This window comes from Coregonus clupeaformis, chromosome 36 (assembly GCF_020615455.1).
Source record: "Coregonus clupeaformis isolate EN_2021a chromosome 36, ASM2061545v1, whole genome shotgun sequence".
Lineage (NCBI taxonomy): Eukaryota > Metazoa > Chordata > Actinopteri > Salmoniformes > Salmonidae > Coregonus > Coregonus clupeaformis.
This window is the reverse complement of record NC_059227.1, coordinates 3546514-3618386: the sequence shown is the minus strand read 5'-3', so window position 1 is coordinate 3618386 and position 71873 is coordinate 3546514. Positions and strand designations below refer to the sequence as shown.

At 45.8% G+C, this 71873-nt stretch overlaps 2 protein-coding genes and 1 pseudogene across 4 annotated transcripts in view; 1 reads left to right on the top strand and 2 right to left on the bottom strand.

The window, feature by feature from the left end:
- The window catches only part of LOC121552350 (stathmin-4-like), a 25119-nt gene extending 2771 nt beyond the window's left edge, over positions 1 to 22348 (top strand). For 2 of the 3 annotated variants that reach the window (XM_041865203.1, XM_041865204.1), the window contains exons 2-8: positions 8271 to 8347; positions 13640 to 13738; positions 13920 to 14125; positions 15406 to 15597; positions 17492 to 17743; positions 19343 to 19534; positions 20921 to 22348. In XM_041865203.1, the coding sequence (XP_041721137.1) occupies positions 8335 to 8347; positions 13640 to 13738; positions 13920 to 14125; positions 15406 to 15597; positions 17492 to 17743; positions 19343 to 19534; positions 20921 to 21010 (1044 nt within the window). In that variant the 5' untranslated portion in view covers positions 8271 to 8334 and the 3' untranslated portion in view covers positions 21011 to 22348. The remainder of the gene's footprint in view (positions 1 to 8270; positions 8348 to 13639; positions 13739 to 13919; positions 14126 to 15405; positions 15598 to 17491; positions 17744 to 19342; positions 19535 to 20920) is intronic. The other variant, XM_041865205.1, reaches the window with a different exon arrangement.
- Positions 22349 to 25018: 2670 nt separating this feature from the next.
- il17a/f3 (interleukin 17a/f3) lies at positions 25019 to 28267 on the bottom strand. The gene is made up of 5 exons (XM_045211168.1): positions 28233 to 28267; positions 26855 to 26867; positions 26137 to 26351; positions 25789 to 25929; positions 25019 to 25551 (listed from the first exon to the last, which is right to left on the bottom strand). Exons 1-5 carry the CDS (start codon positions 28265 to 28267, stop codon positions 25413 to 25415), a joined length of 543 nt encoding a protein of 180 aa, XP_045067103.1. The 3' UTR covers positions 25019 to 25412.
- A 17681-nt stretch (positions 28268 to 45948) lies between these two features.
- On the bottom strand, positions 45949 to 66044 carry LOC121552839 (annotated as a pseudogene).
- Between the last annotated feature and the right edge of the window lie 5829 nt (positions 66045 to 71873).

The window sequence follows — 71873 nt, the reverse complement described above, 5'->3', positions numbered from 1 at the left end:
ATAAGATTCCCTCAAGGTCGATCTGATGTCCAAAAAAATTGGAATCAAAATTTCGTAATATGTCACTTTTAAGTTGCATCTTTTTGAAAATATCTACATTGGTCAGTCCAAAATGGCTTTTTAATTTTGTAATGGAAATAAATGTATTTCCTGTTACCAAGTCATTTATGGTTTCTGTGCCTTTAGTTTTCCACGTGGACCAATTTATCAGTGAATTGTGAAAAGCTATCCAAGGATTGTTCTATAGGGTTGTGTTTTTAGGGAGTGATATTGGTTCTTGCAGAATAAGTTTCATTTTCTTCCATATTGTTTTAGTGTTATTAACTATGAAGTTGTTAATGTTCTTAGCTTTATCCTTTGAAAATAGACACGTTAAAAGATTCTGAGATTTGAAAGTATTCCGATTATTTTTTTTTTAGCAAAGGGGGCTTTGCGTTTTCAATATTGGTCAGGTATATCAGGAGATCGTCTGCAAATAAGTTTCGTTTATATTCATGTTTGCCAACACTGATACCTGTTACGTTTGGGTCCGGTCTATTTCTTTCTGCAAGCGGTTCAATTGCCAGTGTAAACAGGAGGGGAGAGAGGGGACATCCCTGTCTTGTACCCCTTTCTAAAGATATTTCATTAGATAACGTATTATTTGTGTATATTTTTTCTTTAAATCATATTTTTATTAAAGCTTCCAAAGGCCTTTTCGGCATCAACAGCCATTATTGATGAATCTTTCATTTTTTTGTGTGCATATTGTATTAAACTGAAACATGTTCTTGTGTTTGTTTGTAAGTGTCTATTTTTTATAAACTCTGTTTGATTGATATGTCTCAAGTCTGGTAAGACTTTTGCCATTCTATTGCTTATACAGTTGAAGTCAGAAGTTAACATACACTTAGGTTGGAGTCATTAAAACTCGTTTTTCAACCACTCCACAAATGTCTTGTTAACAAACTATAGTTTTGGCAAGTCGGTTAGGACATCTACTTTGTGCATGACACAAGTAATATTTCCAACAATTGTTTGTAGACAGATTATTTCACTTATAATTCACTGTATCACAATTCCAGTGGGTCAGAAGTTTACGTTTAAGTTTAAGTTGACTGTGCCTTTAAACAGCTTGGAAAATTCCAGAAAATGATGTCATGGCTTTAGAAGCTTCTGATAGGCTAATTGACATCATTTGAGTCAATTGGAGGTGTACCTGTGGATGTATTTCAAGGCCTACCTTCAAACTCAGTGACTCTTTGCTTGACATCATGGGAAAATCTAAAGAAATCAGCCAAGACCTCAGAAAAACAATGGTAGACCTCCACAAGTCTGGTTCATCCTTGGGAGCAATTTCTAAACGTCTGAAGGTACCACGTTCATCTGTACAAACAATAGTACGCAAGTATAAACACCATGGGACCACGCTGCCGTCAAACCACTCAGGAAGGAGACGCGTTCTGTCTCCTAGAGATGAACGTACTTTGGTGCAAAAAGTGCAAATCAATTCCAGCACAACAGCAAAGGACCTTGTGAAGATGCTGGAGGAAACAGGTACAAAAGTATCTATATCCACAGTAAAACGAGTCCTATATCGACATAACCTGAAAGGCCGCTCAGCAAGGAAGAAGCCACTGCTCCAAAACCGCCATAAAAAAGCCAGACTACGGTTTGCAACTGCATATGGGGACAAAGATCGTACTTTTTGGAGAAATGTCCTCTGGTCTGATTAAACAAAAATAGAACTGTTTGGCCATAATGACCATCGTTATGTTTGGAGGAAAAAGGAGGTACTTGCAAGCCGAAGAACACCATCCCAACCGTGAAGCACAGGGGTGGCAGCATCATGCTGTTGGGGTGCTTTGCTGCAGGTGGGACTGGTGCACTTCACAAAATAGATGGCATCATGAGGAAGGAAAATTATGTGGATATATTGAAGCAACATCTCAAGACATCAGTCAGGAAGTTAAAGCTTGGTCGCAAATGGGTCTTCCAAATGGACAATGACCCCAAGCATACTTCCAAAGTTGTGGCAAAATGTCTTAAGGACAACAAAGTCAAGGTATTGGAGTGGCCATCACAAAGCCCTGACCTCAATTCTATAGAACATTTGTGGGCAGAACTGAAAAAGCGTGTGCGAGCAAGGAGGCCTACAAACCTGACTCAGTTACACCAGCTCTGTCAGGAGCAATGGGCCAAAATTCACCCAACTTATTGTGGGAAGCTTGTGGAAGGCTCCCCGAAACGTTTGACCCAAGTTAAAGGCAATGCTACAAAATACTAATTGAGTGCATGTAAACTTCTGACCCACTGGGAATGTGATGAAATAAATAAAAGCTGAAATAAATCATTCTCTCTACTGTTATTCTGACATTTCACATTCTTAAAATAAAGTGGTGATCCTAACTGACCTAAGACAGGGAATTTGTACTGGGATTAAATGTCAGGAATTGTGAAAAACTGAGTTTAAATGTATTTGGCTAAGGTGTATGTAAACTTCCGACTTCAACTGTACATATATATATATACGTATCCTTTAAAAATATATATTTCCCTTTATTACTTTCCAACCCCACCACCCCCTCCCTAATTGGAGTAATGTAAACTAGTGAACAACAACGCTTAGGCCTCTACTTCTAGCTTATACATACTTTATACATTTTATCGACACAGTCAATTTTACAATAATTCTATTTTGTTTGTTTTTACTCCTGAACTTCCTCTACCCTCAACTTCTCCGATCATTTTCATGATGTCCATCCGTTTTACTTCTATATGCCATATCTCTCCAACTGTGACGTGTGTTGTCATTTTTGTAAATGCGCGAATGTTTTAACAGTATCTAATATTTATTTTGGGGTGCTAAAAAAAAAATATTTGTACTTTATTTATAGCTTTTCAGATATGAGAACAGAAAAACAGTACAACCCCAACCCCTCATTCCCCCATCCATCCACCCATCACTCCATCCATCCCTCCCTCCCATCCCTCCCTCCCATCCCTCCCATCCATCCCTCCCTCCCATCCATCCCTCCCTCCACCCCACCCACCCACCCACCCACCAAGGCATCATACAAGGATATCACAGAAAAGTTACATTAAACATAAACAGTAATGGAAACAAAAACAATGGAGAAAGTTGAATCTTATCGGCACAATATAATGGCCACTAGAACGGACATGACTGCTTACCACAATATACAAGTTACACAGTAAAAGACAGGCTCTCCACGTATTGTATGAATGGGGACCAGGTTAAGTCAAACTTTTGTCAGGACCCCATGCACAGTGTACCTAACCTTCTCCAGAGGCACCTCCTTAACCCACTGCATAAAGGAAGTCGGCTTTGCAGGACAAGGCGGTGAGCTAGCAGTGAGGCAAATGCTATCGCATTCACCTGATGCGTGGTAACATTCTGATCTAGGGGAAGTACACTAAAAATGGCAGTGAACGGGTTGGGGCTAATAAACAGAGCCTTAAATGAGCATGTGACCTTTATCCCCAAATAAGTAAAGACCTGATGCTCCACCTTAAATGGGAAATTGGCATACCCAATACCTTCTGCTAATTGATTAATGGGGAGGAGCCACTTTTTGTTAGGTTTAACTTATAACCAGAGAATGTCCCAAAACCTTGTAGCATGTCCAAGAGATAGGGTATGGACTCCACAGGGTTAGAGATGTCTAAAATAAAATCTTTGTAGAGTTCAGGAGTCGGAGAAGAGGCATATGTGTTGTCCACATCTAGAACGAGTTGAGATAGTTCCATATCTGTTGTCCACATCTAGAATGAGTTGAGGTTAGCCAGAACAACCTGTGTGCTAAACAATTTCCCCATCACTATAACATATCTGCCATTAGTATCTGAAATGACTTTGGAGGAGGCAAACAGGTGCCCCTCTGGCCTTAGCACCAACGTTGGAGTGAAATATTTGGTCGACCCATTCTCTTTTTAGTTTATCATGGTCGCTGGACTGGAGATAGGTCTCTTGGAGAAAAACAATGTCCGGACTTAAAGACTTAAGATGAGTATACAGTTGGCTACGCTTGACCACATGGTTAATTAAGTGATAATGCCAGAGAAGCCGGGGTTTGGAGGACATATTGGCACGGGGGGTGTTGTTAGGCCCGAGACGAAGTCGAACTTAAGACTTGTCCTTTTAAGTACCAGCTGATAAAGCAAGTGGAGCCTAGAGTATGTGAATTAGGCATAGTCATAGTAATTAGAGATTAATGTTAGTACAATCACATGGCCAGTGTGCTGAGAGGTCAGAATAATAAAATATAAAGAAAACAAAAAACAGCTAAAAACAACAAAATACCCCAGAAGAAAATCTTGGACCCCTATGCTGGCCTCCCCCCTGTTGGAAGGCTGCATCTTCCTCTCCTAGACTAGAGCAAGATACTACTATGTTAAACACAACTTCAGTAGAGCTCTATCCAGGGCCAACATAATCAAGTTTACACATAGGGGAAGGGATTCTGGAGGGAACCACCTCAGTTCTCTAATGTATCTTATGCAATATGCATATTTGAAGGATAATTTCAATAATTCAACGGGTTGTTTAATTCTGATTTATATACAGTGAATTTGGAAAGCATTCAGACACTGAATTTTTTCACATTTTGTTACGTTACAGCCTTATTCTAAAATGGATTAAATAGTTTTTTTTCCCCTCATCAATCTACACACAATACTCCATAATGACAAAGCAAAACAGGTTTTTAGAAATGTTTACAAAAAATAAAAAAAATAATAACATTTTCATTTACACAAGTATTCAGACCCTTTACTCTGTACTTTGTTGAAGCACCTTTGGCAGCGATTACAGTCTAGAGTCTTCTTGGGTATGACGGTACAAGCTTGGCACACCTGTATTTGGGGAGTTTCTCCCATTCTTCTCTGCAGATTCTCTCAAGCTCTTGTCAGGTTGGACGGCTATTTTCAGGTCTCTCCAGAGATGTTCGATCGGGTTCAAGTCCGGGCTCTGGCTGGGCCACTCAAGGACATTTGCAAAAAAATCTAAAAACCTGTTTTCGCTTTGTCATTATGGGGTATTGTGTGTAGATTGATGAGGATTTTGATTTATTTAATCCATTTTAGAATAAGGCTGTAACGTAACAAAATGTGGAAAAAAGGAAGGGGTCTGAATACTTCCTGAATGCGCTGTACATTTTCATAGAAGCTTTTAAAATTGTCATTAATCACATTGTTGTTTCTAATTACCGCATTTGTATCTTTGTCTTTTAAATGATAACTGGTTCAGCGTGTATTCGTTTTGTGAGAGCTGCAAGATATTTACCAGGTTTATTTGCCATTAAGTAGTATGCTTTATTTTAGTTGAACCTGTAGTTGATGGCTCTGCAAAAGTAAAATATCGTATTCCTGCTTAAATTCAGAAATTGTATTTTCTTCTTTACCGTGTAAAGCTGTTTTATGGGCTTTTTCTAAGATAGTGATTTATTTATTTTTATTTAATTTAAATTTCTAAATCAGATTTAACTTTTGCATAGTATGAGATTATCATTCTCCTAATGTACGCCTCACAGGGATCCCAAATTATATCAGGGGTCGGCTTTTCTCTGTCCTCTATGTCTACATTTGTAATTGGTTATCGGAAAAGTAGTTTTTTTTCCTGGGGGGTTGAGACATCACGTTGTTTAGATTTGAAAATCGAACAGTTGTATTGGAAGGGGTCTGCGCTCGGGGGCTGCGTTTGATTGTCCAAGTGTGTTTGAGTGAGAAAGACATAGAGGAGAACCAATCAGTAAAAAAGCAAGACCCCTTCATTATCAAAGCCTTGTGGCTACAACATCAAAATAGCCTTTCCAGACTTTGAAGTCAGGAGGACTTGGAGTTTGGCGTTAGCCAGAATAAGGGTTAGTCAGGAGGACTTGGAGTTGGGTGATAGCCAGAATAAGAGTTAGTCAGGAGGACTTGGAGTTAGGCGTTAGCCTGACTAAGGGTTAGTCAGGAGGACTTGGAGTTAGGCGTTAGCCTGACTAAGGGTTAGTCAGGAGGACTTGGAGTTAGGCGTTAGCTTGACTAAGGGTTAGTCAGGAGGACTTGGAGTTGGGCGATAGCCAGAATAAGGGTTAGTCAGGAGGACTTGGAGTTAGACTTTAACCTGACTAAAGGTTAGTCAGGAGGACTTGGAGTTAGACGTTAGCTTGACTAAGGGTTAGTCAGGAGGACTTGGAGTTAGGCGTTAGCCTGACTAAGGGTTAGTCAGGAGGACTTGGAGTTAGGCGTTAGCCTGACTAAGGGTTAGTCAGGAGGACTTGGAGTTAGGCGTTAGCCTGACTAAGGGTGAGTCAGGAGGACTTGGAGTTAGACGTTAGCTTGACTAAGGGTTAGTCAGGAGGACTTGGAGTTAGACTTTAACCTGACTAAAGGTTAGTCAGGAAGACTTGGAGTTAGACGTTAGCTTGACTAAGGGTTAGTCAGGAGGACTTGGAGTTAGGCGTTAGCCTGACTAAGGGTTAGTCAGGAGGACTTGGAGTTAGGCGTTAGCCTGACTAAGGGTTAGTCAGGAGGACTTGGAGTTAGGCGTTAGCCTGACTAAGGGTGAGTCAGGAGGACTTGGAGTTAGACGTTAGCTTGACTAAGGGTTAGTCAGGAGGACTTGGAGTTAGGCGTTAGCCTGACTAAGGGTTAGTCAGGAGGACTTGGAGTTAGGCGTTAGCCTGACTAAGGGTTAGTCAGGAGGACTTGGAGTTGGGCGATAGCCAGAATAAGGGTTAGTCAGGAGGACTTGGAGTTAGACTTTAACCTGACTAAAGGTTAGTCAGGAGGACTTGGAGTTAGACGTTAGCTTGACTAAGGGTTAGTCAGGAGGACTTGGAGTTAGGCGTTAGCCTGACTAAGGGTTAGTCAGGAGGACTTGGAGTTAGGCGTTAGCCTGACTAAGGGTTAGTCAGGAGGACTTGGAGTTAGGCGTTAGCCTGACTAAGGGTGAGTCAGGAGGACTTGGAGTTAGACTTTAACCTGACTAAAGGTTAGTCAGGAGGACTTGGAGTTAGACGTTAGCTTGACTAAGGGTTAGTCAGGAGGACTTGGAGTTAGGTGTTAGCCTGACTGAGGGTTAGTCAGGAGGACTTGGAGTTAGGCGTTAGCCGGACTAAGGGTTAGTCAGGAGGACTTGGAGTTAGGCGTTAGCCTGACTAAGGGTTAGTCAGGAGGACTTGGAGTTAGGCGTTAGCCTGACTAAGGGTGAGTCAGGAGGACTTGGAGTTAGACTTTAACCTGACTAAAGGTTAGTCAGGAGGACTTGGAGTTAGACGTTAGCTTGACTAAGGGTTAGTCAGGAGGACTTGGAGTTAGGTGTTAGCCTGACTGAGGGTTAGTCAGGAGGACTTGGAGTTAGGCGTTAGCCTGACTAAGGGTTAGTCAGGAGGACTTGGAGTTAGGCGTTAGCCTGACTAAGGGTTAGTCAGGAGGACTTGGAGTTAGGCGTTAGCCTGACTAAGGGTTAGTCAGGAGGACTTGGAGTTAGGCGTTAGCCTGACTAAGGGTTAGTCAGGAGGACTTGGAGTTAGGCGTTAGCCTGAAGAAGACAGGATGGTTTAACCCTGTTTGATCCACAAACTAATACGTGTAATATTAGGTGCCTGAAGAAGAAACTACCCACTGGGGACAGACGTCTATTCCAGGTTGGTTCAACACAATTTCATTGAAATGACGTGGAAACAACGTTGTGTCAACAAGTGTGTTCCCAGTGGGTAGTAGTATTAGGCCCCTGAAGAAGGAAGTCATGTAAGAACAGATTTTGGTAATATTTTGCATTAATTCAGTGTTGAGGAGCTCATCTGAGGAAGGGTGGAGACAGAGAGCAGGTGGTGGAGAGATCTGGAGGGAGAAGGGCTGCCCTCTCTCTCTCTCTCTCTCTCTCTCTTCTCTCCCTCTCTCTCGAATTCACTCTGCCGTTTCCTCCAAGTGTCATGACTGTGATTTATCATTATGCAGGGGGTTAAAACGCATGCATACACCCACACACAGGCACACACACACAAACACACACAGTCACACTGCGTGGCAGTAAGGATAACCTGTACGACTTATTTCATAAACATCATGATTATCAGAAACCCTCTCTTCAAAACTAGCACTTTTTATTACCTGAGACTTCCATTGATGGATTTTTCTATTTTAAGCTATTTTCTCATTAAGACTTCAAGCATCGTTCTCTTGAACATAGTGTAACCCTGGGCGATATGTTAACTCCAGATTATTTTAATAATAATATTTCTTATAAATTAAAACCTAATTGAAGCCCTCTTTATCTACAGGAACAGCATTGACCAGCATTGACCTGAGCTCATCTCTGGTGTGGCACACAGACACCGTGGAAACATGACCCTTGCAGGTAAGCACTTATTATGGAGACTTAATTTCTACACATTTAAATATATAGACATTCTCCATATGCAATACATAATACCTTCATAATAATCCAAATGTACCTCCAACTAAGGCCATTAGTGCAGACTGCATAACAGGATACATCGTTTAGACACAACAAAACGTATGTATGTATACTTATTTAATGTAAAATACATTACCCTATACCTTCATGTACTCCTTATGTACCTCCAATAGAGGTCAGTCATTGGAAACATAACTTCAACATAATGTATGACATTTTCCATAAGCAACACATAATGGCTTCATAATACTCCCAAATAGTAGGTAATGAACCCTGACACTGCATATACAGTAGCCACTGTGTTAAGCCATGTTTGGGAGGTGTTATATTCAACTGTAAACTAAAGGGTTGGGGATAATGCTTTGTATATTATTGGGAGGTTGGGTTGACATTAGTCTGGCCAGGCGCCGTATTCTGGTTTTGGCGTGGCTATGTTTACACTGTCAGAGACACACTGTACTGTGCAGTGGCCAAGGCTAGGCTACCTACAGCAGAGGTACTGTACAGTGGAATATGCTAGGCTAGGCTAGGCTACCTACAGCAGAGGTACTGTACAGTGGACTAGGCTAGGCTAGGCTAGGCTACCTACAGCAGAGGTACTGTACAGTGGACTAGGCTAGGCTAGGCTAGGCTACCTACAGCAGAGGTACTGTACAGTGGACTAGGCTAGGCTAGGCTAGGCTACCTACAGCAGAGGTACTGTACAGTGGACTAGGTTAGGCTAGGCTAAGCTAGGCTACCTACAGCAGAGGTACTGTAAAGTGGGATAGGTTAGGCAGGGCTAGGCTAGGCTACCTACAGTTGAGGTACTGTACAGTGGGCTAGGTTAGGCTAGGCTAGGCTACCTACAGCAGAGGTACTATACAGTGGACTAGGGTAGGCTAGGCTACCTACAGCAGAGGTACTGTACAGTGGACTAGGGTAGGCTAGGCTAGGCTACCTACAGCAGAGGTACTGTACAGTGGACTAGGTTAGGCTAGGCTAAGCTAGGCTACGTACAGCAGAGGTACTGTACAGTGGACTAGGTTAGGCTAGGCTAAGCTAGGCTACCTACAGTTGAGGTACTGTACAGTGGGCTAGGTTAGGCTAGGCTATCTACAGCAGAGGTACTGTAAAGTGGGCTAGGTTAGGCTAGGCTAGGCTACCTACAGCTGAGGTACTGTACAGTGGACTAGGCTAGGCTAGGCTAGGCTACCTACAGCAGAGGTACTGTACAGTGGACTAGGTTAGGCTAGGCTAGGCTAGGCTACCTACAGCAGAGGTACTGTACAGTGGACTAGGCTAGGCTAGGCTAGGCTACCTACAGTAGAGGTTGGCTAGAAGGAGAGCGCCTCAACAAGCCAATGCGGCTTTTGGTCCTGTCCTCTACTGACCTAACCTTTTATCTGCTGGGGGAAAAATCACGGATGTCCTGAATTCAGACCCCTTGACTTTTTCCACATTTTGTTCAGTACAGCCTTATTCTAAAATTTATTAAATAGTTATTTTCCTTCATCAATCTACACACAATACCACATAATGACAAAGCAAAAACATGTTTTTAGATTTTTTTGCAAATGTATAAAAAATGTACAACTGAAATGTCACATTTACATAACAATTCAGACCCTTTACTCAGTACTTTGTCAAAGTACCTTTGGAGCGATTACAGCCTAGAGTCTTCTTGGGTATGACGCTACCAGCTTGGCACATCTGTATTTGGGGAGTTTCTCCCATTCTTCTCTGCAGATCCTCTCAAGCTCTGTCAGGTTGGACAGCTAATTTCAGGTCTCTCCAAAGACGTTCGATCAGGTTCAAGTCCGGGCTCTGGCTGGGCCACTCAAGGACATTCAGAGACTTTTCCTGAAGCAATTCCTGCGTTGTCTTGGCTGTGTGCTTAGGGTTGTTGTCCTGTTGGAAGGTGAACCTTCGCCCCAGTTTGAGGTCATGAGTGCTCTGGAGCAGGTTTTCATCAAGGACCTCTCTGTACTTTGTTCCGTTCATCTTTCCCTTGATCCTGACTAGTCTCCCAGTCCCTGCTGCTGAAAAACATCCCCACAGCATCATGCTGACACCACCATGCTTCACTGTAGGGATGGTGCCAGGTTTCATCCAGACGTGACGCTTGGCATTCAGGCCAACGAGTTCAATCTTGGTTTCATCAGACCAGAGAATCTTGTTTCTCATGGTCTGAGAGTCTTTAGGTGCCTTTTGGCAAACTCCAAGCGGGCTGTCATGTGCCTTTTACTGAGGAGTGGCTTCCGTCTGGCCACACTACTATAAAGGCCTGATTGTTGGATTGCTGCAGAGATGGTTGTCCTTCTGGAAGGTTCTCCCATCTCCACAGAGGAACTCTGGAGCTCTGTCAGAGTTACCATTGGGTTCTTGGTCACCCGCCTGACCAAGGCCCTTCTCCCCCGATTGCGCAGTTTGGCCGGGCGGCCAGCTCTAGGAAGAGTCTTGGTGGTTCCAAACTTCTTCCATTTAAGAATGATGGAGGCCACTGTGTTCTTGGGGACACAATCCTGTCTCAGAACTCTACGGACAAGTCCTTCGACCTCACGCAAGTATAAACACCATGGGACCACACAGCCATCATACCGCTCAGGAAGGAGACGCGTTCTTTCTCCTAGAGATGAACGTACTTTGTTGCGAAAAGTGCAAATCAATCACAGAACAACAGCAAAGGACCTTGTGAAGATGCTAGAGGAAACAGGTACAAAAGTATCTATATCCACAGTAAAAACGAGTCCTATATCGACATTACCTGAAAGGCCGCTCAGCAAGGAAGAAACCAAAACCGGCAAGCCGAAGAACACCATCCCAACCGTGAAGCACGGAGGTGGCAGCATCATGCTGTGGGGGTGCTTTGCTGCAGGAGGGACTGGTGCAATTCACAAAATAGATGGCATCATGAGGAAGGAAAATTATGTGGATATATTGTAGCAACATCTCAAGACATCAGTCAGGAAGTTAAAGCTTGGTCAAAATGGGTTCCTAATGTACAATGACCCCAAGCATACTTCCATAGTTGTGACAAAATAGCTTAAGAACAACAAAGTCAAGGTACTGGAGTGTCCATCACAAAGCCCTGACCTCAATCCTATAGAAAATGTGTGGGCAGAACTGAAAAAGCATGTGCGAGCAAGGAGGCCTACAAACCTGACTCAGTTACACCAGCTCTGTCAGGAGGAATGGGCCAAAATTCACGCAACTTATTGTGGGAAGCTTGTGGAAGGCTAACCAAAACATTTGACCCAAGTTAAACAATTTAAAGGCAATGCTACCAAATACTAATTGAGTGTATGTAAACTTATGACCCACTGGAAATGTGATGAAAGAAATAAAAGCTGAAATAAAGTCAGGAATTGTGAAAAACTGAGTTTAAATGTATTTGGCTAAGGTGTATGTAAACTTCCGACTTCTACTGTGTATATATATATATATATATATATATATATATATATATACACTGCTCAAAAAAATTAAGGGAACACTAAAATAACACATCCTAGATCTGAATGAATGAAATTATCTTATTAAATACTTTTTTCTTTACATAGTTGAATGTGCTGACAACAAAATCACACAAAAATTATCAATGGAAATCAAATTTATCAACCCATGGAGGTCTGGATTTGGAGTCACACTCAAAATTAAAGTGGAAAACCACACTACAGGCTGATCCAACGTTGATGTAATGTCCTTAAAACAAGTCCAAAATGAGGCTCAGTAGTGTGTGTGGCCTCCACGTGCCTGTATGACCTCCCTACAACGCCTGGGCATGCTCCTGATGAGGTGGTGAATGGTCTCCTGAGGGATCTCCTCCCAGACCTGGACTAAAGCATCCGCCAACTCCTGGACAGTCTGTGGTGCAACGTGGCGTTGGTGGATGGAGCGAGACATGATGTCCCAGATGTGCTCAATTGGATTCAGGTCTGGGGAACGGGCGGGCCAGTCCATAGCATCAATGCCTTCCTCTTGCAGGAACTGCTGACACACTCCAGCCACATGAGGTCTAGCATTGTCTTGCATTAGGAGGAACCCAGGGCCAACCGCACCAGCATATGGTCTCACAAGGGGTCTGAGGATCTCATCTCGGTACCTAATGGCAGTCAGGCTACCTCTGGCGAGCACATGGAGGGCTGTGCGGCCCCCCAAAGAAATGCCACCCCCACCATGACTGACCCACCACCAAATCGGTCATGCTGGAGGATGTTGCAGGCAGCAGAACGTTCTCCACGGCATCTCCAGACTCTGTCACGTCTGTCACATGCTCAGTGTGAACCTGCTTTCATCTGTGAAGAGCACAGGGCGCCAGTGGCGAATTTGCCAATCTTGGTGTTCTCTGGCAAATGCCAAACATCCTGCACGTGGGCGTCGGGCCCTCATACCACCCTCATGGAGTCTGTTTCTGACCGTTTGAGCAGACACATGCACATTTGTGGCCTGCTGGAGGTCATTTTGCAGGGCTCTGGCAGTGCTCCTCCTGCTCCTCCTTGCACAAAGGCGGAGGTAGCGGTCCTGCTGCTGGGTTGTTGCCCTCCTACGCCCTCCTCCACGTCTCCTGATGTACTGGCCTGTCTCCTGGTAGCGCCTCCATGCTCTGGACACTACGCTGACAGACACAGCAAACGTTCTTGCCACAGCTCGCATTGATGTGCCATCCTGATGAGCTGCACTACCTGAGCCACTTGTGTGGGTTGTAGACTCCGTCTCCTGCTACCACTAGAGTGAAAGCACCGCCAGCATTCAAAAGTGACCAAAACATCAGCCAGGAAGCATAGGAACTGAGAAGTGGTCTGTGGTCACCACCTGCAGAACCACTCCTTTATTGGGGGTGTCTTGCTAATTGCCTATAATTTTCACCTGTTGTCTATTCCATTTGCACAACAGCATGTGAAATTTATTGTCAATCAGTATTGCTTCCTAAGTGGACTGTTTGATTTCACAGAAGTGTGATTGACTTGGAGTTACATTGTGTTGTTTAAGTGTTCCCTTTATTTTTTTGAGCAGTGTATATATATATATATATATATATATATATACGATATGTGTATATAACTATATATAAATAACTAAATGTGTATATAACTATATATATATATATATATAAAAATATGTGTATATAACTATATATATATATATATATAACTAAATGTGTATATAACTATATATATATAACTATATGAGTATATAACTATATATATATAACTATATGTGTATATAACTATATGTCTGTGTCCCCTGCAGCATACAGAGAGAAGGTCAAAGAGCTCCCCCTGGTGTCTCTTTTCTGCTCTTGCATCAACCCTCAGACCATCGACTGTAAGCCCACATACAAAGCAGAAGGTAAAACAACACAATTATAAACTTCATTTATAAATGATACTTTATACTTCCTGACGTTTCATACAGTAGAAACGAAAGAGAAAAGACAGCATTGAAGAAACAGAATATCTAGTAACATGTGGGCTAGCTAGATGTCTAAAGGATTGGGTTTTAAAGCTCTTACCTCCTGTCCCATCCCCAGATGCGGTGGACCTGGGCTGGTGTGTGATAAAGGACGTGGAGGTGATAGAGTTGAACAAGCGTGCGTCAGGCCAGGCCTTCGAGGTCATCCTGAAGCCCCCGTCATTTGATGGCGTCCCAGAGCTCAACGCTACCATGCCCCAACGCAGAGAACTCTCCATGGAGGAGATCCAGAAGAAACTAGAGGCTGCAGAGGAGAGGAGGAAGGTGAGGAGGACAGGGAGGGGAGAGGAAAGGAGATACTAGGAGACAGGGAGGAGGAGAGGAGACACTAGGAGACAGGGAGGAGGAGAGGAGACACTAGGAGACAGGGAGGAGGAGAGGAGATACTAGGAGACAGGGAGAGGAGAGGAGACACTAGGAGACAGGGAGGGGAGTGGAGACACTAGGAGACAGGGAGGAGGAGAGGAGACACTAGGAGACAGGGAGGAGGAGAGGAGACACTAGGAGACAGGGAGGGAATAGGAGACACTAGGAGACAGGGAGGGGAGTGGAGACACTAGGAGACAGGAAGAGGAGAGGAGACACTAGGAGACAGGGAGGAGGAGAGGAGACAGGGAGGAGGAGAGGAGACACTAGGAGACAGGGAGGAGGAGAGGAGACACTAGGAGACAGGGAGGAGGAGAGGAGACACTAGGAGACAGGGAGGAGGAGGGGAGACACTAGGAGACATGGAGGAGGAGAGGAGACACTAGGAGACAGGGAGGGGAGAAGAGACACTAGGTGACAGGGAGGGGAGAGGAGACACTAGGAGACAGGGAGAGGAGAGGAGACACTAGGAGACAGGAAGGAGGAGAGGAGACACTAGGAGACAGGGAGGAGGAGAGGAGACACTAGGAGACAGGGAGGAGGAGAGGAGACACTAGGAGACAGGGAGGAGGAGAGGAGACACTAGGAGACAGGGAGGAGGAGAGGAGACACTAGGAGACAGGGAGGAGAGGAGACACTAGGAGAAAGGGAGGAGGAGAGGAGACACTAGGAGAAAGGGCGGAGGAGAGGAGACACTAGGAGACAGGGAGGAGGAGAGGAGACACTAGGAGACAGGGAGGAGGAGAGGAGACACTAGGAGACAGGGAGGAGGAGAGAGACACACACACTAACCATAGGGATAGAGGACTCTCAACAGCCTGTTTTAGCATGGGCAGCGCCTTTGAGGACTTTCACCATTTTGAAGTGGGACTTCCTGTGGGTTAAGGAAGGTTCAGTTTGGACTTCCTGTGGGTTAAGGAAGGTTCAGTTTGGACTTCCTGTGGGTTAAGGAAGGTTCAGTTTGGACTTCCTGTGGGTTAAGGAAGGTTCAGTTTGGACTTCCTGTTGGTTAAGGAAGGTTCAGTTTGTTTGACTACTTCAAAATGGAGATGGCCTCAATGGAGCTGCTCCTTCTCTCAGGCGCCATGATGGGACAGATGTTGCATCCTCTAAGTATCACTATGGCACAAACACACACCATGTCTGTATCCTGATACTCTCCTCACACCGCCATCTAGTGCCAGGAGGCTGAGCTGCTGAAGCACCTGGCAGAGAAGAGAGAGCACGAGAGAGAGGTGATCCAGAAGGCCTTTGAGGAGAACAACAACTTCATCAAGAACGCCAAGGAGAAGCTGGAGCAGAAGATGGAGGCCAACAAGGAGAACAGAGAGGCTCTGCTGGCGGCCATGTTGGAACGACTGCAGGAGAAGGTGATGTTTAGCCACGATCTCTCTCTTAGCTCTTAGCTACTATCTGGCTCTCCTTATTTATTTCTCTTGAGTTGCTCTCTCTCTCTCTCTAGTCTCTCTGGTCTCTTTCTAGTCTCTCTCTCTCTAGACTCTTTCTAGTCTCTTTCTGGTCTCTCTCTCTCTCTCTAGTCTCTCTCTCTCTCTAGTCTCTCTCTCTCTCTCTCTCTAGTCTCTCTCTCTCTCTCTCTCTCTCTCTAGTCTCTCTCTCTCTCTCTAGTCTCTTTCAAGTCTCTCTCTCTGTCTCTAGTTTTTCTCTCTATCTCTCTCTCTCTCTAGTCTCTCTCTAGTTTCACTCTCTTTCTCTCTAGTCTCGCTCTTGTCTCTCTCTCTCTCTCTCTCTCTCTCTCTCTCTCTCTCTCAGTCTCTCTCTCTCTCTCTCTCTCTCTCTCTCTCTCTCTCTCTCTCTCTCTCTCTCTCTCTCTCTCTCTCTCTCTCTCTCTCTCTGTCTCTCTCTCTCTCTCTCTCTCTCTCTCTCTCTCTCTCTCTCTCTCTCTCTCTCTCTCTCTCTCTCTCTCTCTCTCTCTGGTCTCTCTAGTCTCTCTCACTCTCTCTCTAGTCTCCCTCCCTCTATTTTATATACAGTGCCGTGAAAAAGTATTTTTGCATATTTTTGATACTGAATGTTATCAGATCTTCAACCAAATCTAATATTAGATAAAGGGAACCTGAGTTTACAAATAACAAAAAAATTGATACTTATTTTATTTATTTAATTAACAAAGTTATGCAACACCCAATTCCCCTGTGTGAAAAGTAATTGCCCCCTTACACTCAATAACTGGTTGTGCCACCTTTAGCTGCAATGACTGCAGCCAAATGCTTCCTGTAGTTGTTGATCAGTCTCACACATCGCTGTGGTGGAATTTTGGCCTCCTCTTGCATGCAGAACTGCTTTAACTCAGTGACATTTGTGGGTTTTCAAGCATGAACTGCTAATATCAAGTCCTGCCACAACATCTCAATTGGGATTAGGTCTGGACTTTGACTAGGCCATTCCAAAACTTCAAATGTGTTACTTTTTAACCATTTTCATGTAGATGTGTAAATGAAAATGTAAATGAAAATGGTTAAAAAGCAAAACATAAGATGTTTTAGGATGGCCTAGTCAAAGTCCAGACCTAATCCCAATTGAGATGTTGTGGCAGGACTTGAAATGAGCAGTTCATGCTTGAAAACCCACAAATGTCGCTGAGTTAAAGCAGTTCTGCTTGCAAGAGTGGGCCAAAATTCCTCCACAGCGATGTGAGAGACTGATCAACAACTACAGGAAGCGTTTGGTTACAGTCGTTGCAGCTGAAGGTGGAACAGCCAGTTATTGAGTGTAAGGGGGGCAATTACTTTTTTGCACAGTATGTGTTGCATAACTTTGTTAATGAAGTAAATGAAATAAGCATGTAATTGTTGTGTTATTTGTTCACTCAGGTTCCCTTTATCTAATATTAGGTTTTAGTTGAAGATCTGATAACATTCAGTATTAAAATAATGTAAAAGTAGAGACATTTTGAAGGGGGTTAAATACTTTATATCTCCCTCTTCCTCCCTTTTCACTTTAGTTTATCTACTAAAACTCTCTCTTTAATCTCCCTCTTCCTCTTACCAGTCTCTCGAAATTATTCTTGAACGTAGCATTTTTATAATTTTGAAAAAAAAATTAAGCATCATATGTATTCCTCTGTACTAAGATCTCAAAATGCATGAATATTTTACAGACACTACACATATTTTAGTTTCTGTCTGATCATTCCCATGTTGATTATCTTTTGTTTTATGCTGTTTTTACGTCTGGGTTTTACAGAATGAATGCTAATAGATTCCTGAATGTAAATATTGTTGTTGTTGTTTTCCCGTGTGGCAGGACAAACATGCAGAAGAGGTGAGGAAAAAGGTACTAGCTTTGGCAGATGCGGTGGATCTGGACTGGTGTGTGATAAAGGACGTGGAGGTGATAGAGTTGAACAAGCGTGCGTCGGGCCAGGCCTTCGAGGTCATCCTGAAGCCCCCGTCGTTCGATGGCGTCCCAGAGCTCAACGCTACCATGCCCCAACGCAGAGAACTCTCCATGGAGGAGATCCAGAAGAAACTAGAGGCTGCAGAGGAGAGGAGGAAGGTGAGGAGGACAGGGAGGGGAGAGGAGACACTAGGAGAAAGGAAGGAGGAGAGGAGACACTAGGAGACAGGGAGGAGGAGAGGAGTAACTAGGAGACAGAGAGGAGGAGAGGAGACACTAGGAGACAGGGAGGGGAGAGGAGACACTAGGAGACAGGGAGGAGAGGAGACACTAGGAGAAAGGAAGGAGGAGAGGAGACACTAGGAGACAGGAAGGGGAGAGGAGACACTAGGAGACAGGGAGGAGGAGAGGAGACACTAGGAGACAGGGAGGAGGAGAGGAGACACTATGAGACAGGGAGGAGGAGAGGAGACACTAGGAGACAGGGAGCAGGAGAGGAGACACTAGGAGACAGGGAGGAGGAGAGGAGACACTAGGAGACAGGGAGCAGGAGAGGAGACACTAGGAGACAGGGAGGAGGAGAGGAGACACTAGGAGACAGGGAGGGGAGAGGAGACACTAGGAGACAGGGAGGGGAGAGGAGACACTAGGAGACAGGGAGAGGAGAGGATACACTAGGAGACAGGGAGAGGAGAGGAAAAACTAGGAGACAGGGAGGAGGAGAGGAGACACTAGGAGACAGGGAGGAAGAGAGGAGACACTAGGAGACAGGGAGGAGGAGAGGAGACACTAGGAGACAGGGAGTGGAGAGGGGACACTGGGAAACAGGGAGGAAGAGAGGAGACACTAGGAGACAGGGAGGAGGAGAGGAGACACTAGGAGACAGGGAGTGGAGAGGAGACACTAGGAAACAGGGAGGAGGAGAGGAGACACTAGGAGACAGGGAGGAGGAGCGGAGACACTAGGAGACAGGGAGGGGAGAAGAGACACTAGGAGACAGGGAGGAGAGGAGACACTAGGAGAAAGGAAGGAGGAGAGGAGACACTAGGAGACAGGAAGGGGAGAGGAGACACTAGGAGACAGGGAGGAGGAGAGGAGACACTAGGAGACAGGGAGGAGGAGAGGAGACACTAGGAGACAGGGAGGAGGAGAGGAGACACTAGGAGACAGGGAGGAGGAGAGGAGACACTAGGAGACAGGGAGGAGGAGAGGAGACACTAGGAGACAGGGAGCAGGAGAGGAGACACTAGGAGACAGGGAGGGGAGAGGAGACACTAGGAGACAGGGAGGAGAGGAGACACTAGGAGACAGGGAGGAGGAGAGGAGACACTAGGAGACAGGGAGGAGGAGAGGATACACTAGGAGACAGGGAGGAGGAGAGGAGACACTAGGAGACAGGGAGGGGAGAGGAGACACTAGGAGACAGGGAGGAGGAGAGGAGACACTAGGAGACAGGGGGGATAGGAGACACTAGGAGACAGGGCGGGGAGAGGAGACACTAGGAGACAGGGAGGAGGAGAGGAGACACTAGGAGACAGGGAGGAGGAGAGGAGACACTAGGAAACAGGGAGGGGAGGAGGAGAGGAGACACTAGGAGACAGGGAGGAGGAGAGGAGACACTAGGAGACAGGGAGGACACACACACACATAAGCATGCATAGACACTCATGCACGCACACAAACATGCTCACCACGCACAAACACACACCATAATCCATGTCTGATGTATCCTGATACTCTCCTCACACCGCCATCTAGTGCCAGGAGGCTGAGCTGCTGAAGCACCTGGCAGAGAAGAGAGAGCACGAGAGAGAGGTGATCCAGAAGGCCTTTGTGGAGAACAACAACTTCATCAAGAACGCCAAGGAGAAGCTGGAGCAGAAGATGGAGGCCAACAAGGAGAACAGAGAGGCTCTGCTGGCGGCCATGTTGGAACGACTGCAGGAGAAGGTGATACTTTCTTTCTCTCGAGTTTCTTTCTCTTTCCCTCTAGTCTCTCTGTCTCTCTCTCTAGTCTCTTCTCTAGAAGGTAACGTTTAGCTCTCCTTTCTTACTTCTCTCTAGTCTCTATCACTCTCTATTTCTATATATCTCTCTATCTTTCTCTCTTTTCCTGTAGTTTATACTGTATATTCTAACTCTCTCTTTAATCTACCCTTTCTCTTTAGTCTCCCTCTCTCTTTAGTCTCTCTCTGTCTTTAGTCTCCCTCTCTCTTTAATCTCCCTTTCTCTGTAGTCTCTCTCTCCCTCTCTTTAATCTCCCTTGCTCTTTAGTCTCCATCTCTCTTTAGTCTCCCTCTCTCTTTAGTCTCTCTCTGTCTTTAGTCTCCCTCTCTCTTTCATCTCCCTTTCTCTGTAGTCTCTCTCTCCCTCTCTTTAATCTCCCTTGCTCTTTAGTCTCCATCTCTCTTTAGTCTCCCTCTATCTTTACTCTCCCTCTCTCTTTAATCGCCATCTCTCTTTAGTCTCGCTCTCTCTTTAATCTCCTTCTCTCTTTAATCTCCCTCTCTCTTTAGTCTCCCTCTCTCTCTCTCTCTCTCTCTCTCTCTCTCTCTCTCTCTCTCTCTCTCTCTCTCTCTCTCTCTCTCTCTCTCTCTTTAGTCTCTCTCTCTCTCTCTCTCTCTCTCTCTCTCTCTCTCTCTCTCTCTCTCTCTCTCTCTCTCTCTCTCTCTCTCTCTCTCTCTCTCTCTCTCTCTCTCTCTCTCTCTCTCTTCCTCTCTCTGTCTGTCTGTCTGTCTCTCTCTCTCTCTCTCTCTCTCTCTCTCTCTCTCATTTTTATTAATGTAAGGTTTAGCTACTATCTCTCTCTCTCTTTATTCTCTCTCCAGTTTGTCTGTTTGTCTCTGTCTGTCTCTCTGATTGTCTCTGTCTCTCTGTCCGTCTCTCTGTCTCTCTCTCTCTCAGGAGAAGTTGATGTTTATCTCTTTCTCTATTTCCTTCTAGTCTCTCTGTTTCTCTCTCTAGGGTCTCTCTATCTTGTTCTCCCTGTAGTCTCTTTCACTCTCTATTTCTATCTTTCTCTCTCCCTTTAGTTCATCTACTCTAACTCTCTTTTTAGTCTCCAACTCTCTAAAAATGTGCATTAACACAAACTCTCATTTATCGTATATTCCTCCTTTCTAAGATCTCAAACCTCATATTATGCAGACACTGAACATATTTTTGTTTCTAGCTTGTCTAAGTTTTTTGTCTGGTCATTCCCGTGTTCAGTACCTCCCTTGAGAACCTTAGGAGTTTTTGTTTTATTCTGTTCATGTCTTGGTTTTACCGAAATTAATGCAAATATATTCCTAAATGTAAATATTGTTGTTGTTGTTGTTGTTTTCCGTGTGGCAGAATAAACACGGAGAAGACGTGAGGAAGAACAAAGAACTGAAGGAGGCAGCGAGGGAGAGAGAACCGAGCAGTGGTTTTGTGAGTCAATAAAAAAAAGAGAGATCAATACAATGAGAGAAAAGAAAACTAAAATAACCTTGAACCTTGAACCCAGGAGTTAATGTATGCAGCAACGATTTGGACCAAGCGCACAAAACTAAAACAGGGATTCAAGGTAAACATAAAACAAAAATGTAGTGGTGAAAATACAAGAGAGAAGGAGATGTGTCTGGCTGGCAATGTAAAGGTGCACCAGAGTGGGAGGAAGGGAGAGAGTGGATCTGGGTGTGAGGGGATGTTGTGATGATGATGATGATGTTAATTATGTGGGAACAGAGAGAATGAAGCTGGTGTTTGTGGTGAAACACAGTGGAGTGGTAGGTTATCAATATGTGGTGCCGGAGTCAGCGCCAAAACATACAGTATCACACCCTAAAAGCCCACTATCCCAGAGCGGACTGAACACACCCTAAGAGCCCACTATCCCAGAGCGGACTGAACATACCCTAAGAGCCCACTATCCCAGAGCGGACTGAACACACCCTAAGAGCCCACTATCCCAGAGCGGACTGAACACACCCTAAGAGCCCACTATCCCAGAGCGGACTGAAGACACCCTAAGAGCCCACTATCCCAGAGCGGACTGAAGACACCCTAAGAGCCCACTATCCCAGAGCGGACTGAACACACCCTAAGAGCCCACTATCCCAGAGCGGACTGAACACACCCTAAGAGCCCACTATCCCAGAGCGGACTGAACACACCCTAAGAGCCCACTATCCCAGAGCGGACTGAACACACCCTAAGAGCCCACTATCCCAGAGCTGACTCAACAACATCTACGCTCAAACACACACTCTGTATCTCACTTGCAGGCGCTTACACATCAAAATGATTTATACTGTGATACATTTTCCCTATACCTTTAACGGGATGCTGTAACCAGATCGTGCACGTCATTCTCCCATGTTTACCAGGGAACGCTATGAATGATAAAATAATTTGTGACTGTCAGATTCAAGATTGGATTGTGTCATTGGAAAAAAAGTTAAAGCTGTCTCAAGTACTCTCAAGTAACTATCAACTTCGGTCATTAGCTGATAGAAGATTGACTTCATACATTTAGCTAGACTTAGAGCATAGCATGCACTCTGTTTAATTTATATATGTTAACTTTTCTAAGCACAACTCAGGAGCAAATGTACCTACAGTGCCTTCAGAAAGGATTCATACCCCTTGACTTATTACACATTTAGTTATGTTCTGTCCTAAATTCAAAATTGATTAAGTATTTGTTTTTCTTCTCCCATCTCCCCATTATGACAAAGTAAAAACATGTTTTTATAATTTTTTTTGCAAATGTATTGAAAATTAAAATGCATAAATATCTCATTTACATAAGGATTCACACCCCTGAGTCAATAAATGTTGGCATCACCTTTGGCATCGATTACAGCTGTGAGTCTTTCTGGGTAAGTCTCTAAGAACTTTTCACACCTGAATTGTACAATATTTGCACAAATTCTTCAAGCTCTGTCAAGTTGGTTGTTGATCATTGCTAGACAGCTATTTTCAAGTCTTGCCATAGATTTTCAAGCCGATTTAAGTCCAAAATGTAACTAGGCCACTCAGGAACATTCACCGTCTTCTTGGTAAGCGACTCCAATGTAGATGTGTTTTAGGTTATTGTCCAGCTGAAAGGTGCATTAATCTCCCAGTGTCTGGTAGAAAGCAGACTGAACCAGGTTTTCCTCTAGGATTTTGCCTGTGCTTAGCTCCATTCCATTTATTTTTTATCCTGAAAAACTCCCCAGTCCTTAACGATTACAAGCATACCCATAACATGATGCAGCCACCACTATACATGGAAATATGGAGAGTGATACTCAGTAATGTGTTCTATTGGATTTGCCCCAAACATAACACTTTCTATTCAGGACAAAAAGTTAATTTCTTAGGCAATTTTTTTTGCAGTATTACTTTAGTACCTTGTTGCAAATATAAATAATTCCGTACAGGCTTCCTTCTTTTCACTCTGTTAATTAGGTTAGTATTGTGGAGTAACTACAATGTTGTTGATCCATCCTCAGTTTTCTCCTATCACAGCCATTAAACTCCGCAACTGTTTTAAAGTCACCATTGGCCTCATGGTGAAATCCCTGAACGGTTTCCTTCCTCTCCGGCAACTGAGTTAGGAAGGACACCTGTATCTTTGTAGTGACTGGGTGTATTGATACACCATCCAAAGTGTAATTAACACCATGCTCAAAGGGATATTCAATGTCTGCTTTGTTTTTTACCCATCTACCAATAGGAAATTGGTTACCAATGAACCAGAATTACCAATGAAAAATCATCTACCAACAGGTGCCATTCTTTGCGAGGCATTAAAAAACCTCCCTGGTCTTTGTGGTTGAATCTGTGTTTGAAATTCACTGCTCGACTGAAGGACCTTACAGATCATTGTATATGTGGGGGTACAGAGATGAGGTAGTCATTCAAAAATCACGTTAAACACTATTATTGCACACAGAGTGAGTCCATGCAACTTATTATGTGACTTAAGCATTTTTTTTATTTATTCCTGAACATATTTAGGCTTGACATAACAAAGGAGATTCAACTACTTGACATAAGACATTTTCAACCTTATTTTTTTTTTTTATTAATTTCTAAAATTTCTAAAAACATAATTCGACTTTGACATTATGGGGTATGGTGTGTAGGCCAATGACACAAAAATCTCAATTTAATCCATTTTAAATTCAGGCTGTAACACAACAAAATGTGGAAAAAGTCAAGGGGTGTGAATACTTTCTGAAGGCACTGTACATGTAGAGGGCAGAATACATCTTGGGGAAAGGAAAGGGAGGGTGTAACCTAACGTAACAGGCATAAAATAAACGGCTGAAACTAAATCTCCTACATCCTGGTCTTGACGAGAAGAAAAAAAAACTGTTGGGGGAGGTTCTCTTCTGCACTCTTCAACCAATCCAGTAAATGTGGAGGAGGAGTTAAGATGGAGTGTCGCCTTGTTATTAACGTCCAAATGCGGAAGTCGCTCTCTTTCCATTACCCCTGAAAACCGGAACATCCGCCTGTTGTTGGGGACTCAGCAGAGGCTAGGGAGGGTGTTGACCTGGTTATCTTTGATTGATTGATTGACTGATTGACTGACAGGATGGTAAACCGCTTGAGCTGTCAGACCAGACCATCCAATGGTGCGCTTCGCTTTGGCATGATGTCACTGTACTCTGTTAACTGTGATTGTCTGTTGTTTTTCGATGAGAGAAAGAGAGAAGAGAGAGAGATTGGAGTTGATGTCTGCTAGAGTCACTCTGGGGGCGTCCCAAATGGCACCCTATTCCCTACATAGTGCACTACTTTTTACCAGAGCCTTATGGGCCCTGGTCAAAAGTAGTGCACTACAAAGGGAATAGGGTGCAAGCTCTGACTTGAAATATTTGCCCTGTATTGTTGGGAATATGAAGGTTTTACTTGCTACATGTTTATGTGTGTTATATTCTTGACTCACAAGCTCCGGGTGACCTCTCTTCTCTGTCCTCTGTTGTTTACATGTTGGTTACTTAGCAGACACTCTTATCCAGAGTGACTTACATAATAATAAATACAAATAACACATTTATAACAAAATAATTACATTTATTCAGAAACACATTAGGTGGTATGTGTCCATTCTATTACAAACTAGGGTCAATATTTGGTCACAGGCTACAGATCATATGGAAATTCCTATACAAAAAAAAAGAATATTTGAATAAAACAAATGTTTACATTGACATTTGAGTCTTGTGCAACTTACGGTTAATTAAGTCACTGTCATTTAAATAAACAGGTAATTTAAGGGATACTTTGGGATTTTGGCAATGCTAGTAGATACCCATAGACTTCCAGTCATTACGCTAACGCTAGTTAGCATTGGCTCACAAAACTACCTCTAAACTTCCTTCATAATGGAAGCAGAGACATAAAAATGGTATCCACGATTTCATCTGACTCTGGGGAAGTAGATAATTGCCAAAAATCCCAAAGTATCCCTGTAAATAAACAGGTCATTTAACAATTAATTTAATTAAAATAAAATGCAGTAGGGAATGTATGAACAGAATGTGAACCCTGCTGTTGACCTCAGATGTTTCCAGGTAGACTAAAGGTCAGAGGTCAGTGATACATCACTTTGTCAATTTCCACGGGTCAACATCAAAGCCCGGACAAAGACATCAACGTCCTCATTCACTTCTAAGACATCTACTTTGCAGCCATGCTACACTCCACAGATGGAAGCCTTCCTCACTACTAGAGTTGGGGATCCCATTCCATTTCAATTCAGGAAATGTATTCACGAATCAGAAAGTTCTATTTTCCATGTAGAATGTTCCATTTGTGAATTTGAATTTGAATTCATTTCCTGAATTGCTGTTCTCTTGCTCGTCTACTTCTGAGGAAGAATGCTGGGTATCACACAGGTACAGCCCACTTTTATAATCTCACTCTCCAGTCTGAAGAAATATCCCTTCTTCCCCTTCCCCTTCCTCGTCCTCTTCTTGCTGCTACCCTGCTTTCCCTGGACCCTGCAGAATAGTCCCACAGGTCAGACAACTGTCTCAGAAATATGAATTATAACATTACATTAAAAAAAATTTTTTTTATATTTATCACCTATATTTCTCAAAGCAAAGTGAATGTCAACTCAATTCAATTCAACAGAATGTAATTATCCTCTGAGGGGGGCGATTTACGAAAGGTAAGTCAGTTATAAGTATATTTTAATCATAATAATAATAATCATAATAAGTCTAAAAGGTTACCTGCGGAGCACCAGGGTCTGATGGACGATCGGTTTGGACTCCCACCCCATGTCCTCACCTCCTTCTGGGGTCAGACAGCCAGACATCCGGCACTGAGCCTGAGAGATACGCTGAGGGACCCGGTTCTCATCGTACGTGTCTCTGGTTAGGGAGAGGGAGGGAGAGCGGGAGGAATAGGGGGAGAGAGACATGTTATTCGTGCATACAATTGAGACACAAAATGCCACGAAACACATTAAATAATTTTATATGGAAAACCATTCGTTCTACTTCCGTTAAACATATCATTTTGAGTAATGAACACTTCACATGCGTGTCCCAAAAGTGGCTGTACTGTAACCAACTCACATGTATGTCCACGGAGAGAGAGACCTGTTGGCTATAGGAAGGACAGGGAAGAAGCTCTTCATGTTAGGATCCAAAACCAACCCTACAGTTATTACGCTCCGTCCGATGACCTTGACTGGTCCGGAGCCTTGGGCTGGCTTCGGTTTGGTCTTCTTGGCTTTCTTCAGTCCATCCAGTGACGTGACCAGAACCAGCACCAGCAAACCTCTGAAGACCTGACCGACATGACAGAGCTTCAATACCTGTTCCCTATATCTATGAAAACACTTTTTTTTAAATGGAGGTAATTTTGCCTAATTATTGGAAAGACCAATTAAGGAGGAAAAATATCAGAATTGGGCTGTCTGTGTAAACCAGCCTTTGTGCCACGATGTCTTTATGTGCTGTACATTACTAAATGACCTCCCTTTTAAAAGTGAAAATTAAATGTCAAAATCAAAATGAATGCCAGAGAAATATCACCTATCCACCCCTACCTGATATCCCAACAGGCAAAACTGTACATAGTGAAATAGTCCTATTCTTAGTAAGAGTTAAAGAACAGCAGAGACTCACCATGACTAAAAGCATCTCTCTCTCTCTCTTGCTCTCGCTCTGCTGTCTGTCTGTCTGTCTGTCTGTCTATCTGTCTGTCTCTTCAGAGTGAAACGTTGCTGTGACAGAATGTTTCATGTTGCCTTTGTTCTAGAAGCATTTATGTAGTGTTCCAATGCTGTACCCATTTCCGCTGACTGTCATGGATCACGAGATAACACACTTAGATCAAACAGATTGATGATGTAGCTAGGTGTTTTATCCCAGAGACAGTATCAAGATGTTTCAGAGCATGTGTATGCAAATGCAAAACCATAGAATATCGATTAAGTATTAACTACCAGGGTCGGGGTCAATTCCATTTCAATTCCAGTTAAATCAGGAAGTACACTGAAATTCCAATTCCAATTATCTTCAATGCTTTTCAACGAGCAAAAATGTTAATTGGAATTTGGTGTACTTTCTGAATAGACTGGAATTGAGCCCAACCCTGTTAGATACATGCAGTAGGTTTTAGAGAAATCATGTCAACGGCAACAAACATCAACATAAAGGTCAGGTTGTGGCCTTTTATTCAGGAAGCCAACATATCACTCTGTTTAACTGAGAGTTCTGCAGAATCCTTCCTTTTACTATTTTGACTGTCCGTCACCAGAACAACCTGACAATGAAACATGTTGTGCCTACTAGAACTGCTACTCTGCATCCTCTCGTTGGCTGTACTTTGTTTTTGTTTTTTTTCCATTTCCTAAAGCTGTTTCATGTCACTTGACCTCATTTTGACTTACTGTAATCTCAACTGTAGAAACCCCCCCCTGAGTGGCTAGCCTCCAGTGATTCTCCTGTTGTTAAACCTAACCCTTGTTAGCTAACAGTTCACACATCACAGCTCTGAAACTGATGACCTAAGTGACAGACATACGGAACAGACCAACGCCTCCGTCTGGGTGCGAACAGGGAGTTTTCAAGCAGTGGTTTGCTGCGGTGATAATACAGTGACTCTGTAGTAAGGTGTATGGCTAACTATGTATGGCTTTCTTCTCCCTTAGCATTAGAAAGCAGAGCTCTATCGTACTATCCAGGTCTGTGCCCAAACAGTTTGAGCTTCTACTTCAAAAAAAAAATCCACCTTTCCAGAAATAAGTCTCTCACTGTCGCCGCTTGCTACAGACCCCCCACTCAGCCCTGAGCTGTGCCCTGGACACCATATGTGAACTGATTGCCCCCCCATCTATCCTCAGAGTTCGTATTGCTTGGTGACCTAAACTGGGATATGCTTAACACCCCCGGCCAACCTACAATCTAAACTAGATGCCCTCAATCTCACACAAATTATCAACGAACCTACCAGTTACAACCCAAAATCTGTAAACATGGGCACCCTCATAGATATCATCCTGACAAATGTACCCTCTAAATACACCTCCGCTGTCTTCAACAAGGATCTCAGCGATCACTGCCTTATTGCCTGCGTCCGTAATGGGTCCGCGGTCAAACGACCACCCCTCATCACTGTCAAACGCTCCCTAAAACACTTTAGCGAGCAGGCCTTTCTAATTTACCTGGCCCGAGTATCCTGGGTGGATATTGACCTCATTCCGTCAGTAGAGGATGCCTGGTTGTTCTTTAAAAGTGCTTTCCCCTCAATCTTAAAATGTCAGAACTAAGAACAGATATAGCCCCTGGTTCTCCTCAGACTTGACTGCCCTTGACCAGCACAAAAACATCCTGTGGCGTACTGCATTAGCATCGAACAGCTCCCGCGATATGCAACTTTTCAGGAAAGTCAGGAACCAATATACACAATCAGTTAGGAAAGCAAAGGCTAGCTTTTTCAAACAGAAATGTGCAACTCCAAAAAGTTTTGGGACACTGTAAAGTCCATGGAGAATAAGAGCACCTCCTCCCAACTGCCCACTGCACTGAGGCTAGGAAACACTGTCACCACCGATAAATCTACAATAAGAGAGAATTTCAACAAGCATTTTGTTACGGCTGGCCATGCTTTCCACCTGGCTACCACTACCCCGGCCACCAACTCTGCACCCTCCGCTGCAACTTGCCCATGCCCCCGCCCCGCCGCTTCTCCTTTACACAAACTCAGACAGCTGATGTTCTGAAAGAGCTGAAAAATCTGGACCCCTACAAATCAGCTGGGCTAGACAATCTGGACCCTTTCTTTCTAAAATTAGCCGGCGAAATTGTCGCAACCCCTATTACTAGCCTGTTTAACCTCTCTTTCGTAACGTCTGAGATCCCCAGAGATTGGAAAGCTGCCGCGGTCATCCCCCTCTTCAAAGGGGGTGACACTCTAGATCAAAACTGTTACAGACCTATATCCATCCTGCCCTGCCTTTCGAAAGTTTTTGAAAGCCAAGTTAACAAACAGATCACCGACCATTTCGAATCCCACCGTACCTTCTCCGCTATGCAATCTGGTTTCCGAGCTGGTCATGGGTGCACCTCAGCCACGCTCAAGGTCCTAAACGATATTATAACCCTGATCGATGAAAGACAGTACTGCGCAGCCATCTTCATCGACCTGGCCAAGGCTTTTGACTCTGTCAACCACCGCATTCTTATTGGCAGACTAAATAGCCTTGGTTTCTCAAATTACTGCCTCGCCTGGTTCACCAACTACTTCTCAGATAGAGTTCATTGTGTCAAATCGGAGGGCCTGTTGTCTGGACCTCTGGCAGTCTCTATGGGGGTGCCAAAGGGTTCAATTCTCGGGCCGACTCTATTCTCTGTGTATATCAATGATGTTGCTCTTGCTGCTGGTGACGCTCGGATCCACCTCTATGCAGACGACACCATTTTGTATACATCTGGCCCTTCATTGGACACTGTTAACAAACCTCCAAACGAGCTTCAACGCCAAACAACACTCCTTCCGTAGCCTCCAACTGCTCTTAAACACTAGTAAAACTAAATGCATGCTCTTCAACCAAACGCTGCTTGCACCCGCCCACCCGACTAGAATCACTACTCTCGGCAGGTCTGACCTAGAGTATGTGGACAACTACAAATACCTAGGTGTCTGGTTAGACTGTAAACTCTCCTTCCAGACTCACATTAAGCATCTCCAATCAAAAGTTAGATCTAGAATCGGCTTCCTATTTCGCAACAAAGCCTCCTTCACCCTCACTACATATTTGTCGCCAAACCCACTGGCTCCAGGTCATCTATAAATCACTGCTAGGCAAATCCCTGTCTTATCTTAGCTCACTGGTCACCATAGCAACACCCACCCGTAGTCTGCGCTCCAGCAGGTATATCTCACTGGTCATCCCCAAAGCCAACACCTCCTTTGGCCGCCATTCCTTCCAGTTCTCTGCTGCCAATGACTGGAAAGAACTGCAAAAATCTCTGAAGCTGGAGACTCTTATCTCCCTCACTAACTTTAGGCGTCAGTTGTCAGAGCAGCTTACCGATCACTGCACCTCTACACAGCCCATCTGTAATTAGCCCATCCAACTACCTCATCCCCATATTGTTATTTATTTTGCTAATTTGCACTGCAGTATCTCTATTTGCACATCTATCATTCCAGTGTTAATACGAAATTGAAACTATTTTGCACTATGGCCTATTTATTGCCTTACCTCCATAATTTACTACATTCGCACACACTGTATATATATTTTCTGTTGTATTTTTGACTATGTTTTGTTTACCCCATATGTAACTATGTGTTGTTGTTTTTATCGCACTGCTTTGCTTTATCTTGGCCAGGTCGCAGTTGTAAATGAGAACTTGTTCTCAACTGGCTTACCTGGTTAAATAAAGGTGAAATAAAAATAAAATAAAGATTCTTCCAGAGAAAAGGTTGAGATCTGAAAAGTAATCTGAAAAGTTTCTACTAATTGTGCTTCGTCGTGGAAGATGTGTGAGTAACATAAAAAATCGTATACATCTCTAGAGAGCATCCAGAAACCCATTATGTCATTTAATCACGTCAGGCCTTGTAAATAGAGAAAGGCCTATCCGGTCATTGGAAAGGATGACAACACCAGTAATGCTGAGAACAGAGACAACGGCAGACACGTAACAGAGGAAGCAGACCAAATACAATGCTATTTTTCAGAGAACAAGTTAACTACTGACTTTCAGCGTACATTTAGAGAAGGCCACTCAACTTGTACTGCACTGACTCAGATGACAGATGATTGGTCAAAAGAAATGGATAATAAAATGATAGTTGGAGCTCTATTGATAGATTTAAGTGCAGCCTTTGATGTTTTTGACCATAAATTGTTATTGAATAAACTCACTTGCTATGGCTTTACATCACCTGCCATCACATGGTTGGAGAGTTATTTATCCAATAGAACTCAAAGTGTTCTTCAATGGAAACTTCTCTAACATCAGATATGTACAGTGTGGTGTCCCTCAGGGCAGTAGCCTTGGACCGTTACTCTTCTCTATTTTTACAAAATGTTGCCACTGGTCTTTAAAAAAAAAAAGTATTATTATTTTTTAGAGGGTAGATCAGCTACAGTGGGGAAAAAAAGTATTTAGTCAGCCACCAATTGTGCAAGTTCTCCCACTTAAAAAGATGAGAGGCCTGTAATTTTCATCATAGGTACATGTCAACTATGACCGACACATTGAGAAAAAAAATCCAGAAAATCACATTGTAGGATTTTTAATGAATTTATTTGAAAATTATGGTGGAAAATAAGTATTTGGTCAATAACAAAAGTTTCTCAATACTTTTGTTATATACCCTTTGTTGGCAATGACACAGGTCAAACGTTTTCTGTAAGTCTTCACAAGGTTTTCACACACTGTTGCTGGTATTTTGGCCCATTCCTCCATGCAGATCTCCTCTAGAGCAGTGATGTTTTGGGGCTTTCACTGGGCAACACGGACTTTCAACTCCCTCCAAAGATTTTCTATGGGGTTGAGATCTGGAGACTGGCTAGGCCACTCCAGTACCTTGAAATGCTTCTTACGAAGCCACTCCTTCGTTGCCCGGGCGGTGTGTTTGGGATCATTGTCATGCTGAAAGACCCAGCCACGTTTCATCTTCAATGCCCTTGCTGATGGAAGGAGGTTTTCACTCAAAATCTCACGATACATGGCCCCATTCATTCTTTCCTTTACACGGATCAGTCGTCCTGGTCCCTTTGCAGAAAAACAGCCCCAAAGCATGATGTTTCCACCCCCATGCTTCACAGTAGGTATGGTGTTCTTTGGATGCAACTCAGCATTCTTTGTCCTCCAAACACGACCGAGTTGAGTTTTTACCAAAAAGTTCTATTTTGGTTTCATCTGACCATATGACATTCTCCCAATCCTCTTCTGGATCATCCAAATGCACTCTAGCAAACTTCAGATGGGCCTGGACATGTACTGGCTTAAGCAGGGGGACACGTCTGGCACTGCAGGATTTGAGTCCCTGGCGGCGTAGTGTGTTACTGATGGTAGGCTTTGTTACTTTGGTCCCAGCTCTCTGCAGGTCATTCACTAGGTCCCCCCGTGTGGTTCTGGGATTTTTGCTCACTGTTCTTGTGATCATTTTGACCCCACGGGGTGAGATCTTGCGTGGAGCCCTAGATCAAGGGAGATTATCAGTGGTCTTGTATGTCTTCCATTTCCTAATAATTGCTCCCACAGTTAATTTCTTAAAACCAAGCTGCTTACCTATTGCAGATTCAGTCTTCCCAGCCTGGTGCAGGTCTACAATGTTGTTTCTGGTGTCCTTTGACAGCTCTTTGGTCTTGGCCATAGTGGAGTTTGGAGTGTGACTGTTTGAGGTTGTGGACAGGTGTATTTTATACTGATAACAAGTTCAAACAGGTGCCATTAATACAGGTAACGAGTGGAGGACAGAGGAGCCTCTTAAAGAAGAAGTTACAGGTCTGTGAGAGCCAGAAATCTTGCTTGTTTGTTGGTGACCAAATACTTATTTTCCACCATAATTTGCAAATAAATTCATTAAAAAATCCTACAATGTGATTTTCTGGATTTTTTTTTTCTCCAATTTGTCTGTCATAGTTGACGTGTACCTATGATGAAAATTACAGGCCTCTCTCATCTTTTTCAGTGGGAGAACTTGCACAATTGGTGGCTGACTAAATACTTTTTCCCCCCACTGTACTTGATGTGGAATAGAGTTCCATGTAGTCATGGCTCTATGTAGTTCTGTGCGCCTCCCATAGTCTGTTCTGGACTTGGGAACTGTGAAGAGACCTCTGGTGGCATGTCTTGTGGGGTATGCATGGGTGTCTCAGCTGTGTGCTAGTCGTTTAAACAGACAGCTCGGTGCATTCAACACGTCAATACCTCTCATAAATACAAGTAGTGATGAAGTCAATCTCTCCTCCACTTTGAGCCATGAGATTGACATGCATATTATTAATGTTAGCTCTATGTGTACATCCAAGGGCCAGCCATGCTGCCCTGTTCTGAGCCAATTACAATTTTCCTGAGTCCCATTTTGTGGCACCTGACCACACGAACAGTAGTCCAGGTGCGACAAAACTAGGGCCTGTAGGACCTGCCTTGTTGATAGTGCTGTTAAGAAGGCAGAACAGCGCTTAATTATGGACAGACTTCTCCCCATCTTAGCTACTGTTGTATCAATATGTTTTGACCATGACTGTTTACAGTCCAGGGTTACTCCAAGCAGTTTAGTCACCTCAACTTGCTCAATTTCCACATTATTTATTACAAGATTTAGTTAGGGTTAGGTTTAGGGTTTAGTGAATGATTTGTTCCAAATACAATGCTTTTAGTTTTAGAAATATTTAGGACTAACTTATTCCTTGCCATCCACTCTGAAACTAACTGTAGCTCTTTGTTAAGTGTTGCAGTCATTTCAGTCGCTGTAGTAGCTGACGTGTATAGTGTTGAGTCATCCGCATACATAGACATGTCGTTAGTAAAGATTGAAAAAAGTAAGGGGCCTAGACAGCTGCGCTGTGGAATTCCTGATTCTACCTGGATTATGTTGGAGAGGCTTCCATTAAAGAACATCCTCTGTGTTCTGTTAGACAGGTAACTCTGTATCCACAATATAGCAGGGGGTGTAAAGCCATAACACATACATACGTTTTTCCAGCAGCAGACTATATGATCGATCATGTCAAAAGCCGCACTGAAGACTAACAAAACAGCCCCCACAATATTTTTATCATCAATTTCTCTCAGCCAATCATCAGTGATTTGTGTAAGTGCTGTGCTTGTTGAATGTCTTTCCCTATATGCGTGCTGAAAGCCTGTTGTCAATTTGTTTACTGTAAAATATTATTGTATCTGGTCAAACACATTTTTTTCCAAAAGTTTATTAAGGGTTGGTAACAGGCTGATTGGTCGGCTATTTGAGCCAGTAAAGTGGGCTTTACTATTCTTAGGTAGCGGGATTACTTTTGCTTCCCTCCAGGCCTGGGGGCACACACTTTCTAGTAGGCTTAAATTGAAATATGGCAAATAGGAGTGGCAATATCGTCCGCTATTATAATTGTCAGACCCCAGTGGCTTGACATTGTTGATAGACCATTTTTTCACCTCTTCCACACTCACTTTACGGAATTCAAAATTACAACGCTTTTCTTTCATAATTTGGTTAGATATACTTGGATGTGTAGTGTCAGCGTTTGTTGCTGGCATGTCATGCTTAAATTTGCTAATCTTGCCAATGAAAAAAATCATTAAAGTAGTTGGCAATATCATTCGGTTTTGTGATGAATGAGCCATCTGATTCAATGAATGATGGAGCTGAGTTTGCCTTTTTTCCCCAGAATTTCAGTGAAGGTGCTCCAAAGCTTTTTACTATCATTCTTTGTCATTTATCTTTGTTTCATAGTATAGTTTCTTCTTCTTTTTATTTAGTTTAGTCACATGATTTCTCAATTTGCAGTGCGTTTGCCAATCTGTCGTGCAGCCAGACTTATTTGCCATTCCTTTTGCCTCATCCCTCTCAACCATACCATTTTTCAATTCCTCATCAATCCACGGGGATTTAACAGTTTTTACAGTCATTTTCTTAACGGGTGCATGCTTATTAGTAACTGGAATAAGCAATTTCATAAATGTGTCAAGTGCAGCGTCTATTTGCTCCTCATTACACACCACGGACCAACACATTTTCTTTACATCAACAACATAGGAATCACTACAAAACTTGTATGACCTCTTATACACAATATTAGGCCCAGCCATTGGAACTTTGGTTTTCCTAGATATGGCTACTATATTGTGATCACTACATCCGATGGATCTGGATACTGACTTCAAGCTAATTTCTGCAGCATTAGTAAAGATGTGATCAATACATGTTGATGATTTCATTCCTGTGCTGTTTGTAATTACCCTAGGGGGTTAACTGATAACCTGAACCAGGTTGCAGGCACCGGTTACAGTTTGAAGCTTTTTCTTAAGTGGGCAGCTTGATGAAAGCCAGTCAGTATTTAAAATCACCCTATGACTGAGGAAGCAGACAGAGATGGCTCAAACGGGTGCCCTATGGGAGGTAGACACTGTCCACCCACTCCTCTCTATCCAGGTCACAGAAATGCTGATCCGTTTCTCAGAACAACTCAGCATTACTCAGTCAAGAGACTGAAAACGGAACAGAAAGTATGGAGACGCCATCAGAGCCATATATTTAGAGTTAGGCCCCACTTTTAGAATGTTGAATATTGTTCTAAATTCTAGACATTCCATTTCATAGCTAATGATTATATTCCCCATGCAGTGTTAATGGGGGGCTAACATGGCTGCCATAGAATGTTGACGTGTCATGTTAATGGGGGGGCTAACATGGCTGCCATAGAATGTTGACATGTCATGTTAATGGGGGGCTAACATGGCTGCCATAGAATGTTGTAGTGTCATGTTAATGGGGGGCTAACATGGCTGCCATAGAATGCTGTAGTGTCATGTTAATGGCGGGCTAACATGGCTGCCGTAGAATGCTGTAGTGTCATGTTAATGGGGGGCTAACATGGCTGCCGTAGGATATTGTAGTGTCATGTTAATGGGGGGCTAACATGGCTGCCATAGAATGCTGTAGTGTCATGTTAATGGGGGGCTAACATGGCTGCCATAGAATGTTGTAGTGTCATGTTAATGGGGGGCTAACATGGCTGCCATAGAATGCTGTAGTGTCATGTTAATGGAGGGCTAACATGGCTGCCATAGAATGCTGTAGTGTCATGTTAATGGGGGCTAACATGGCTGCCATAGAATGTTGTAGTGTCATGTTAATGGGGGGCTAACATGGCTGCCATAGAATGCTGTAGTGTCATGTTAATGGGGGGCTAACATGGCTGCCATAGAATGTTGTAGTGTCATGTTAATGGGGGGCTAACATGGCTGCCATATAATGTTGTATTGTTATGTAAATGGAGGGCTAACATGGCTGCCATAGAATGTTGTAGTGTCATGTTAATGGGGGGCTAACATGGCTGCCATAGAATGTTGACGTGTCATGTTAATGGGGGGCTAACATGGCTGCCATAGAATGTTGTAGTGTCATGTTAATGGGGGCTAACATGGCTGCCATAGAATGTTGTAGTGTCATGTTAATGGGGGTGCTAACATGGCTGCCATAGAATGTTGACGTGTCATGTTAATGGGGGCTAACATGGCTGCCATAGAATGTTGATGTGTCATGTTAATGGGGGCTAACATGGCTGCCATAGAATGTTGTAGTGTCATGTTAATGGGGGCTAACATGGCTGCCATAGAATGCTGTAGTGTCATGTTAATGGGGGGCTAACATGGCTGCCATAGAATGTTGTAGTGTCATGTTAATGGGGGGCTAACATGGCTGCCATAGAATGCTGTAGTGTCATGTTAATGGGGGGCTAACATGGCTGCCATAGAATGTTGTAGTGTCATGTTAATGTGGGGCTAACATGGCTGCCATATAATGTTGTATTGTTATGTAAATGGGGGGCTAACATGGCTGCCATAGAATGTTGTAGTGTCATGTTAATGGAGGGCTAACATGGCTGCCATAGAATGTTGACGTGTCATGTTAATGGGGGGCTAACATGGCTGCCATAGAATGTTGACGTGTCATGTTAATGGGGGGCTAACATGGCTGCCATAGAATGTTGTAGTGTCATGTTAATGTGGGGCTAACATGGCTGCCATATAATGTTGTATTGTTATGTAAATGGAGGGCTAACATGGCTGCCATAGAATGTTGTAGTGTCATGTTAATGGGGGGCTAACATGGCTGCCATAGAATGTTGACGTGTCATGTTAATGGGGGGCTAACATGGCTGCCATAGAATGTTGTAGTGTCATGTTAATGGGGGGCTAACATGGCTGCCATAGAATGTTGTAGTGTCATGTTAATGGGGTGCTAACATGGCTGCCATAGAATGTTGACGTGTCATGTTAATGGGGGGCTAACATGGCTGCCATAGAATGTTGATGTGTCATGTTAATGGGGGGCTAACATGGCTGCCATAGAATGTTGTAGTGTCATGTTAATGGGGGGCTAACATGGCTGCCATAGAATGCTGTAGTGTCATGTTAATGGGGGGGCTAACATGGCTGCCATAGAATGTTGTAGTGTCATGTTAATGGGGGGCTAACATGGCTGCCATAGAATGCTGTAGTGTCATGTTAATGGGGGGCTAACATGGCTGCCATAGAATGTTGTAGTGTCATGTTAATGGGGGGCTAACATGGCTGCCATATAATGTTGTATTGTTATGTAAATGGGGGGCTAACATGGCTGCCATAGAATGTTGTAGTGTCATGTTAATGGAGGGCTAACATGGCTGCCATAGAATGTTGACGTGTCATGTTAATGGGGGGCTAACATGGCTGCCATAGAATGTTGTCGTGTCATGTTAATGGGGGCTAACATGGCTGCCATAGAATGTTGTAGTGTCATGTTAATGGGGGGCTAACATGGCTGCCATAGAATGTTGTAGTGTCATGTTAATGGGGGGCTAACATGGCTGCCATAGAATGTTGTAGTGTCATGTTAATGGGGGGCTAACATGGCTGCCATAGAATGTTGACGTGTCATGTTAATGGGGGGCTAACATGGCTGCCATAGAATGTTGACGTGTCATGTTAATGGGGGGCTAACATGGCTGCCATAGAATGTTGTAGTGTCATGTTAATGGGGGCTAACATGGCTGCCATAGAATGTTGTAGTGTCATGTTAATGGGGGGCTAACATGGCTGCCATAGAATGTTGACGTGTCATGTTAATGGGGGGCTAACATGGCTGCCATAGAATGTTGATGTGTCATGTTAATGGGGGGCTAACATGGCTGCCATAGAATGTTGTAGTGTCATGTTAATGGGGGGCTAACATGGCTGCCTGTCACAGTTCCCTCAGCCAGAACCCAAAAGCAGACCAGGACAAGGAGAGTTGAACGAAGGTGAGGGTTTATTAGATACGACAAAAGGTGCAGTATAATCCAGGGACAGAGCGGGCGGCGTGGTTGAGTAGTTGGGGGTGCAGTACTGGGTCCAGTGATGGCTCGGCAGCCGCCGACCATCAGGCAGAGGTGGGGTGAAGGTTCCGGACGTGTGACTGCAGGTGGAACAAAAACGGAGGTAAGAACACAAAAACTCAACAAAGTACAAAATAACAAAACTCACGCTAGAACACTCTAAACTGATACACAGAACACCTACTGTTCATGGCTAACGATCCGGCAGGAACTGGATGTTGGGCCAGAGCCTAAGAAAGGTGCTGATTAGGCCCAGGTGTGCAGATTGCTAATGGGAAGCAGGTGCGAAACCAGAGCGCTCCCGGAGCGTTCCCGAACCCTCGGGAAACTGGAGATTACGACCAGGACCCGACTCAGACAGCCGGGATCGTTACAGTACCCCCTCCGACCGAACGCCACCGGGCGGACTCCCCCGAGCGCCAGGATGGAGGCGGTAAAGTCCCTGATGAGATCCGCATCTAGGACCTGTCGCCGCGGAATCCAACTCCTCTCTTCAGGACCATACCCCTCCCAGTCCACGAGATACTGGAAACCCCGGCCCCGCCGTCTGGAATCCATAATGCGACGCACCGTGTAGGCAGGACCACCTCCGATCATCCGAGGAGGAGGAGGAGGAGGCGGAGGAGGCAACAGAGGACTGAGGAAGACAGGCTTGAGGCAGGAGACATGAAAGGTGGGATGGACTCTGAGCGTCCTCGGTAGTTTGAGTCGCACTGCCACTGGATTGATCACCTTCTCCACCACAAACGGACCAATAAACTTCGGTAACAACTTCCTAGACTCAGTCCGTAACGGAAGATCCCGTGTGGCCAACCAAACCCTATCTCCGATGGTATAGGTGGGAGCGGGGATCCGGCGACGATTCGCCTGGAGCTGATACCGGTCCGAACCTCTAAGGAGTGCCTTTCTGGCCCGATGCCAGGTCCGGGGTGGCAACGCCCGAATATGGGCCTGAACAGAAGGCACTGAGAGCTCCTTCTCCTGAGAAGGGAACAGGGGAGGTTGGTAGCCATACAGGCACTGGAAGGGAGACATCCCAGTGGCAGATGTAGGGAGAGTATTGTGGGCATACTCAACCCAAGGCAACTGAGAGGCCCAGGAGGTGGGGTTGGAAGAGACCAGACAGCGTAGCGTGGATTCCATCTTCTGGTTGGCTCTCTCCGCCTGACCATTGGATTGGGGGTGAAAACCAGATGTGAGACTGACTGTAGCTCCAATGGCCAAACAGAAGGACTTCCAGACAGCAGAGGTAAACTGAGGGCCACGGTCGGAAACGATATCACTGGGCAAACCGTGGACCCTGAAAACCTCCCTAACCAGGATCTCGGACGCCTCCGAGGCAGAGGGAAGCTTGGCAATAGGCACAAAGTGGGCGAACTTGCTGAATCTGTCCACGATAGTCAGAACGACCGTGTTCCCCTCAGAAGCGGGCAACCCCGTGACGAAGTCCAGGGCCAGATGCGACCATGGACGCCGGGGAATAGGAAGGGGGTGAAGTAGTCCAGAGCTGGGCCCGATTGGTACTCTTATTCTGCGCACACACTGGACAGGCAGCAACAAAACCCCGAGTATCCTCGGCCATGGCAGGCCACCAAAAACGTCTGCGAAGAAACGCCTATAGTCCGAGCCACGCCGGGTGACAAGCCATCTTGCTGGCGTGGGACCATTTGAGGACAGCAGGACGAACCCGACTCAGGCACAAACAACCGACCGGGTGGACCGTTACGGGGACCGGGCTGAGTCCGAAGGGCGCCAGCACCTCCTCCTCAATCTTCCACATCACTGCTCCCACGACGCAGTTCCGGGGGAGAATAGTCTCGGTCTTGGACCCACTCTCCTCCGTCTTGGAGAACATCCGGGACAAGGCGTCCCGCCTTGCCGTTCTTAGATCCAGGTCGGAACGTCAGGGCAAACTTGAATCGTCCGAAAAACAACGCCCACCTGGCCTGACGGGAGTTGAGACGTTTAGCCGATTGCACGTAAGCAAGATTCTTGTGGTCAGTCCAGACAATAAACGGTTGCTCCGCCCCTCCAACCAGTGGCGCCACTCCTCCAAGGCAAGTCTCACCGCGAGAAGCTCCCGGTTACCCACATCGTAATTCCTCTCTGCAGGCGAAAGGCGACGCAGAGTAGTAGGCGCAGGGATGGAGTTTACTGTCCGTGGAGCATCGCTGCGACAGGATGGCGCCAACTCCCCACATCAGACGCGTCCACTTCAACGACGAACTGACGGGCCGTGTCCGGTTGAGAGAGAATCGGTGCGTTGGTGAATCGCCTCTTCAAATCCAGAAACGCCGATCCGCCTCCGGATTCCACTTGAAGGTCCTGATACTGGAAGTCAAGGCAGTTAATGGAGCGGCCACACGGCTGTAATCCCGGATGAATCTGCGGTAGAAATTCGCAAACCCCAAAAATCTCTGGAGTTGCAATCTCGTACCGGGCTGGACCCATTCCAGAACCGCTCTAACCTTCTCCTGATCCATCCTAATCTCACCCCTGGAGATGATGTACCGAGAAAGGATGTAGTGTGGGCGTGAAACTCGCACTTCTCGGCCTTCACGAACAGACGATTCTCCAACAATCGCTGCAGAACCTGCCGGACATGCTGGACGTGGTCGGAAGGTTCCTTCGAGAAGATCAGGATGTCATCCAGGTAAACAAACACGAAGAGACCGATCATATCTCTCAGGACGTCGTTCACCATACTCTGGAATACCGCTGGAGCATTGGTCAGTCCAAACGGCATCACCTGATACTCGAAGTGACCCATCGGTGTATTGAAACCCGTCAACCACTCGTCCCCCTCTCTGATCCGGACCAGGTGATCGCATTGCGTTAGGTCTAGCTTGGTGAACACCGTAGCACCCTGTAAGGAGTCGAAGGCAGAACTCATCAAGGGCAGGGGATACTTGTTCTTGACCGTGATGTCATTCAACCCCCCGATAATCAATACACGGTCGAAGAGAGCCATCCTTCTTTCCCACAAAGAAGAATCCTGCCCCCAGGGGTGATGACGAGGGCCGAACGAGACCAGCAGCTAGGGACTCCTTGATGTAGGTCTCCAACGCCTCACGTTCAGGTCGGGAGATACTGTATAACCTTCCCTTGGGGTAGACAGCTCCAGGAACCAGGTTGATGGCACAATCATATGGTCGGTGGGGAGGAAGTGACAGAGCCTTCTGCTTACTGAAAACTTCCCCAAATCGGTGATATGTCTCGGGAACCAGGGACAAATCTGGGGGTTTAGCCTCAATCACCTGACTGGGAACCGAATGGGGGCAGGCAGTCTTGAGACAGTTAGCATAACAATCAAGGCTCCAACTCGTTACCTTGCCCGTCACCCAATCGAACGTGGGATTGTGTTCCTTCAGCCAGGGGTATCCAAGGACCAGAGGAACATGGGAAGACGGCAGAATGAAAAATGAAATCATCTCCGAATGATTCCCGACAACCGCATCTTAACCGGTTCAGTCCTCATCGTGATCGTGCCAGACTACTGCCGTTCAGGAGTGGTCGCTTAATGGCTTCCGGCAATTGCTCCTTGGAAAGCCCCAGCTGTTCCCACCAACTTCGGCATCAAGAAAGCTTCCATCGGCACCTGAATCGATAAAAGCGTTAAGCGCTAAGCTCTGATTCCTGTTCACAAGGGTAGCCGGGAAGCGGGGTCTGACAGAGGTACTGAGAGGTTGAAACTGGCTCGCTAAAAGTCCTCCCAACTTTAGCGAGCCGGGCAGTTTGACGACCGCCGGGAACAAGTGGAGATGTAATGTCTCGAGCGACCACAGTAGAGGCAGCAGTTGGTCTTACGTCTATGTTGACGCTCCTCCTTGGTTAACCCGTGCCGCCCCCACTTGCATGGGTTCAGAATCGGGAGAGAGGTCCTCTCCACTAATCCTTAGTGGTGGAGAATGATCGACGTGTTCTGGTCCACCACCCGACCCGACTGGGAACTGAGAAGCTGATCGATTGGACGGACCCCATTGCTTCTCCCTCCTTCGGCTCTCGGACTCGATTATCCACCCGAATAGACAAGGCTACCAAGCTGTCCAGGTCACTAGGCTCCGGATAGGAGATCAACTCATCCTTGAGCTGCTCCGACAGGCCCTGGTAAAAGGCCGCTTGCAAAGACTCCTCGTTCCACCCACTCTCCACAGCCAACGTCTTGAACTCGATCACGAAGTCGGCCACGCTGCGCAGTTCCTTGGTGAAGAGAAAACAGACGCCTAGCTGCGTCCCCTCCCTCGGACGGAATGGTCGAAGAGCTTCCTCATCTCGGCCGTGAACCCTGGTATGAAGCCATGCAGGGATCCTGTCGTTCCCAAACGGCTGAAGCCCACTCCAGCGCCGACCACGCAGCAACTCAATCAAAAAGGCTATCCTAGCCTTGTCAGTGGCATAAGAGTAGGGCTGTAGATCGAACACTAATCCACACTGCATAAGGAAGGAACGGCATCTTCCCAGCTCCCCTCATATTTATCCGGCGTTCGGAACCTTGGGCTCACGGAGGGACACAACTTCAGAAGCGGCAGGCGAGATGGGTGAAACCGGTAGTGAGTCCTCCACCGGACACTGGCGTTGGTTCTGGACCTCCGTCAGGCCGGTAGAAAGGTTCCGAACTGACAACGCGATCTCCTGTAGTACCATGCTATGATGGCCCAACATCTTCTCCTGCTGGGTAATGGCCTGGCGAACAGAGTCCAGGTCCGCTGGGTTCATATTTAGCCGGATCGTTCTGTCACAGTTCCCTCAGCCAGAACCCAAAAAGCAGACCAGGACAAGGAGAGTTGAACGAAGGTGAGGGTTTATTAGATACGACAAAAGGTGCAGTATAATCCAGGGACAGAGCGGGCGGCGTGGTTGAGTAGTTGGGGGTGCAGTACTGGGTCCAGTGATGGCTCGGCAGCCGCCACCATCAGGCAGAGGTGGGGTGAAGGTTCCGGACGTGTGACTGCAGGTGGAACAAAAACGGAGGTAAGAACACAAAAACTCAACAAAGTACAAAATAACAAACTCACGCTAGAACACTCTAAACTGATACACAGAACACCTACTGTTCATGGCTAACGATCCGGCAGGAACTGGATGTTGGGCCAGAGCCTAAGAAAGGTGCTGATTAGGCCCAGGTGTGCAGATTGCTAATGGGAAGCAGGTGCGGAAACCAGAGCGCTCCCCGGAGCGTTCCCGAACCCTCGGGAAACTGGAGATTACGACCAGGACCCGACTCAGACAGCCGGGATCGTTACACTGCCATAGAATGCTGTAGTGTCATGTTAATGGGGGGCTAACATGGCTGCAATAGAATGTTGTAGTGTCATGTTAATGGGGGGCTAACATGGCTGCCATATAATGTTGTATTGTTATGTAAATGACGGGCTAACATGGCTGCCATAGAATGTTGTAGTGTCATGTTAATGGGGGGCTAACATGGCTGCCATAGAATGTTGTAGTGTCATGTTAATGGGGGGCTAACATGGCTGCCATAGAATGCTGTAGTGTCATGTTAATGGGGGGCTAACATGGCTGCCATAGAATGTTGTAGTGTCATGTTAATGGGGGGCTAACATGGCTGCCATAGAATGTTGTATTGTTATGTAAATGGGGGGCTAACATGGCTGCCATATAATGTTGTAGTGTCATGTTAATGGGGGGCTAACATGGCTGCCATAGAATGTTGTAGTGTCATGTTAATGGGGGTTTAACATGGCTGCCATAGAATGTTGTATTGTTATGTAAATGGGGGGCTAACATGGCTACCATAGAATGTTGTAGTGTCATGTTAATGGGGGGCTAACATGGTTGCCATAGAATGTTGTAGTGTCATGTTAATGGGGGCTAACATGGCTGCCATAGAATGTTGTAGTGTCATGTTAATGGGGGGCTAACATGGCTGCCATAGAATGTTGTAGTGTCATGTTAATGGGGGCTAACATGGCTGCCATAGAATGTTGTAGTGTCATGTTAATGGGGGCTAACATGGCTGCCGTAGAATGTTGTAGTGTCATGTTAATGGGGGCTAACATGGCTGCCATAGAATGTTGTAGTGTCATGTTAATGGGGGCTAACATGGCTGCCATAGAATGTTGTAGTGTCATGTTAATGGGGGGCTAACATGGCTGCCATAGAATGCTGTAGTGTCATGTTAATGGGGGGGCTAACATGGCTGCCATAGAATGTTGTAGTGTCATGTTAATGGAGGGCTAACATGGCTGCCGTAGAATGTTGTAGTGTCATGTTAATGGGGGGCTAACATGGCTGCCATAGAATATTGTAGTGTCATGTTAATGGGGGGCTAACATGGCTGCCGTAGAATGTTGTAGTGTCATGTTAATGGGGGGCTAACATGGCTGCCATATAATGTTGTAGTGTCATGTTAATGGGGGGCTAACATGGCTGCCATAGAATGCTGTATTGTCATGTAAATGCATCATAATGCAGAAACCTAAATGCCCCAACTCTCTAAACACATGGCTATGGGCCTAACTAACCCCGGCCCCTAGTCAGTGGAAAGAGTCACTGCAAGGCTTGGCTGTGATTTATGGCTTGAGATGAGTATTGCGTTAGATGGAAACTGCTGAAAGGACACTGATAACTAACAACACAGAGGAAACTAACACTTTTCTATCTCAAAATCAAGGACTCTTCTCATCATATCATAGCTACATACAGTAGTGTTCGTATTGTTTTTGTCGATATAGGGGAGCTCTTTACATCAAAGTGGACATTTGACACTAGCCTGAAATCCAGACCTGTTTTGTGCCGTCACTCCACTCCTTGTATGCTGCGTCATATTCCAAAGTACAAGGTGTGAAAAGTTAGCACAGACAGACTGTTATCCAGGGTAACCTGACACACTAATGTGAAAGGTGTACTCTCAGGGGTACTCACGGTACTCTCAGGGGTACTCACGGATGCGAGAGAAGAGAGGCAAGGTGTGGTACCTGTAGATGGGTACATTTACATTTACGTCATTTAGCAGATGCTCTTATCCAGAGCGACTTACAGTTAGTGAGTGCATACATTATTTTTCATACTGGCCCCCCCCCCCGAGGGAATCGAACCCACAACCCTGGCGTTGCAAACGCCATGCTCTACCAACTGAGCTACATCCCTGCCGGCCATTCCCTCCCCTACCCTGGACGACGCTGGGCCAATTGTGCGCCGCCCCATGGGTCTCCCGGTCGCGGCCGGCTACGACAGAGCCTGGTAGACAGAGGTGGAGGAAAGCGAGGAGAGGCAGGGTGTGGGCTGGGTTAGGAATTGGGTCGATGGAAGGGCTGGGGGTTAGACAGAGAGCAGAGGTTGTGGGCTGGGGCATGCAGCTCAGGAGAGATGACTCAGGCGTGGGTGTAGAGAGCCGAGATACTAGCCGGGATGGAGGTTAGGCTCTGGAGGCTACGGGGGTTCCTTATCGGCCCAATCAAAACCACAGCTTATGATTTCCCCATTGTACAACATAGTGAAACCCCATTTCACAGGCAGCTTCACCTCACCGCATTATTCATCTGTTTTAAAAAGGTTCAAAAAGGTTTCGCTTTGCATAAAATGCAGTTCTATTTTCACATCGACCGCAAGGGACACACTATCGCCTGATGTGTTCTCGCTGTGTGTGTGTGTGTAAATGAAAGCCTAGCTCAAGCTGTTAATGTTCAAGCAATCACAATGTTCAACATCAAAGTAATTACATTTTCCATCTCCATGCACTATTACAGTTGATAAACCTTTACAAAATATTTTATTATTATTTTTTTAACAAAACAATATATACAAGAAAGGTATTTTTCTTAAAAGTAATATTTTTAAACATTAAAAAATGTAAACTGAAAGCATAAAATGATGCAGGTGCTCTTTGCTCTAGGGAGAATGGCCCTTCTAGCCCACAACTCATGCCTGTAACCAGACCTTGTACATACCATAATATGTAGCTAAAACTTAAGTAATGCAAAGAAACTAAAACTTAAGTGAAACTGATCCAAGAATTAACCTACGACATTAAAACATAAAACCCATCATCTTTCACCTCCTTTTTTTGTCCATAAGCGGTTATTGCCAAAAGGCAAACTGGAAGAAGCGAGTGAACCCAGAAGAACCAGTCAAAAATCCACTTTGATAATTTTTCTGAATTCCTTCTCATCCTTCTTGGTCTCAAATGGGAAACATCTCTCCATTCAGACTCTTGCTTCTCCTTCTGTCCTCTTCCTCCACCTCTTCTTACTTCGGTCTAAGATGAGGAAGATGTATTTTCCTTGGTCTTTAGATGAGGAAGATGATGTTGTCAGCCACCATGATCTGGTTGTCGTCCTGCATGCGAGCGAGGGCGGCCCGGACCTCTGTCAGGGTGAAGGGGGCGTCCCGGACCTTGTTGACACTCTCCACCAGAGAGTTCATACCAACGGACTGAGCATGTGCAGAACAGAACACCTCCAGGAGGGAGGACTTAAACTCCTTCAGCCTGGAGAACACCGGAAGAGAGAGAAAAATTAATTAATTAATCGGTCAATCAAATCTATGTATGGTACATAAAAACAGACCTTAAAAGGCTGCATTTACTCAGCCAAAACTGCACATTTTAGAGTGGCCTTTTATTGTCCCCAGTACAAGGTGCACCTGTGTATTGATCATGCTGTTTAAATCACCTCCTTGATATGCCACACATGTCAGGTGGTTGGATTATCTTGGCAAAGGAGAAATGCTCACTAACAGGAATGTAAACATATTTGTGCACAACATTTGAGAGAAATAAGCTTTTTGTGCAAATGGAACACTTCTGGGATCTTTTATTTCAGCTCATGAAACATGGGACCAACGCTTTACATATTTGCGTTTATATTTTTTGTTCAGAATACATTAATTCATGTTGGACTATGGTTCCATTTTAGCTACAGATCTGAGAGCACCGGTACCTAGTCCGCCATTTTGCTGTCACCTGTACAGTACGACTGCCACCCACCTGTCTGCAGACACCTCTGTCTGTCCGTCAGTCTGGCCGTCCTGGCTCGGTGGGACAGGGGCATCCACAGGCTCCTCTGCCTCGGCCGGTTTGGGCTTGCCAGCCTGGACTTTGGGAGGGAGGGGCAAACAGAGAGTTCATCGTCAGACCAGGGCCATCGTGTATTTAAAGAGTTCGGCCAACTTTTAGAATTTCAAACGTTGTTTTAATTCTGGACATTCAGTTACATAGCATTGTTTAAATATCCCACATGCAGTGTTAATGGGGACGCTAACATGGCTGCCGTAGAACGTAAATGAATCATAACGTAGAAGCCTTACACTCTACATACATGGCTCTGGGTCAGACCAATCGCATCCTGCAGCTAAGAATGGGAGCGGTCAGTGTAGTGTTACACAATGCTCCTTTTAATTAGCCTTTGAAGACAAAAACTAGGTCCAGGATAGATCCTTATGTAGTGTAAAGAGACGGATCTAGATTCAAATCTGTCTTTAAGAGGGCGGCAGGTAGCTTAGTGGGTAAGAGCGTTGTGCCAGTAACCGAAAGGTCGCTGGTTCTAATCCCCCGAGCTGACGAAGTGAAAAATCTGTCGATGTGCCCTTGAGCAAGGCACTTAACCCTAATTGCTCCTGTAAGTCGCTCTGGATAAGAGCGTCTGCTAAAATGTAAATGTCTCCCACACTACGTCTGGAGGTCTCCCATACCCCCTTCTGAATGGTACAGTGTAAAGAGAACAGCTCTCCCACACCATATGTCCTTGCAAGAATTACCAGTAGACAGCATTTTTTTTTTTTTTTTAATATCCACACATTTGTGAATCATTGCATTAATCAAGTGTGCAACACTACGTGCAATATAGTTTAGATGAGAAGCTACTGTATAGTTTGAATTGCTATCTTTATTTTGTCTGTCGTAAAAACTATGGTATTTATGGTATGTTTGTCTATATACTATGGTATTTATGGTATGTTTGTCTATATACTATGGTATTTACGGTACGCTAATATCTGCCTGCACATGTGAAGCAGGAATGTGGCTTTGGTTACACCACATCCAAGGCTAGTGTAAACAGAAAAGTGGCAAATCTGATGTTGAAGAGACATGTAAATCCACCATTAGTCTGGGTCCAGGCTAACTTTTTATCACTTCATCTGCTGTGGCATCTTGGTCCACCACCACATGTCATTTCGCTGTGTGTGACTTTCGTGTTGTGTTTATGTTTCACAGTGATGCGCGGGTTGACTCATAACCCACAGTCCCCGGGGGCGGACGGGTTTAGGGTAATTAAATATTGAATAAAGAGAAAATAACACCTTTAAAAAAAAAAAAAAAATCCATAAATGTATAATTCTTGCCCAATTTATCTCTATAGGCTACACTGAGGTGGTTTTTCATTAATTATTTGTAGGTCATCTGGCGTTAGTGCGTAGCGCCTAACTGTACTCTGTGCCAAATAGCCTAAACACCAAATGCTTTTGGGAACAGGCAGAAAAAGTTAATGTCGATCCACTGAGGCAAAAAAAAGACAATGTTTAATTCAATAAGAGAAAAGCTGCGAAATGGAGAGCTGAGAGTAGAGAGAAGGGAGGGCCAGAAGGATAATGTTTTGGGAAAGATTTGGTGCCGTGGTAAAAGAGGATGATAGCAGTGACGTGTGTTATGCGTGATGATTGTGAGGCGCTATATATGAATTCGACAGTCACAAGACGGGGACATCAAATAGGGAAGTTCAGGGGAACTGTAGCCTACTGTTCAGATGGGTTAAATGGAAACTGAAATCTGGACACTGACTGTAGGTCTATAATCTCGCACATAGCCTTAATGTTAACTCCTGCAGAATTAAGCATTTCTTGCAGTAAAATTATACACCAAATGTAGGCTTTTTTTTTTTTTTTATCATTCTCTTGAGAGAACGCTCAGTTAGATAAGCCGTCTTTATCAGCATAATAAAAGCAGTTTTTTCAACCCCATAAAATCTGCATTTAAGCCGAACTGAAATCTTATCGCAAACATGTTTGGGTCGTTTTCACAGCTTTGAATTTCCTTACAACCAGTCAAAATGATGTCATTTGGAAATTTTCTAAAGAAAATATAGATTTTTTTTTGCATTTTCTCCCCGGTCCCTAAACGTCTTTGATCCGCGAAAGAAGACGACAGAACACTTTACAGATGTAAACTAGATTGAAGCATTCAACGGTTTATTTAGTCTCCTGGGGAAACATATAACGAAGAAGATAAATTACATGTATCTAATTATAGACAAGTTTACTAACAAGTAGCCTTCCAAAAGATCGGAAATTACAGTATAAGCAGAAACACATCTATAATCAGGCAACAACAACATTTACAGACACTCTTATCCAGAGCAACTAGGGTTAAGTGCCTTGCTTAAGGGCACGTCGACAGATTTTTCACCTAGTCGGCTCGGGGATTAGAACCAGCGACCTTTCGGTTACTGGCACAACGCCCTTACCCACTAAGCTACCTGCTGCCCTATAACAACATAAATCATTACGCCGTCATTAACTGTAGCCTACAGTGGATTTTCTATATTAGCGGGTCAGGTTCAGGCCTCGGATTTTCACTTCATCACATATAAAACCGGTCGGTTGTGGATGGGTTATTAGCTATTGGGTGCGGGTGAACAAACAGCTGACCCACGCTCCACTAATTTGTGACGCTTGCGAACCCCATATCCCCCTGGGACAGTGAAGACAGTAGCTTGCGAACCCCATATCCCCCTGGGACAGTGAAGACAGTAGCTTGCGAACCCCATATCCCCCTGGGACAGTGAAGACAGTAGCTTAGACCCCATATCCCCCTGGGACAGTGAAGACAGTAGCTTGCGAACCCCATATCCCCCCTGGGACAGTGAAGACAGTAGCTTGCGAACCCCATATCCCCCTGGGACAGTGAAGACAGTAGCTTGCGAACCCCCATATCCCCCTGGGACAGTGAAGACAGTAGCTTGCGAACCCCATATCCCCCTGGGACAGTGAAGACAGTAGCTTGCGAACCCCATATCCCCCTGGGACAGTGAAGACAGTAGCTTGCGAACCCCATATCCCCCTGGGACAGTGAAGACAGTAGCTTGCGAACCCCATATCCCCCTGGGACTGTGAAGACAGTAGCTTGCGAACCCCATATCCCCCTGGGACAGTGAAGACAGTAGCTTGCGAACCCCATATCCCCCTGGGACAGTGAAGACAGTAGCTTGCGAACCCCATATCCCCCTGGGACAGTGAAGACAGTAGCAGAAGTAATGATCTACGGGTTGAGATTAGGGTGTTAAAACTTTTGTTCTTACTCTCAGGGATGTCCTTCTCTCCAGCGAAGTCATACAGGTCGTAAGCCTCGCCGCTCTGGGAACCACTGCGACTCCTACAAACACAGAATTGCAGAGAGCACAGGTTAGACAACATGTAAACAAAGCTACTATACTGTTTTAACCAATATTCATACAGGTTTGCGTCAAAGATTAAATATCTGTTAGAAGAGAGAACTATTTCACTAGCTAGTTAATGGCCTCTATAACAGTGGTTTTCAGACCTCTCTTCGGGGGACCCCCAGAAGTTTCACCACGTTGTCTGTAGCCCTGAACCATCTAGCCAAGGGCTTGATGATTAGCTGACCAGTTGAATCAGGTGCTAGCTGTGGAATAGATATACTTGGAATAAATGGAAGGGCTGGGGTTCCCCGAGGAGAGCGTGGAGAACCACTGCTTTATATCAGTGCAGGCGAGGTGTGATTATGGGGGTGTGAGAAGGCTGGTGTCTAATGCCGTACCTCTTCTTCTCTGAGCGAGGGGTACACTGTGTCGTCTCCTCTTCCTCCTCAGAGCCAGAGTCCTGCTCCTTCCTCCCCCTCTTCTTCTCTGAGCGAGGGGTACACTGTGTCGTCTCCTCTTCCTCCTCAGAGCCAGAGTCCTGCTCCTTCCTCCCCCTCTTCTTCTCTGAGCGAGGGGTACACTGTGTCGTCTCCTCATCCTCCTCAGAGCCAGAGTCCTGCTCCTTCCTCCCCCTCTTCTTCTCCTTCTCCAGAACCTACAGAACCATGGGACGGAATATACAGAATGGGACGGAATATACAGAACAATGGGACGGAACCTACAGGACCATGGGACGGAACCTACAGAACCATGGGACGGAATCTACAGAACCATGGGACGGAACAGAGATTGAAATTAAACTAACAGCAGATACCAGACAGACTTTACCAAACTCCACCAGTTTAAATTAAGCTGTGCCAAATGCAACAATCTGTAAACCAAGCATGTTGAGTCTGCTGACCTTTTTGAAGTATGCGAACTGGACCAGCTCCACAGCGACCTCCGAGTCCTCCAGCTCCACAACCTTACTCATGCGCGCTTTAGCGTGGGCCGTAGACAGACGGATCAGGGTCTCCAGAGTGCGAGCAGTTACTGGGGTAAGTCTGGATGGGGAGAGGGGGGCAGGTTGTTAGATGGGGGGGGTCAGGGTGTGTGTGTGTAGGGGTCAGGGTGGATGTACGACTAAGAAAATATATTTACACAGTCAGTCAGACAGACCAATTCTGATCTTTTGCCACTAATTGGTCTTTTGAATAATTGCGCAAAAGATCAGAATTGGGCTGCCTGTGTAAATGCTGCCTAATGGTGTGTGTCTAAACGACTCACCCTGGCGATGTCAGAGCCCAGCTGTTCCTGGCTTCTCAGCCTGGAGTATTCTTCCGCAATGTGATTGGCTGCTTCCTGGGTCAACGTAGGGGTCAACACCTTGGCGATGTGGATGTACTTCCTCATAAACTCCTTACTCACTATCTTCTCTCTAAACAACAAAAGCATCCGTTAGCATGGAGACGGGTACAGAGAAGCCAACAAAGAAGAAGTCCCCAACATGCTGTGATGAAAGACACACACACAGAGAGACAGAGCGAGAGCGAGAGACAGAGACAGAGAGAGACAGAGAGAGAGAGACAGAGAGAGAGAGAGAGAGAGAGACAGAGAGAGACAGAGAGAGAGACAGAGACAGAGAGAGAGAGAGAGAGGTAGAGAGAGAGAAAGAGAAAGACAGAGACAGAGAGAGACAGAGAGAGAGACAGAGACAGAGACAGAGACAGAGAGAGAGAGACAGAGAGAGAGACAGAGAGAGAGAGACAGAGAGAGACAGAGAGAGAGACAGAGACAGAGAGAGGTAGAGAGAGAGAAAGACAGAGACAGAGAGAGACAGAGAGAGAGACAGAGACAGAGAGAGAGACAGAGACAGAGAGAGAGAAACAGAGAGAGAGAGACAGAGAGAGAGACAGAGAGAGAGACAGAGACAGAGAGAGAGAGAGCTAGAGAGAGAGAAAGACAGAGACAGAGAGAGACAGAGAGAGAGACAGAGACAGAGAGAGAGACAGATAAAGAGACAGAGAGAGAGAGAGGTAGAGAGAGAGAAAGACAGAGACAGAGAGAGAGAGAGAGAGAGAGAGAGAGACAGAGAGAGAGAGAGAGAGAGAGAGAGTCTCCCTACCTGCATCTCTTAGTGCCGTGCAGCAGGTTGTCGTGTTTCTCGTAGACCTGCAGTTCCCCCTGCTCCTCCTGAACTGAGTCAGGGTCCTCCGTGGCCAGGATGTCTACTGATCCACCACAGGCCATGGCTAAAACACACACAGTGTAAGTACCGTAGGATACAGTGAGCTCAGAAAGTATTGGGACAGTGACACATTTTGTTGTTTTGGCTCTGTACTCCAGCACTTTGGATTTGAAACAATGACCATTACAATAACAGAGGGTTAGCATGTCTTGTGGGTATGATATTTATGCGTCTAACTTTCTCACTCATCATTATTCGCGATTCATTCAGGACTATCCATAAATCGTGGTAGCATCCACATTAAATGTAGAAGTGTTTAGAAACATATTGGACACAAGATAATCTTAGAGACAACCAAAACAAACAGCAAATGCATCCAACGAGTTTGTAGAGTCACATGTTTGATGCGTGCTAGGAATATGGGACCAAATACTAAACTTTTGACTACTTTAATACATAAGTGAATTTGTCCCAAAACTTTCGGTCTCTTAAAATGGGGGGGGACTATATACAAAAAGTGCTATAATTTCTAAACGGTTCACCCGATATGGTTGAAAATACCTTCAAATTAAAGCTGTCAGTCTGCACTTTAATCTCATAGTCATTGTATCATTTTCGAGCTCACTGTAGCGCGGGGGGTTCCTAAACTCTTGGCTTCGTGACCCACCATAAGGGTTGAGCAGTCAGCCACCATAAGGGTTGAGCAGTGACCCACCATAAGGGTTGAGCAGTGACCCACCATAAGGGTTGAGCAGTCAGTCACCATTAGGGTTGAGCAGTCAGCCACCATAAGAGTTGAGCAGTGACCCACCATAAGGGTTGAGCAGTGACCCACCATAAGGGTTGAGCAGTCAGCCACCATAAGGGTTGAGCAGTCAGCCACCATAAGGGTTGAGCAGTGACCCACCATAAGGGTTGAGCAGTCAGCCACCATAAGGGTTGAGCAGTCAGCCACCATAAGGGTTGAGCAGTGAGCCACCATTAGGGTTGAGCAGTGAGCCACCATTAGGGTTGAGCAGTGACCCACCAAAAGGGTTGAGCAGTGAGCCACCATTAGGGTTGAGCAGTCAGCCACCATAAGGGTTGAGCAGTGAGCCACCATTAGGGTTGAGCAGTCAGCCACCATAAGGGTTGAGCAGTGACCCACCATAAGGGTTGAGCAGTGACCCACCATAAGGGTTGAGCAGTGACCCACCATAAGGGTTGAGCAGTCAGCCACCATAAGGGTTGAGCAGTCAGCCACCATAAGGGTTGAGCAGTGACCCACCATAAGGGTTGAGCAGTGACCCACCATAAGGGTTGAGCAGTCAGCCACCATAAGGGTTGAGCAGTGAGCCACCATTAGGGTTGAGCAGTCAGCCACCATAAGGGTTGAGCAGTCAGCCACCATAAGGGTTGAGCAGTGAGCCACCATTAGGGTTGAGCAGTGACCCACCATAAGGGTTGAGCAGTGAGCCACCATTAGGGTTGAGCAGTGACCCACCATAAGGGTTGAGCAGTCAGCCACCATAAGAGTTGAGCAGTCAGCCACCATAAGGGTTGAGCAGTGAGCCACCATTAGGGTTGAGCAGTGACCCACCATAAGGGTTGAGCAGTCAGCCACCATAAGGGTTGAGCAGTCAGCCACCATAAGGGTTGAGCAGTGAGCCACCATTAGGGTTGAGCAGTGAGCCACCAGTAGGGTTGAGCAGTCAGCCACCATAAGGGTTGAGCAGTCAGCCACCATAAGGGTTCAGCAGTCAGCCACCATAAGGGTTGAGCAGTGACCCACCATTAGAGTTGAGCAGTGAGCCACCATTAGGGTTGAGCAGTCAGCCACCATAAGGGTTGAGCAGTCAGCCACCATAAGGGTTGAGCAGTCAGCCACCATAACGGTTGAGCAGTGACCCACCATAAGGGTTGAGCAGTGACCCACCATAAGGGTTGAGCAGTCAGCCACCATAAGGATTGAGCAGTGACCCACCATAAGGGTTGAGCAGTCAGCCACCATAAGGGTTGAGCAGTGAGCCACCATTAGGGTTGAGCAGTCAGCCACCATAAGGGTTGAGCAGTCAGCCACCATAAGGGTTTAGCAGTGAGCCACCATAAGGGTTGTGCAGTCAGCCACCATAAGGGTTGAGCAGTGAGCCACCATAAGGGTTGAGCAGTCAGCCACCATAAGGGTTGAGCAGTCAGCCACCATAAGGGTTGAGCAGTGACCCACCATAAGGTTTTGAGCAGTGACCCACCATAAGGGTTCAGCAGTCAGCCACCATAAGGGTTGAGCAGTCAGCCACCATTAGGGTTGAGCAGTGACCCACCATAAGGGTTGAGAAGTCAGCCACCATAAGGGTTCAGCAGTCAGCCACCATAAGGGTTCAGCAGTCAGCCACCATAAGGGTTGAGCAGTGACCCACCATAAGGGTTGAGCAGTGAGCCACCATAAGGGTTGAGCAGTCAGCCACCATAAGGGGTTGAGCAGTCAGCCACCATAAGGGTTGAGCAGTGACCCACCATAAGGGTTGTGCAGTCAGCCACCATAAGGGTTGAGCAGTGAGCCACCATTAGGGTTGAGCAGTCAGCCACCATAAGGGTTGAGCAGTGAGCCACCATAAGGGTTGAGCAGTCAGCCACCATAAGGGTTGAGCAGTCAGCCACCATAAGGGTTGAGCAGTCAGCCACCATAAGGGTTGAGCAGTCAGCCACCATTAGGGTTGAGCAGTCAGCCACCATAAGGGTTGAGCAGTCAGCCACCATAAGGGTTGAGCAGTCAGCCACCATAAGGGTTGAGCAGTCAGCCACCATAAGAATTGAGCAGTCAGCCACCATAAGAGTTGAGCAGTCAGCCACCATTAGGGTTGAGCAGTGAGCCACCATTAGGGTTGAGCAGTGAGCCACCATTAGGGTTGAGCAGTCAGCCACCATAAGGGTTGAGCAGTCAGCCACCATAAGGGTTCAGCAGTCAGCCACCATAAGGGTTGAGCAGTGACCCACCATTAGGGTTGAGCAGTGAGCCACCATAAGGGTTGAGCAGTCAGCCACCATAAGGGTTGAGCAGTCAGCCACCATAAGGGTTGAGCAGTCAGCCACCATAAGGGTTGAGCAGTCAGCCACCATAAGAGTTGAGCAGTCAGCCACCATTAGGGTTGAGCAGTGAGCCACCATTAGGGTTGAGCAGTGAGCCACCATTAGGGTTGAGCAGTCAGCCACCATAAGGGTTGAGCAGTCAGCCACCATAAGGGTTCAGCAGTCAGCCACCATAAGGGTTGAGCAGTGACCCACCATTAGGGTTGAGCAGTGAGCCACGATAAGGGTTGAGCAGTCAGCCACCATAAGAGTTGAGCAGTGACCCACCATAAGGGTTGAGCAGTGAGCCACCATAAGGGTTGAGCAGTCAGCCACCATAAGGGGTTGAGCAGTCAGCCACCATAAGGGTTTAGCAGTGAGCCACCATAAGGGTTGTGCAGTCAGCCACCATAAGAGTTGAGCAGTCAGCCACCATAAGGGTTGAGCAGTGAGCCACCATTAGGGTTGAGCAGTGACCCACCATAAGGGTTGAGCAGTCAGCCACCATAAGGGTTGAGCAGTCAGCCACCATAAGGGTTGAGCAGTGAGCCACCATTAGGGTTGAGCAGTGAGCCACCAGTAGGGTTGAGCAGTCAGCCACCATAAGGGTTGAGCAGTCAGCCACCATAAGGGTTCAGCAGTCAGCCACCATAAGGGTTGAGCAGTGACCCACCATTAGAGTTGAGCAGTGAGCCACCATTAGGGTTGAGCAGTCAGCCACCATAAGGGTTGAGCAGTCAGCCACCATAAGGGTTGAGCAGTCAGCCACCATAAGGGTTGAGCAGTGACCCACCATAAGGGTTGAGCAGTGACCCACCATAAGGGTTGAGCAGTCAGCCACCATAAGGATTGAGCAGTGACCCACCATAAGGGTTGAGCAGTCAGCCACCATAAGGGTTGAGCAGTGAGCCACCATTAGGGTTGAGCAGTCAGCCACCATAAGGGTTGAGCAGTCAGCCACCATAAGGGTTTAGCAGTGAGCCACCATAAGGGTTGTGCAGTCAGCCACCATAAGGGTTGAGCAGTGAGCCACCATTAGGGTTGAGCAGTCAGCCACCATAAGGGTTGAGCAGTCAGCCACCATAAGGGTTGAGCAGTGACCCACCATAAGGTTTTAGCAGTGACCCACCATAAGGGTTCAGCAGTCAGCCACCATAAGGGTTGAGCAGTCAGCCACCATTAGGGTTGAGCAGTGACCCACCATAAGGGTTGAGAAGTCAGCCACCATAAGGGTTCAGCAGTCAGCCACCATAAGGGTTCAGCAGTCAGCCACCATAAGGGTTGAGCAGTGACCCACCATAAGGGTTGAGCAGTGAGCCACCATAAGGGTTGAGCAGTCAGCCACCATAAGGGTTGAGCAGTCAGCCACCATAAGGGTTGAGCAGTGACCCACCATAAGGGTTGTGCAGTCAGCCACCATAAGGGTTGAGCAGTGAGCCACCATTAGGGTTGAGCAGTCAGCCACCATAAGGGTTGAGCAGTGAGCCACCATAAGGGTTGAGCAGTCAGCCACCATAAGGGTTGAGCAGTCAGCCACCATAAGGGTTGAGCAGTCAGCCACCATAAGGGTTGAGCAGTCAGCCACCATTAGGGTTGAGCAGTCAGCCACCATAAGGGTTGAGCAGTCAGCCACCATAAGGGTTGAGCAGTCAGCCACCATAAGGGTTGAGCAGTCAGCCACCATAAGAATTGAGCAGTCAGCCACCATAAGAGTTGAGCAGTCAGCCACCATTAGGGTTGAGCAGTGAGCCACCATTAGGGTTGAGCAGTGAGCCACCATTAGGGTTGAGCAGTCAGCCACCATAAGGGTTGAGCAGTCAGCCACCATAAGGGTTCAGCAGTCAGCCACCATAAGGGTTGAGCAGTGACCCACCATTAGGGTTGAGCAGTGAGCCACCATAAGGGTTGAGCAGTCAGCCACCATAAGGGTTGAGCAGTCAGCCACCATAAGGGTTGAGCAGTCAGCCACCATAAGGGTTGAGCAGTCAGCCACCATAAGAGTTGAGCAGTCAGCCACCATTAGGGTTGAGCAGTGAGCCACCATTAGGGTTGAGCAGTGAGCCACCATTAGGGTTGAGCAGTCAGCCACCATAAGGGTTGAGCAGTCAGCCACCATAAGGGTTCAGCAGTCAGCCACCATAAGGGTTGAGCAGTGACCCACCATTAGGGTTGAGCAGTGAGCCACGATAAGGGTTGAGCAGTCAGCCACCATAAGGGTTGAGCAGTCAGCCACCATAAGGGTTGAGCAGTCAGCCACCATAAGAGTTGAGCAGTGACCCACCATAAGGGTTGAGCAGTGAGCCACCATAAGGGTTGAGCAGTCAGCCACCATAAGGGTTGAGCAGTCAGCCACCATAAGGGTTGAGCAGGTGACCCACCATAAGGGTTGAGCAGTCAGCCACCATAAGGGTTGAGCAGTGAGCCACCATTAGGATTGAGCAGTCAGCCACCATAAGGGTTGAGCAGTCAGCCACCATAAGGGTTGAGCAGTCAGCCACCATAAGGGTTGAGCAGTCAGCCACCATAAGGGTTGAGCAGTCAGCCACCATAAGGGTTGAGCAGTCAGCCACCATAAGGGTTGAGCAGTGTTAAAACATATCAAGACCAAAGAACAAGTAAAACATGTATTGATAAAACCCTCTTCTTAAATAAATATGCCCAAATATAGATGTTGGGTATGAGCTTGTGTGACCAATTTTACGACTGACTGTTTAGAATGAAATAATTTGTAACAAATGAAATAACTTCCCCACCTGGGCCCTTTCCCCGACCCACCTGGGCCCCTTCCCCGACCCTCCTGGGCCCCTTCCCCGACCCTCCTGGGCCCCTTCCCCGACCCACCTGGGCCCCTTCCCCGACCCACCTGGGCCCCTTCCCCGACCCACCTGGGCCCCTTCCCCGACCCTCCTGGGCCCCTTCCCCGCCCCTCCTGGGCCCCTTCCCCGACCCTCCTGGGCCCCTTCCCCGCCCCTCCTGGGCCCCTTCCCCACAGGGTATGCAGGCCTTTGTTAAAGCCAAGCACTAAAACATCTGATTCAGATAATAAAAGCCTTGATAAGTAGTTGATGAATCAGGTTGAATCAGGCCTGCACAACCAGTAGCTTTCAAGGACTGGTGATCACTGGCAGAGAACCCCATAGAGCTCTCTCCTGCCCCCTGGTGGTGTATCAGAGTGTTACCTGTCCCGTCTTGTTCGCGGGGGTCTCTGTATCGGTGCATCCTGAGGACGTGGTCTGAGATCTCTCTGTCCTGCTCTGCATCCATCTGGTCCAACATGATGAACAGCAGGTCAAAACGAGACAGCAGAGAGTCCTGCAGACCAATGTTCTCCATAGGAGTCTTATACTGATCATACTGGAGAGAGAGAGAGAGAGGAGAGAGGAGGGAGGAGGGAGAGAGAGGAGGGAGGAGGGAGAGAGAGGGAGAGAGGAGGGAGAGAGAGAGGGGGAGGAGAGAGGAGGGAGGAGAGGGAGGGAGGAGATAGGGGGAAGCGAGAGGAGGGAGAGAGAGGAGGAGGGAGAGAGAGGAGGGAGAGAGAGAGAGAGGAGGGAGAGAGGAGGGAGAGGAGAGGGAGGGAGGAAAGAGGAGGGAGGAGAGAGGGGGAAGAGATAGGGGGAAGCGAGAGGGGGAGGAGAGAGAGAAAGGGAGGAGGGAGAGAGAGAGGAGGGAGAGGGGGAGGAGGGAGAGAGAGAGGAGGGAGAGAGAGAGGGGGAGGAGATGAGGGAGAGAGAGGAGAGAGGGAGGAGAGGAGGAGGGAGAGAGAGAGGGGGAGGAGAGGAGAGAGGGGGAGGAGAGGAGGGAGGAGAGAGAGGGAAGAGAGAGGGAAGAGAGGGGGAGGAGGGAGAGAGAGAGGAGGGAGAGAGAGAGGGGGAGGAGATGAGGGAGAGAGAGGAGAGAGGGAGGAGAGGAGGAGGGAGAGAGAGAGGGGGAGGAGAGGAGAGAGGGGGAGGAGAGGAGGGAGGAGAGAGAGGGAAGAGAGAGGGAAGAGAGGGGGAAGAGGAAGAGAGAGGAGAGAGAGAGGGAGGAGAGAGAGGGGAGAGAAAGAGGAGAGTGATAGAGAGAGAGAGGGATGAGAGAGAGAGGTGAGAGGGGAAGAGAGAGGGGGGAAGAGAGACAGGGAGGAGAGAGAAGAGGGTTAGACTTCTTCTAAAGACAGAGAGGAGACAGCAGAGTCCTGCAGACCAATGTTCTCTACAGGAGTCTGGTCAAACTGAGGAGAGGGAGAAAGCTACTTTCATTCTTTAAATAATAATAATCTTACACTAGACCGAGGAAAGTCAGGTTATTTGGTAGAAGTGGGTAAGTAAGCAAGCCTTGGACAAGTACACGGCTCATTGTGTGGTAGAGCACATATTCTCCAAGTCTCTAAGGCCAAAGTGAATCCTGTACTAACAGGAGGAGATGGGAAGTTCTTTTAAAAGAAGGATAGGTTCATTTTACTGTTCATTTTATGTATGTTTTATTCCAAAGTGTTCCTGGAGTCTTTCAGACAAAATCAATGTGAGTTCAGAACTATAAACCCACCCTGCCATAGACTGGGTTGGCAGCTGCCAGCACGGAGCAGCGGGCGTTGAGCCTGGCATGGATACCCGCCTTAGCGATGGTGACACGGCCCTGCTCCATCACTTTGTGGATGGCTGTACGGTCCATGTCGGACATCTTGTCAAACTCATCAATACAGACCACACCCCTGTCCCCCAAAACCATCGCTCCTGCTTCCAGACGGCGCTCACCTGATAAGGAGAACCAGAGAGTAGGGAGAGAGAAAGAGAGAGAGATGAGAAGCAGAGAGAGAGAGAGAGAGAGAGAGAGAGAGAGAGAGATGGGAGGAGAAGCAGAGAGTAGGGGAGAGAGAGAAAGAGATGGGAGAAGCAGAGAGTAGGGGAGAGAGAGAGAGATGGGAGGAGAAGCAGAGAGTAGGGGAGAGAGAGAGAGAGATGGGAGAAGCAGAGAGTAGGGGAGAGAGAGAGAGAGATGGGAGAAGCAGAGAGTAGGGGAGAGAGAGAGATGGGAGAAGCAGAGAGTAGGGGAGAGAGAGAGACGGGAGGAGAAGCAGAGAGTAGGGGAGAGAGAAAGAGAAAGAGATGAGAAGCAGAGAGTAGGAGAGAGATCGTGTCAGCTATGATTTTTCTCTTTCAGTAAAACTTTAACTTGTAAGCGTGTGTCTTTACCAGTCTCCTGGTCAGTAGTGACAGCAGCGGTCAGGCCGACCCCAGATGACCCCCGGCCGGTGGTAGGGATGGCTCGGGGCGCCGTGTGCAGGACATAACGCAGCAGCTGGGACTTAGCCACCGACGGGTCACCTAGTAGGAGGGAGAGAGGTCCGACGGGTCACCTAGTAGGAGGGAGAGAGGTCCGACGGGTCACCTAGAGGAGGGAGAGAGGTCCGACGGGTCACCTAGAGGAGGGAGAGAGGTCCGACGGGTCACCTAGAGGAGGGAGAGAGGTCCGACGGGTCACCTAGAGGAGGGAGAGAGGTCCGACGGGTCATCTAGAGGAGGGAGAGAGGTCCGACGGGTCACCTAGAGGAGGGAGAGAGGTCCGACGGGTCACCTAGAGGAGGGAGAGAGGTCCGACGGGTCACCTAGAGGAGGGAGAGAGGTCCGACGGGTCACCTAGAGGAGGGAGAGAGGTCCGACGGGTCACCTAGTAGGAGGGAGAGAGGTCCGACGGGTCACCTAGAGGAGGGAGAGAGGTCCGACGGGTCACCTAGAGGAGGGAGAGAGGTCCGACGGGTCACCTAGAGGAGGGAGAGAGGTCCGACGGGTCACCTAGAGGAGGGAGAGAGGTCCGACGGGTCACCTAGAGGAGGGAGAGAGGTCCGACGGGTCACCTAGAGGAGGGAGAGAGGTCCGACGGGTCACCTAGAGGAGGGAGAGAGGTCCGACGGGTCACCTAGAGGAGGGAGAGAGGTCCGACGGGTCACCTAGAGGAGGGAGAGAGGTCCGACGGGTCACCTAGAGGAGGGAGAGAGGTCCGACGGGTCACCTAGAGGAGGGAGAGAGGTCCGACGGGTCACCTAGAGGAGGGAGAGAGGTCCGACGGGTCACCTAGAGGAGGGAGAGAGGTCCGACGGGTCACCTAGTAGGAGGGAGAGAGGTCAGTCTTACATGGGATACAGCTCTATGCTGTAACACTTAACACAGACCGCTCACTAACAACTTAAATTATTCCCAAACTAATCGCGTAACCCAGAACCAAACGTTTCATAAGCTAGGCAGCAAACCAAATCGATTGAGGGGCCGAAAGTGTACAAATTTGAAAATGCATGTTAAGTCTTGTCGTGAGAGATCATTCCCAAATCTTAGGGTTGGTCATAAAGTCACGACCCACTGTTTCATACGCTTGACGAGGTACAGTAGGTGAAAGAGAGAGAGAAAGATGTATGGCGCTTGTAACGCCAGGGTAGTGGGTTCGATCCCCGGGACCACCCATATACGTAAAAATGTATGCACACATGACTGTAAGTCGCTTTGGATAAAAGCGTCTGCTAAAATGGCATATTATTATAATGTAGTCTCAGTACCTATGAGCAGTACATTGATGTCTCCTCTGACGCGAGATCCATTCTCCAGCACCTTCTCCACTCCTCCCAGCAACATACACAGGACGGCCTTCTTAACGTATCCATGACCGTGGATACTGGGGGCTAGGGAGCAGGACAGCTGGTAAAACACATCCTGGGGGAGACAGGAGGGACAGCTGGTCAAACACATCCTGGGGGAGACAGGAGGGACAGCTGGTCAAACACATCCTGGGGGAGACAGGAGGGACAGCTGGTCAAACACATCCTGGGGGAGACAGGAGGGACAGCTGGTCAAAACACATCCTGGGGGAGACAGGAGGGACAGCTGGTCAAACACATCCTGGGGGAGAGAGGAGGGACAGCTGGTCAAACACATCCTGGGGGAGACAGGAGGGACAGCTGGTCAAACACATCCTGGGGGAGACAGGAGGGACAGCTGGTCAAACACATCCTGGGGGAGAGTCAAACACATCCTGGGGGAGAGAGGAGGGACAGGGGTGTGTTTGAGGGAATGGGTTAGAGCAAGGTTCTTCAATTCCGGTCCTGGAGGGCCGAAACACTTCTGTTTTTTATTTCTACCTGGTAGTTAATTGCACTCACCTGGTGTCCCAGGTCTGAATTAGCCCCTGATTAGAAGGAGAGGATGAAAAACAGAGGTGTTTCGGGCCCTCCAGGACCGGAATTGAAGAACCCTGGGTTAGAGCAAGGCAAGGTGTATGTAGAGTGATTGTGAACAGAGAGAATATCCTATCTTCTCAGAAGAAGGACAGGGGTAGACAAGAGGAAGCTGCTTTTAGACTATTGAGATGTGTCCATAGCTGCTTTTAGACTATTGAGATGTGTCCATAGCTGCTTTTAGACTATTGAGATGTGTCCATAGCTGCTTTTAGACTATTGAGATGTGTCCATAGCTGCTTTTAGACTATTGAGATGTATCCATAGCTGCTTTTAGACTATTGAGATGTATCCATAGTGATAGCTAGAGGAAAAACATATCACCGTGGCAGTACAGGTCTTTACCATCTTTGACTTGCTGAAGAGTTTGATCTTGGAGACGTCGTCAGCTGAGAAGTATGGAGACAGCTCTTTACGCATCTGTTTCACCTGACAGGCTATCGTGGTGGTCCTGGAGGATACAGGAAGAACACATAACTTACTGACAGAAACCCTGAAAATGGCACACGTAATAACATCACGTAATAACATCACGTAATAACATCACGTAATAGCTTCACGTAATAAAGTCACGTAATAACGTCACGTAATAAAGTCACGTAATAGCTTCACGTAATAACGTCACGTAATAACGTCACGTAATAGCATCACATAATAACGTCACGTAATAACGTCACGTAATAATGTCACTTAATAACGTCACGTAATAACGTCACGTAATAGCATCACGTAATAACGTCACTTAATAATGTCACGTAATAACGTCACTTAATAATGTCACGTAATAAAATCACTTAATAATGCAAGTCCAGTAATAGTGTCCAGTAATAGTGTCCAGTAATAGTGTCCAGTAATAGTGTCCAGTAATAATGTCCAGTAATAATGTCCAGTAATAATGTCCAGTAATAATGTCCAGTAATAGTGTCCAGTAATAGTGTCCAGTAATAGTGTCCAGTAATAGTGTCCAGTAATAGTGTCCAGTAATAGTGTTCGTGTGAAGTTTGTATTTAGGCGGCACTTTGTCAACTTTTAGGGTGTTTCGTAAAACCAAGTGCACTTCAGCTCTGAAAGATGTTCAGTACTTCTGTCCTTGCCTGAAGGTGCCAGAGGTAGGTCCCCATCACCTGGACCCAGGCTCCTGGCTTTACCACGTCCACCAGATCATTGTCCAGTATGATGTCCACCGAGCGGGGAAGCTGACCGGCAGGAGCCTTCTCTGGCATCTCCTGGACCGTGATCGTCTGGTGGTCCTTGTAGATGGACAGACCAAACTCTGTCTCCAACGGGTTGTTTTCCTCATCCTAGAGAGAGGGATGGAGAGAGAGAGAGAGAGAGAGAGAGAGAGAGAGAGAGAGAGAGAGAGAGAGAGAGAGAGAGAGAGAGAGAGAGAGAGAGAGAGAGAGAGAGAGAGAGAGAGAGAGAGAGAGAGAGAGAGAGAGAAAGGGAGGGAGGGAGAGAAGGAGAGAGGTGGTGAGTGTGTGTGATGGTTCGGTGGTCAGTGCAGATGGACAGACCAAACTGTCACCGAACGGGGTTGTTCTCCTCAACCTAGAGAGAGGGATGGAGAGGGAGAGAGAGAGAGAGAGAGAGAGAGAGAGAGAGAGAGAGAGAGAGAGAGAGAGAGAGAGAGAGAGAGAGAGAGAGAGGGAGAGAAGGAGAGAGGTGGTGAGTGTGTGTGATGGTTCGGTGGTCCGTGTAGATGGACAGACCAAACTGTCTCCAACGGGGTTGTTCTCCTCAACCTGAGTGCGTACCTTGGTAGGGTAGATGACAGAGGAAGGGAAGGCATCCAGGCTGGTCATGTCTGTGTATTTCCGCTCCATGGTCTTCTTGGTGGCTGGACAGTAGTGGACGCTTCGCACCACCTTGGGACGCACCAGAGAACCTACAGAGAGGAACAGAAAGATACATACACATACATATATATATATATAATAAACTGGGTGGTTCAAGCCCTGAATGCTGATTGGCTGACAGCCGTGGTATATCAGACTGTATACCACAGGTATGACAAAACATGTATTTTTACAGCTCTAATTACATTGGTGACCAGTTTATAATAGCAATAAGGCACCTCTGGGGTTTGTGATAGTCCACGTTGAGTCATGCATAAGAGAACAGCCCTTAGCCTTGATATGTTGGCATACACCACATCCCCTCGGGGGGCCGTACTGCAATGTCACACATTATGCCTTGTTCTCATGCTATCTGAGTGACTCAAACATAACAAAACAAAATGGGGGGCCCATGCCTTGACATCCTTAGAATGTTTTATTCTCCCCGACTGTCTAGTTTATTTTTTTGATGATTGTTAGTTCTCAAAAGATGACCGTATCAATTTTTTTGTACTCTTTTTAATGTTGCAGTGGCGGCCACGATTTGTCAGCGGCATATATATACGGCAAACGCTGCTGGAGATTACAGACACTCAGGGTAGGCTCCTAACTTGATGTAAACTAGGGTAGGCTCCTGACTTGATGTAAACTAGGGGTGTGAACGTTTAAACCAAAATTGGGACCCTTACCGTTAAGAAAAATCCCCAACTAAATGCAAACTTCGCGAGGTGGAATTGAGGTACGGTAATGGTAGTACAGGTGCAATGCTTCACCCCCTGAAAGGGGACGCACCGTGAGACCCAAACCGTTGCTGGCAGCTGCATTGTAAATTCAAGTGGAATTGTATGCATTTTTCTTAACGTTTTTAATGGAAAACCAAATCTTATTTATTTTTCTTCCATTTGTCACATCCCTAATGTAAACACCTTTTAGGGAAGGAGACATCCCACAACCTAGTTTTCCAGACACTCACACTTGGTGACGATGAACCTCCACACAGACCATGCTGCCCAGTAGACGAGAGGTGAGGGTTCGGGGGGGGGAGACGTGTTTGTTCCCAAAGCTTCCCTCCAGACCAACGAAGAACTCCTCGTACTGCTTGGCGTACGTAGCGTCTACAGACGCCACCAGGTCCTTCAGAGCACGCCGGAACGCAAGCAGCTCCTCAAAACGCATTAGTCATCAACCTGGGGACGAGAACACACAGCCTCAGTTTAATATAAAAATCAAATAGTATGATCTAATCGGCTGTAATATAAAGTAGCAGCCTGTCATCATGCCGGGGAGAGAGGACAGTGTTGAAGGCGTTACAGTACAATTGCATTACATGACATACATTACATCCTTAGACATGAACGTTACCAAAAATCGGACAAAGTCTCAGTTCAAATGCATACATAGCATTATGACATTATGTTGGACATATCATAGCTGTGTAATGTAATCAACTTAACATCACATGTAATAGATATCCCTTATATATATATATATATGTCAATGCACAATTGGAATGCAAATTATTTAAATGGGTAGAGAGACTGCATTGTACACACTTGTGTATAGCTATGCAACACTAAAGTGTGTAAATGCATTACATTTACATTTTAGTCATTTAGCAGACGCTCTTATCCAGAGCGACTTACAGTTAGTGAATATATATTTTTTTATACTGGCCCCCCGTGGGAATTGAACCCACAACCCTGGCGTTGCAAACGCCATGCTCTATCAACTGAGCTACATCCCTGCCGGCCATTCCCTCCCCTACCCTGGACGGTATACTTTATAAATGCAGCGTTGTTACTGTTAGCTAAATATATTATAGTGTAGTTACTGTTATCAATAGTATTAAAGTGTCACTCCACAATGACAATAGTTAACAGCACAACAACTAAATAACACATTGTGGACCACTCAACTAGAGGCAAGACACTAAACACAGTCAGTCCCAGAGCTAATGGTAACAACGCTTCAGTGTGTTTTATACCTAATAATAATAATAATATGCCATTTAGCAGACGCTTTTATCCAAAGCGACTTACAGTCATGCGTGCATACATTTTTTTTTTTTTTTGTGTATGGGTGGTCCCGGGGATCGAACCCACTACCTTGGCGTTACAAGCGCCGTGCTCTACCAGCTGAGCTACAGAGGACCACGCCTCGTTGCGTCGTCTCAGGTCGTTGATGTTCACGATGAGTCGGTTCTTGTTCTCGCTGATCATGTCCCGTACCTTGCTCTGGTAGACCGGCTGGTCTTGCTGCATCAGGACAACACACACAGAGGACATCATCAGACACTATCCAGGGTCAAGTGATGGCTGCCTACTCAACTCTACTCCATGCACATTCACCCATACTGGCTATCAATATCATCTTATCTTATCAACTTGCAGCTACTTAGTTAACTAGCCGCCACAGTATTTAGCAACATTTAACAAACAACGCATTTGGTTGTTTATTACATTTGTTAGTAAAATAGGATTAACGTTAGACAGCAGGTACACTGTCCAAAGAGTTGCTATCTATGATGTTATAGAGTTCGCCAGCTTGTAGTCCTAAAAACCGGTAATGACTTACCTCTGGTTCTTTCAGACATAGTTTTATGGGGGAAATTAAATAATGGAGAATGAATCGGGTTTTGTGATAAACGTCGAAAATAAGGTCTGAGGTTAACATTATACCAGTCAGTTAACATTACCTTTATAAATTATGAAGCCTTTGTGCTTAATACGTTTTTTATTATTACATAAATGTTTCATAATTCACAAAAAAATGACGTTAGCTGATTAAGATTATCTCATAGAACAGAAACGTATATGCTCTCCTAAGCCTGTGTTAACCACATACCTTATTTTCGGCGTTTATCGAAAAACTCTACAAAAACTCCATTCTACTCCCAATAGGCTTTGCCCAACGAACCATGGCGAAATTAGTGCCTACAAAAACACGTCATTACTATTGCTCTCTATTGTCACTCGTCGCCGCATGGTTTCCATTCGTCCGGTTTGCATATTTGGCGCGGAATCTGTATCAGTCCAATCAGATAACATATTTCTTGAACTTGGACCCGCCCCCTCAGCAACTCGCGGGAAATTTTCTGACAAGGGGGGCTTCAAAAGGTAGAGTCAAGTGTCAGTCTGTTTGTATTACCACGCTCGGGGCTCTCTCTCTCTCTCTCTCTCTCTCTCTCTCTCTCTCTCTCTCTCTCTCTCTCTCTCTCTCTCTGTCTCTCTCTCTCTCTCTCTGTCTCTCTCTCTCTCTCTCTCTCTCTCTCTCTCTCTCTCTCTCTCTCTCTGTCTCTCTCTCTCTCTCTCTCTCTCTCTCTCTCTCTCTCTCTCTCTCTCTCTCTCTCTCTCTCTCTCTCTGCTCTCTCTCTCTCTCTCTCTCTGTCTCTCTCTCTCTCTCTCTCTCTCTCTCTCTCTCTCTCTCTGTCTCTCTCTCTCTCTCTCTCTCTCTCTCTCTCTCTCTCTCTCTCTCTCTCTCTCTCTCTCTCTCTCTCTCTCTCTCTCTCAATTCAATTCAATTCAATTCAATTTAAGGGCTTTATTGGCATGGGAAACGTGTGTTAACATTGCCAAAGCAAGTGAAGTAGATAGTAAACAAAAGTGAAATAAACAATAAATATTAACAGTAAACATTACACTCAGAAGTTTCAAAAGAATAAAGACATTTCAAATGTCATATTATGTATATATACAGTGTTGTAACAATGTGCAAATAGTTAAAGTACAAATGGGAAAATAAATAAACATAAATATGGGTTGTATTTACAATGGTGTTTGTCTCTCTCTCTCTCTCCCTCCCCCTCCCTCTCTCTCTCTCTCTCTCTCTCTCTGTCTCTCTCTCTCTCTGTCTGTCTCTCTCTCTCTCTCTGTCTCTCTCTCTCTCTGTCTCTCTCTCTCTCTCTCTCTCTCTCCCTCTCGTTCTCTCTCTCTCTCAATTCAATTCAATTCAATTCAATATACTTTATTGACATGGCAAGTAAAATTACTTACATTGTCAAAGTTTACATATAACAAAAATGGTGGGACCAACAGCAATAATAATAGTAGTAGTGGAAATGGGATGACCATTAACAGCAACTACAACAACAATATTAATGAGAATAACAATACATTAAAGCAATAGTAGTCAACTAATCTCAACATGACTGAGAAGACACATTACATGCTATGAAAGCCAAAACAAAACAGGAAATATTATTGACATTACATTACAATTTTCACTGGCTGTCCCTCAGGTTGTGGCAGGAGGACACATATTTGGCTGCCAAAATTGCACATTTTGGCTTTTCACCCAATAAATATTTGATTTTTTCTTCCTCTTTTATAGTTTCAAATTCTTTGTACTGAATGATAATTTTGGGAAAGCAAGATTCTCTTAGGTCTGAGTATTTGTCACAGTGTAATAGGAAATGCAGCTCTGTCTCTACCTCTCCCCGGAGGCAGAGTGAGCACAGCCTGTCCTCTCTGGGCAGCCAGGTTTGCCTGTGACGACCGGTCTCTATAGCCAGACTGTGCTCACTGAGTCTGTACCTAGTCAGTGTTTTTCTCAGTTTTCTATCAGTCACAGTGGTCAGATATTCTGCCACCATGTACTGTCTGTTTAGAGCCAAATAGCATTGAAGTTTACTTTGATTTTTTGTGGTGTCTTTCCAATAGGTGATATATTTTTCTTTTTGCTTTGTGATGATTTGGTTGGGCCAGATTTTCTGAGTGCTGTCCTGAGGCTCTATGAGGTTGGTTTTGGTTAGTGAACTGAGCCTCAGAACCAGCTGGCTGAGGGGACTCTTCTATTGTTTCATCTCTTGACATAGTAGAGCTGTGTGATGGAATGTTTTGGGGTCACTTGTTTTTAGATGGTTGTAAAATTTGATGGCTCTTTTTTCTATTCGAATAAGGAGGGGGTATTGGCCCAATTCTGCTCTACATGCGTTATTTGGAGTTTTTCTTTGCACTTGCAATACAGTCTTGCAAAACTCTGCATGCAGTATTTCGATTGGATGTTTGTCCCATTTGGTAAATTCAGTATTAGAGAGCGGACCCCATACTTCACTGCCATATAGAGCAATTTGTTCTATAACTGATTGGAAATTTTTTAGCCAGATTCTAATTGGAATTTCGATTTTTAATATTCCTTTTAATGGCATAGAATGCTCTTCTTGCTTTGTCTCTCAGCTCATTCACAGCCATGTGAAAGCTACCTGTGTTGCTGATATTTAGTCCTAGATATGTGTAATTTTTGGTGTGTTCTAATAGAACTGTGTCCAAATAGAATTTATATTTGTCATCCTGATTTCCTGACCTTTTTTGGAATATTATTATATTCGGGTTTTTTAGATTAACGGTCAGGGCCCAGGTCTGACAGAATCTGTGCTGATGATCTAGATGCTGCTGTAACCCCTCCTTAGTGGGAGACAGTAGCACCAGGTCATCTGCATACAGCAGACACTTGATTTCAGTGTTGTGTAGGGTGAGACCAGGTGCTGCCGATTCTTCTAATGTTTTTGCCAATTCACTAATGTAGATGTTAAATAGTGTTGGACTTATTGGGCAGCCCTGTTTCACTCCACGCCCCTGAGAGAAGAAGTCTGTTTGCTTGTTGCCGATTTTAATCGCACATTTGTTTTTAGTGTACATTGATTTAATAACATCATATGTTTTCCCTCCAATACCACTTTCTATTAGTTTGTAAAAAAGACCTTCGTGCCAAATTGAATCAAATGCTTTCTTGAAGTCTACAAAACACGAGTAGATTTTGCCTTTGTTTTGATTTACTTGTTTGTCAATTAGAGTCTGGAGGGTGTAAATGTGGTCTGTTGTACGATAATTTTTTACAAATCCAATCTGGCTTCTGGTTAGGACGTTGTGTTCATCAAGGAAATGATGTAGTCTGCTGTTTATGATATTGCAGAGAATTTTCCCCAAGTTGCTGTTAACGCAAATTCCTCTGTAATTGTTTGGGTCAAATTTGTCTCCATTTTTATAAATTGGTGTGATCAATCCTTGGTTTCAAATATCGGGGAAAATACCTGCAGTTAGGCTAATGTTGAAGAGTTTGAGTATAGCCAATTTGAATTTGTGGTCTGTATATTTGATCATTTCATTTAAAATACCATCAGCACCACAGGCCTTTTTGGGTTGGAGAGTGCAAAGTTTTTCCAATAATTCTTGTTCTGTAATTGGGGTATCCACAGGATTCTGATAGTCTTTGACTGCTGATTCAAGGATTTGTAATTTTTCATGTATATCTTGTTGTTCTGGGCTCTTTGTTATATTGCTGTAGAGGTTTGCAAAGTGATTTCTCCACATATCCCCATTTTGGATAGCCAGGTCCTCATTATGAGGTTTGTTTAATTTATTCCAATTCTCCCAGAAGTGGTTTGATTCTATGGATTCCTCAATCACATCTAGCTGATTTCTAATGTGCTGTTCCTTTTTTGTTCTTAGGGTGTGTTTGTAGTGCTTCAGTGTTTCCCCATATTGAAGACGTATATTTTTGTTGTCTGGGTCTCTGTGTTTATGATTATATATATTTCTCAATGACTTTTTAAAATTTTTGCAATCATTATCAAACCATTTTTTGTTATCTATTCTTTTTGGTTTGCTCTTATGTTTCTTAAGATTAGCCAAGGAGGCTAATTTGTCAAATATAAAGTTTATGTTCCAAATGGCCAAATTTACACCTTCATTGGTGTAGGAGAATGTTAATGCTAAAAAGTTGTCCAGGAGAGATTGTATTTTTTGGCTACTAATTGCTTTTTGGTAGATTTCTGTACTGTTTGCATCTATAGGCCTGTTTAGTACCATGTAATTTATTGGGCCGTGATGCTTCATGGTTGGGTTCTGCTCTTCTCAGATACACTGTGATTTTACTGTGGTCAGAGAGAGGTGTTAGTGGGCTGACTGTGAAGGCTCTGAGAGACTCTGGGTTGAGGTCTGTGATGAAGTAGTCTACAGTACTGCTGCCAAGGGATGAGCTGTAGGCAGTGGCGGCTCCTGAAAAAATTCTCAGGGGGGGCAATTTTTCTGATGATTTAGGTGACCTACACACATTTTAAAAAAGATATGTCCAGCAACAACATGAAGACAGGGGCAGCATATAAGTCAATACTGATATACACATTACTTGCTTCAAAAAGGCCTCATGGTTGAATTGGAAATATGTGCACCTGAGCATAATTCA

What these genes read in the sequence shown, in the direction of transcription:
- il17a/f3 (XM_045211168.1), bottom strand. Translation starts at nt 28,267, where the DNA reads ATGAGGTCAATATCCACCCAGGATACTCGGGCCAG. An exon ending in CTCTCTCCGTGGACATACAT is followed by an intron (nt 25,930 to 26,136) that starts GTGAGTTGGTTA and finishes CTCCCTAACCAG; the next exon opens with AGACACGTACGATGAGAACC. An exon ending in CAGACCCTGGTGCTCCGCAG is followed by an intron (nt 25,552 to 25,788) that starts GTAACCTTTTAG and finishes ACTATTCTGCAG; the next exon opens with GGTCCAGGGAAAGCAGGGTA.